Source organism: Coregonus clupeaformis, chromosome 33 (genome assembly GCF_020615455.1).
Source record: "Coregonus clupeaformis isolate EN_2021a chromosome 33, ASM2061545v1, whole genome shotgun sequence".
Taxonomy (NCBI): Eukaryota; Metazoa; Chordata; class Actinopteri; order Salmoniformes; family Salmonidae; genus Coregonus; species Coregonus clupeaformis.
Window position 1 is genome coordinate 38,032,447 of NC_059224.1, and position 72,089 is coordinate 38,104,535.

General features: G+C 43.9%; 1 protein-coding gene across 1 annotated transcript; it reads right to left on the reverse strand.

Annotated features, from left to right (window-relative positions):
- Positions 1-35,061: 35,061 nt before the first annotated feature.
- On the reverse strand, positions 35,062-52,021 carry LOC121549089 (dual specificity protein phosphatase 10). Its single transcript, XM_041860920.2, has 4 exons — positions 51,728-52,021; positions 48,947-49,817; positions 41,003-41,389; positions 35,062-39,585 (listed from the first exon to the last, which is right to left on the reverse strand). Exons 2-4 carry the CDS (start codon positions 49,767-49,769, stop codon positions 39,320-39,322), a joined length of 1,476 nt encoding a protein of 491 aa, XP_041716854.1. The 5' UTR covers positions 49,770-49,817; positions 51,728-52,021; the 3' UTR covers positions 35,062-39,319.
- Positions 52,022-72,089: the final 20,068 nt, after the last annotated feature.

The window sequence follows — 72,089 nt, forward strand, 5'->3', positions numbered from 1 at the left end:
GGTACACGTCAACTATGAAAGACAAAATGAGAAAAAAAAATCCAGAAAATCACATTATAGGATTTTTAATGAATTTATTTGCAAATTATGGTGGAAAATAAGTATTTGGTCAATAACAAAAGTTTTGTCAATACTTTGTTATATACCCTTTGTTGGCAATGACACAGGTCAAACGTTTTCTGTAAGTCTTCACAAGGTTTTCACACACTGTTGCTGGTATTTTGGCCCATTCCTCCATGCAGATCTCCTCTAGAGCAGTGATGTTTTGGGGCTGTCGCTGGGCAACACGGACTTTCAACTCCTTCCAAAGATTTTCTATGGGGTTGAGATCTGGAGACTGGCTAGGCCACTCCAGGACCTTGAAATGCTTCTTACGAAGCCACTCCTTCGTTGCCCGGGCGGTGTGTTTGGGATCATTGTCATGCTGAAAGACCCAGCCACGTTTCATCTTCAATGCCCTTGCTGATGGAAGGAGGTTTTCACTCAAAATCTCACGATACATGGCCCCATTGATTCTTTCCTTTACACGGATCAGTCGTCCTGGTCCCTTTGCAGAAAAACAGCCCCAAAGCATGATGTTTCCACCCCCATGCTTCACAGTAGGTATGGTGTTCTCTCAGCATTCTTTGTCCTCCAAACACGACGAGTTGAGTTTTTACCAAAAAGTTATATTTTGGTTTCATCTGACCATATGACATTCTCCCAATCCTCTTCTGGATCATCCAAATGCACTCTAGCAAACTTCAGACGGGCCTGGATATGTACTGGCTTAAGCAGGGGGACACGTCTTGCACTGCAGGATTTGAGTCCCTGGCGGCGTAGTGTGTTACTGATGGTAGGCTTTGTTACTTTGTTCCCAGCTCTCTGCAGGTCATTCACTAGGTCCCCCCGTGTGGTTCTGGGATTTTTGCTCACCGTTCTTGTGATCAATTTGACCCCACGGGGTGAGATCTTGCGTGGAGCCCCAGATCGAGGGAGATTATCAGTGGTCTTGTATGTCTTCCATTTCCTAATAATTGCTCCCACAGTTGATTTCTTCAAACCAAGCTGCTTACCTATTGCAGATTCAGTCTTCCCAGCCTGGTGCAGGTCTACAATTTTGTTTCTGGTGTCCTTTGACAGCTCTTTGGTCTTGGCCATAGTGGAGTTTGGAGTGTGACTGTTTGAGGTTGTGGACAGGTGTCTTTTATACTGATAACAAGTTCAAACAAGTGCCATTAATACAGGTAACGAGTGGAGGACAGAGGAGCCTCTTAAAGAAGAAGTTACAGGTCTGTGAGAGCCAGAAATCTTGCTTGTTTGTAGGTGACCAAATACTTATTTTCCACCATAATTTGCAAATAAATTCATAAAAAATCCTACAAAGTGATTTTCTGGAATTTTTTTTCTCAATTTGTCTGTCATAGTTGATGTGTACCTATGATGAAAATTACAGGCCTCTCTCATCTTTTTAAGTGGGAGAACTTGCACAATTGGTGGCTGACTAAATACTTTTTTTCCCCACTGTATATACACTACCAGTCAAAAGTTTGGACACACCAACTCATTCAAGGGTTTTTCTTTATTTTTACTATTTTCTACATTGTAGAATAATAGTGAAGACATCAAAACTATGAAATAACACACATGGAATCATGTAGTAACCAAAAAAGTGTTAAACAAATCAAAATGTATTTTATATTTGAGATTCTTCAAATAGTCACCCTTTGCCTTGATGACAGCTTTGCACATTCTTGGCATTCTCTCAACCAGCTTCATGGGGTAGTCACCTGGAATGCATTTTAATTAACAGGTGTGCCTTCTTAAAAGTTAATTTGTGGAATTTCTTTCCTTCTTAATGCGTTTGAGCCAATTAGTTGTGTTGTGACAAGGTACAGAACATAGCCCTATTTGGTAAAAGACCAAGTCCATATTATGGTAAGAACAGCTCAAATAAGCATTACTTTAAGACATGAAGGTCAGTCAATACGGAAAATTACAAGAAAGTTTCTTCAAGTGCAGTCGCAAAAACCATCAAGCGCTATCATGAAACTGGCTCTCATGAGGACCACCACAGGAATGGAAGACCCAGAGTTACCTCTGCTGCAGAGGATAAGTTCATTAGAGTTACCAGCCTCAGAAATTGCAGCCCGAATAAATGCTTCACAGAGTTCAAGTCACAGACACATCTCAACTTCAACTGTTCAGAGGGGACTGTGTAAATCAGGCCTTCATGGTCAAATTGCTGCAAAGAAAACCACTACTACAGGACACCAATAAGAAGAAGAGACCTGCTTGGGCCAAGAAATACGAGCAATGGACATTAGACCATTGGAAATGTGTCCTTTGGTCTGGCGTCCAAATTAGAGATTTTTGGTTCTAACCACTGTGTCTTTGTGAGACGCAGTGTGGGTGAACGGATGATCTCCACATGTGTAGTTCCCACCGTGAAGCATGGAGGAGGAGGTGTTATGGTGTGAGAGTGCTAAGCATATGTGGGAACTCCTTCAAGACTGTTGGAAAAGCATTCCAGGTGAAGATGGTTTAGAGAATGCCAAGAGTGTGCAAAGCTGTCATCAAGGCAAAGGGTGGCTATTTGAAGAATCTAAAATATAAAATATATTTTGATTTGTTTAACCATTTTTTGGTTACTACATGATTCCATATGTGTTATTTCATAGTTTTGATGTCTTCAATATATTCTACAATGTAGAAAATAGTAAAAATAAAGAAAAACCCTTGAATGAGTAGGTGTTCTAAAACTTTTGACCGGTAGCGTAGTAGTCTATCAAAGTAATCAGACCAATTATTTTACTAAATTTAACTTTGAATAAATGTACTGCTTCGCTTAAGTGAGACGTTTTGAACGTCTTCCACTACCACAAAAATAATTTTAAAGAGTTAAAGTAAGCCCCTTACTTGTAAAGTTATCGTCTAGTTGGAAACAAATTGTTACTGCACAAGCAGATATTAGATAGTGTCTTTGTATTGCTCATCTAAACACACTCCCAAACTCTCACTCATAAAACCAGATGATGAAGCAAATTGCTTAGATCACATATTTCATCACAAATAACTACACTCAGACTAGCCTACTACACTTTTCTACAATGTAGAAAATAGTCAAAATAAAGAAAAACCCATGAATGAGTAGGTGTGTCCAAACTTTTGACTGGTACTGTATATATATTTGCATGCGGGGGGTTCAGCTTTGTGAGACAGCTACATGGAGATATCTTATCATCGTGCTCAGTGCCACTGGCCCCTCGCCTATCTGTCGGACTGGTCAGGGCACTGGGCTGACTCTGTGTGTGTGGCTAATACACATCTAGACCCAGAGAGCCAACAGCACCATTTGTACCATACTACAATTAGAGATAAAAAAAAATTGCTATTAAAGACACCAGCACCCACCTATCCACATCGACGGGACTGCAGTGGAGAAGGTGGAAAGCTTCAAGTTCCTCAGCGTACACATCACTGACAATCTGAAATGGTCCACCCACACAGACAGTGTGGTGAAGAAGGTGCAACAGTACCTCTTCAACCTCAGGAGGCTGAAGAAATTTGGCTTGGCACCTAAAACCCTCACAAACTTTTACAGATGCACAATTGAGAGCATCCTGTCGGGCTTTATCACCGCCTGGTACGGCAACTGCACCGCCCGCAACCACAGGGCTCTCCAGAGGGTGGTGCGGTCTGCCAAACGCATCACCGGGGGAATACTACGTGCCCTCCAGGACATCTACAGCACCTGATGTCACAGAAAGGCCAAAAAGATCATCAAGGACCATCAACAACCACCCGAGCCACTGCCTGTTCACCCCGCTATCATCCAGAAGGCGTGGTCAGTACAGGTGCATCAAAGCTGGGACCGAGAGACTGAAAAACAGCTTCTATCTCAAGGCCATCAGACTGTTAAATAGCCATCACTGGCACCTTAGAGGCTGCTGTCCTATATACATAGACTTGAAATCACTGGCCACTTTAATAATGGAACACTAGTCACTTTAATAATGTTCACATATTTTGCATTACTCATCTCATATGTATATACTGTATTCTATACTATTCTGCTGTATCTTAGTCTATGCCGCTCAGACATTGCTCATCCAAATATTTATATATTCTTAATTCCATTCCTTTACTTTAGATTTGTGTGTATTGTGTGTATTGTTGTGAAATTGTTGGATATTACTTGTTAGATATTACTGCACTGTTGGAGCTAGAAACATAAACAGTTCGCTACACCTGCAATAACATCTGCTAAACATGTGTATGTGACCAATAACATTTTATTTGAAGATCAAAGATACTGCTCCAAGACGACTTTGACCTAGATTTGATCCGATCAAGTGTTAACCAGCGATAGCTGACACCCGCATAGCTGGTGTTTTGGTGGTGTTGGAGGTGTAAAATCTGAGCGGCTGCTCGTGTGGTCATTGTCATGATACCACAAATAAAATAAAATAAAATCACATTTTATTGGTCGCATACACATATTTAGCAGATTATTTTTTTTGTTTATTTTTTATTTTTATTTCACCTTTATTTAACCAGGTAAACCAGTTGAGAACAAGTTCTCATTTACAACTGCGACCTGGCCAAGATAAAGATGTTATTGCGGGTGTAGCGAAATGCTGGTGTTCCTAGCATCCGACAGTGCAGTAGTATCTAACAATACACAACAATACACACAAATCTAAAAAGTAAAAGAATAGAATTGATATAAATATATATATACACTAAATGACCAAAAGTATGTGGACACCTGCTCCTTGAACATCTCATTCCAAAATCATGGGCATTAATATGGAGTTGGTCCCCCCTTTGCTGCTATAGGAGCCTCCACTCTTCTGGGAAGGCTTTCCACTAGATGTTGGAACATTGCTGCAGGGACTTGCTTCCATTCAGCTACAAGAGCATTAGTTCGTTCGGGCAATGATGTTGGGCGATTAGGAATGGCTCGCAGTCGGCGTTCCAATTCATCCCAAAGGTGTTCGATGGGGTTGAGGTCAGGTTTCTGTGCAAGACAGTCAAGATCTTCCACACAGATCGACAAACAATTTCTGTAGGGACCTCACTTTGTGCACGGGGGAGTTGTCATGCTGAAACAGGAAAGGGCCTTCCCCAAACTGTTGCTACAAAGTTGGAAGCACAGAATCGTCTAGAATGTCATTGTATGCTGTAACGTTAAGACTTCCCTTCACTGGAACTAAGGGGCCTAGCCCGAACCATGAAAAACAGCCACCGACCATTATTCCTCCTCCACCAAACTTGGGGCAGGTAGTGTTCTTCTGGCATCTGCCAAACCCAGATTTGTCCGTCGGACTGCCAGATTGTGAAGCGTGATTCATCACTCCAGAAAACGTGTTTCCACTGCTCCAGAGTTCAATGGCGGCGAGCTTTACACCACTCCAGCCGACGCTTGGCATTGCACATGAAGCTCCTGACGAACAGTTCTTGTGCTGACGTTGCTTCCAGAGGCAGTTTGGAACTAGGTTGTGAGTGAAGCAACCGAGGACAGACTATTTGTACGCGCTACGCGCCTCAGTACTTGGCAGTCCCGTTCTGTGAGCTTGTGTGGCCTACCACTTCGCGGCTCAACCGTTGTTGCTCCTAGACGTTTCCACTTCACAATAACAGCACTTACAGTTGACCGGGGCAGCTCTAGCAGGGCAGAAATTTGACGAACTGCAAAGTGGCATCCTATGATAGTGCCACGTTGAAAGTCACTGACCGCTTCAGTAAGGCCATTCTACTGCCAATGTTTGTCTATGGAGATTGCATGGCTGTGCTCGATTTTATACAACTGTCAGCAACGGGTGTGGCTGAAATAGCCGAATCCACTTATTTGAAGGGGTGTCCACATACTTGTGTATACATAGTGTATGTGATGGGATGTATAGACAATATGGACTGTATATGGATATAATAAGTAGTATATCTGAAGAATACGTAGGATAGAATAGTACTGTATATGTACAGCAATAGTTAAATTTGATAGGCCTTGACTAGAATCAAATATATACATTTGAAGTAAATAAAACAGGATGTAAACATTATTAAAGTGACCAGTGTTTCATTATTAAAGTGACCTGTGTTCCATGACTATGTACATAGGGCAGCAGCCTCTAAGGTGCATGCTAGAGTAACCGGGTGGTAGCCAGCTAGTGACAGTGACTAAAGTTCAAGGTAGGGTACCGGCTAGTGGTGACTATTTAACAGTCTGATGGCCTTGAGATAGAAGCAGTTTTTCATTCTCTCGGTCCCAGCTTTGATACACCTGTACTGACCTCGCCTTCTGGATGGTAGCGGGGTGAACAGGTCGTGGCTTGGGTGGCTGAGGTCCTTGATGATTTTATTGGCCTTCCAGTGACACCAGGTGCTGTAGATGTCCTGGAGGGCAGGCAGTGTGCCCTTTGTGATGCGTTGGGCAGACTGCACCACAGTCTGGAGAGCCCTGCTGTTGTGTTTGGTGCAGTTGCCGTACCAGGTGGTGATACAGCCCGAGAGGATGCTCTGAATGGTGCATCAGTAGAATTTAGTGAGGGTCTTAGGGGCCAAGACAAATTTATTCAGCCTACTGAGGTTGCTGTTACGCCTTCTTCACCACACTGTCTGTGTGGGTGGACCATTTCAGATTGTCAGTGATGTGTACGCCAAGGAACTTGAAGCTTTTCACCTTCTCCACAGTGACCCCGTCGATGTGGAAGGGGCGTACTCTCTCTGCTTTCTCCTGAAGTCCACAATCAGCTCCTTCGTTTTGTTGATGTTGAGGGAGAGGTTATTTTCCTGGCACCACTCCACCAGGCCCTCACCTCCTCCCTGTAGGCTGTCTCGTCATTGTTGGTAATCAGGCCTACCACTGTTGTGTTGGAGTTGGAGACGTGCGTGGCCACACAGTCATGGGTGAACAGGGAGTACATGAGGGGGCTGAGCACGCACCCTTGTGGGGCCCCTGTGTTGATGATCAGCTTAATGGAGGTGTTGTTGCCTACATTCACCACCTGGGGGCGGCCCGTCAGGAAGTCCAGGACCCAGTTGCACAGGGCGGGGTTCAGACTCAGTGTCCCAAGCTTAATGATGAGCTTGGAGGGTACTATGGTGTGGAAGGCTGAGCTGTAGTCAATGAAGAGCATTCTTACATAGGTATTCCTCTTGTCCAGGTGGGATAGGGCAGTGTGCAGTGCGATGGTGATTGCGTCATCTGTGGATTTATTGGGGCGGTATCCAAATTGCAGTGGGTTTAGGGTGTCGGGTAAGGGGGAGGTGATATGATCCTTAACTACCCTCTCAAAGCACTTCATGATGACAGAAGTGAGTGCTATGGTGCGATAGTCATTTAGTTCAGTTACCTTCGCTTTCTTGGGTACAGGAACAATGGTGGACATCTTGAAGCAAGTGCGGACAACAGACTGGGATAGGGAGAGATTGAATATGTCTGTAAACACTCCAGTCAGCTGGTCTGCGCATGCTCTGAGGACGCGGCTAGGGATGCCGTCTGGACCGGCAGCCTTGCGAGGGTTAACACGCTTAAATCTCTTACTCACATCGGCCACGGAGAACGAGAGCTCACAGTCCACGACACTCACGTTAGAAGTTCAGAATGAGAATGTGTAGGCTATATAGCAGAATGAGAAAGTGTAGGCTATATAGAAATAATGACACTCAAATTGAAAATCATCAAACAAAATAATAGGAATTGAAATCAGCCTAATCAAGGTGTAGATTACAACACACATTCCAGTGTTCCAACTTGTAACAAGGTTGCATGGGATTATTAGTAATGTAACTTGACGCATCCAATGGCAATGTCCGCAATAGGTATAACACCCGGGAGACGCTTGACATCACCTAAATAAAAACAATGAACTTCTATGCAGTTGTCTGTTATTGCGGGTTAAGACAGAACGGATTGAATTTAGCCCCTAGGTCTGACAACATTTGTAAAACATATTGTCATTGTAAAGCTTCATCAATAAAGCCTCATCAACCTAGATGATCGCTGTTTTGGCCAATTCGATAGACAGTTGTAAACATGACAGATAATCGATGAACTCATATGTCTTGAAAACTTGTCTCTTCCTCAGGTGTATGGCCTTAACTCTCCTTGTCCTTCCCTGTCCTCTTCACTTTCACATAGACAAATGTGTAATTTGCATAGAGGAGTCGTCATGGTGCCCGTGTCAAGCCTGATGATCTGGCTGTAATCTCCTTGGTGGACCCGTGTGAAATGGGCCATGACCCTGCTCTCCTCTACTCTTCTCTCTCTCCTCTCTCTTTCTCTTTCTCTCTCGCTTTTCTCTCTCTCTCTCTCTCTCTCTCTCTCTCTCTCTCTCTCTCTCTCTCTCTCTCTCTCTCTCTCTCTCTCTCTCTTTCTCTTTCTCTCTCGCTTTCTCTCTCTCTCTCTCTCTCTCTCTCTCTCTCTCTCTCTCTCTCTCTCTCTCTCTCTCTCTCTCTCTCTCTCTCTCTCTCTCTACCTATATCTCTCACTCTCAGGTGGAGAATAATTAATACTCACACACAAAGTGCTGACTGTACAGAAACACAGGCCAAAACTCATTTAGTACAGCAAGACTACATTACACTGAGAGGAATGTCACAGATATGCCATACTCTGTCAAATGTTGGCGAGAAAGACCCACATTTGTGAAGTTTCTTGCTGTTAGCTATTTCAAGTTATTGAGTATTTCAGTATTTGGGTAATTTATACTTCAAGGCAAATGCTACCCGGGCTAATACAGTAGTGCCCTAAAAAACTATACAATCAAATCAAATCAAAATCGAATTGTATTTTTCAAATGCTTACTTACAGGTCCTTTTCCAACAATGCAGAGTTAAAGATAAAGTTACAAGTAAAAATTAAATAGTGACACGAGGAATAAATACACAGTAAATAACGATAACAATAATGAGTAAAAAATAACTTGGCTATATACAGGGAGTACCAGTACCGAGTCGAGGTAATTCAGGTAGCTACAGTGGGGGGGGAAAGTATTTAGTCAGCCACCAATTGTGCAAGTTCTCCCACTTAAAAAGATGAGAGAGGCCTGTAATTTTCATCATAGGTACACGTCAACTATGACAGACAAAATGAGAAAAAAATTCCCAGAAAATCACATTGTAGGATTTTTTATGAATTTATTTGCAAATTATTGTGGAAAATAAGTATTTGGTCAATAACAAAAGTTTCTCAATACTTTGTTATATACCCTTTGTTGGCAATGACACAGGTCAAACGTTTTCTGTAAGTCTTCACAAGGTTTTCACACACTGTTGCTGGTATTTTGGCCCATTCCTCCATGCAGATCTCCTCTAGAGCAGTGATGTTTTGGGGCTGTCGCTGGGCAACACGGACTTTCAACTCCCTCCAAAGATTTTCTATGGGGTTGAGACCTGGAGACTGGCTAGGCCACTCCAGGACCTTGAAATGCTTCTTACGAAGCCACTCCTTCGTTGCCCGGGTGGTGTGTTTGGGATCATTGTCATGCTGAAAGACCCAGCCACGTTTCATCTTCAATGACCTTGCTGATGGAAGGAGATTTTCACTCAAAATCTCACGATACATGGCCCCATTCATTCTTTCCTTTACACGGATCAGTTGTCCTGGTCCCTTTGCAGAAAAACAGCCCCAAAGCATGATGTTTCCACCCCCATGCTTCAGTAGGTATGGTGTTCTTTGGATGCAACTCAGCATTCGTTGTCCTCCAAACACGACGAGTTGAGTTTTTACCAAAAAGTTATATTTTGGTTTCATCTGACCATATGACATTCACCCAATCCTCTTCTGGATCATCCAAATGCACTCTTCAGATGGGCCTGGACATGTACTGGCTTAAGCAGGGGGACACGTCTGGCACTGCAGGATTTGAGTCCCTGGCGGCGTAGTGTGTTACTGATGGTAGGCTTTGTTACTTTGGGCCCAGCTCTCTGCAGGTCATTCACTAGGTCCCCCCGTGTGGTTCTGGGATTTTTGCTCACCGTTCTTGTGATCATTTTGACCCCACGGGGTGAGATCTTGCGTGGAGCCCCAGATCGAGGGAGATTATCAGTGGTCTTGTATGTCTTCCATTTCCTAATAATTGCTCCCACAGTTGATTTCTTCAAACCAAGCTGCTTACCTATTGCAGATTCAGTCTTCCCAGCCTGGTGCAGGTCTACAATTTTGTTTCTGGTGTCCTTTGACAGCTCTTTGGTCTTGGCCATAGTGGAGTTTGGAGTGTGACTGTTTGAAGTTGTGGACAGGTATCTTTTATACTGATAACAAGCTCAAACAGGTGCCATTAATACAGGTAACGAGTGGAGGACAGAGGAGCCTCTTAAAGAAGAAGTTGCAGGTCTGTGAGAGCCAGAAATCTTGCTTGTTTGTAGGTGACCAAATACTTATTTTCCACCATAATTTGCAAATAAATTCATAAAAAATCCTACAATGTGATTTTCTGGATTTATTTTTCTCAATTTGTCTGTCATAGTTGACATGTACCTATGATGAAAATTACAGGCCTCTCTCATCTTTTTAAGTGGGAGAACTTGCACAATTGGTGGCTGACTAAATACTTTTTTCCCCCACTGTATGTACATATAGGTAGGGGTAAAGTGACTACTGTGGCAACCTGGGGGCCAGCAGGGAGCTACAAAGGCAGGAGCAGGACCTTGGTCAGCTCCAGAGGGCTAGAGAGGCCAAGGTGAGTCAGCACCATGGACAGCTCTACAGGCACCAACTGGGGCTGGTGATTCAACACCAATATTATCCAGTCCAGGTGCTGCAGCCAATTGGCATCTGGAATTGGTCCCACCTATCCCTCGTTACCCCAAATAGGTATAAGCAGTGGTGCAGTCACTCGGTCGGGTGGGTACGCCTAGTCCACAGAAGAACCGGAGAAGAGGACCTATTCCCGGGCAGCACGCCACACGGCACAAGTTGAGTGCAAGGATTGAAACCCCGGACTCATTGCTCTCTCTCTATTTTGTTTTGTTAATGAAAACAGGCGGTCCAAGGAGCCGCCACACTGGACACAGAGTGACCCACCATTTACCTGGGAGGCCGTTCAGTTGTATTTCTCCCCTCCCCGTTCCCCCCGACCTTTATTAAATAACTACTTTTTGTGAGTACCACAAATCGGTCTCCCGCTGTCTTATTTTATTGTGAGTTTCACCTCTGACTCACCTGGGCTGCCACACTACGCAACAGGATAGAGAATAGACAGTCTGTGTGTCTGTGTGTGTGTGTGTGTGTGTGTACACGTTTAACTATTCTTAAACAAACAAAAATTTGACCAACTGGGTCCCCACGAGGTCAAATGCTTTTTCTAGGGGGTTTAGGGTTAAGGTTAGAATTAGTGTTAGGGTTAGAATTATGTTAAGGGTTAGGAGCTAGGGTTAGTTTTAGGGTTAGTGTTAGGAGCAAGGGTTAGGTTTAGGGTTAGGGTTAAGGTTAGGCTTTGGGGTTAAGGTTAGGGTTAGGGTAAGAGTACGGGTTAGGGTTAGGTTTAGGAGTTAGGGATAATAGGATTTTGAATGGGACTGAATTGTGTGTCCCCACAAGGTTAGCTGTACAAGACTGTGTGTGTGTGTGTGTGTGTGTGTGTGTGTGTGTGTGTGTGTGTGTGTGAGTGTGTGTATTTGTGTGCTGGGGTGTCAGGGTAAGCATGTGTGAGTGTGTGGGTAGAGTCCAGTGTGTGTCCATAGAATCAGCGCAAGAGAGTTAGTGCAGAAAAGGTTAAATGCATGTAGTCCGGGTAGCCATTTGACTAGCTATTTATCAGTCTTGTTTAACAGTCTTATGGCTTGGGGGTAGAAGCTGTTCAGGGTCCTGTTGCTTTCCTGAAGTTTCCTTGGTTCTATAACTACTGTTCCCTGAAGAAGGGAAACGAGGCACAACACAGCTATTGGACTGAAGAATATTAGAATTATGCTTGACAAGGTCTATGAACACCGTGCTTCACCGGAAGCCCCATTTTCCACAGGTGATAAACCCGAGGCATGGATTCATCCCTTCAATTCAGTACCGCTCTTCACCGAGCCCAGAGCTGGGCTGCGAGGGACTGAAAAGGTGTTGTACCTCGTTTCCCTCCTTCTGGGAACAGTAGTTATAGTCATAACTGTACGTTTCCTTTCAGTTGGTCAACTCGGTAAAACACAGCTATGGGGATATGAAATCACGCCCCAAACTGACCCCAGTGGACACTAAATGAAATGGCCCACAGCAGACCACCCAGAGTTCGAACCCGAAAGGAAAAACTGTGTTACCCGGGTATTGCAAAATCTGTGTGCTGACTAATGACCCTGTCCTGTCCCAGTGTTAAAGAGCGACTTCCCCTAAAAACCAACTAATCTCTTTGAAAACGACCTATGTAGCATCGATGTGAGTCAAAAACATTTATTCTAGTGTCAAAATAGGATCATTTTTGTCATAAAGTCAATCTTGTCTAAAACGGAGTTTGGAACCTCGAGTAAATGAATGTTGGGTTTGGATTACAATTTGTCAACAAATCATTACATTTTACATTTTAGTCATTTAGCAGACGCTCTTATCCAGAGCAACTTACAGTTAGTGAGTGCATACATTTTCATACTGGCCCCCCGTGGGAAACGAACACACAACCCTGGCGTTGCAAGCGCCATGCTCTACCAACTGAGCTACAGGGGACTAATGCCCCCTTTTACCAAACTCCACTTGCAAATCACCCCTCCGCCCACTTCGCTTCCCTTCATTGAATGGGGCTCCGTTGTTAGATCGCCCCCAACGCGTTCAAAGGATCACGGCCGTTTGAGACTGAAAAGCCCAATACAGATTGACCAACTATGGTTTGCATGCCCAGCCAAAGGACCCTATCATGCAGAATAGGGGGTTGGAGTTTGTTGGTCCCCAGTGGTGGTGCGTATATCGGTAGCTAGACCATAGACTGCTGGTTATTTACCTGGTTATGTATAATTTGATAATGATTATCACTATCATCACTAGCATAGCTAATGTTAGCTAGCTAAGTTACCTAACTAGCTAGCTAGCTGGCCAACATTAGCCTACTTCAATACAACTCGGATTTGGCTTGGAAACACGATAACGTTTCAATAGAAGGCAAATTATTAGCAGGCAAAATCCTGCTTTAAATGACATTCAGCTTATAAAGGCTTCATAAAGCCTTCATAATTCCTTCATAAGCACTACATAGTGATGTCATGTTAGTCACATTACACCTAATCTCATTCCCAGACACTTCCGCCCAAATGCGCGGAACGTCTGGTGGACCAACGCATCAAACTTGGTGTTCATTAGTTAGGGTTAGGTTTAAAATCACATTTTAAGAAGATACATTGTGGAAATGGGCAGGGTTTAGCAATAACTATGACTTTTTTACTGTGTTAAGTAGTGACGATGACAAATACTTTACTCAGTAATGTCACTCCTATAGAATTCTATGGTCACTCCCACTAAGGCCAACTTTGAATGGTTGATATCCCACGCTTATATGTGATGTGTGTGCAATAACCTGGGGACGACGTTACACCAAGAAACAGTTACCTTGATGAAAGCCCCCAACCTAAAGAAATGTAAAGTGTCTTTCTTCTGGAACCAAGTTACATGATCCTCAGTACACAAACATGCACACAACAAAAACGAGCCATTCCTGGCGGTGCTGGGCCCAGTCAGATCTCCACCCATTCCATTTTCGGCCGAATCACATCACTTGTGCGCTTACTGCACTACAGAAAATCCGCTAACCAAACAACAGTGCAGGGCATACTCACTGAATTAAAGGGCAACTACACTCAAAAATCAAAGTTTCTTAGATTTTTACCAGACATCAAAAGTCATCCCCTGATATGGTTTAAGCATTGTTGTGAACACAGAAAATCAGATTTTGTTGTTTCTATAAAAAAAAGTGTGAAAAACAGGTAAACCAGGAAAAATGGGGGAAATCCGAAACCTGGAAAAACAAAACCAAGAAAACTGATTTTGGGAAAAAACCGAAGTAGGCAAAAAATATGAACTGATTTTAAAAGGCCCTATCAATTTTTTTGGGTGTGGATGACTGCACTTTAGAGTGTGTCATCCTGCAGCACAGCATTTTGGGGAAGTTGAGGTCAGGTCCAATATTGACTATGCACCCAAGAGGGAAAGAGGTTGGGCCATCCTAGAAATGTTTGAATGAAATATAATATCATATATACAATTTAGCAAACACTTTTATCCAAAGTGACTTACAGTCATGCGTGAATACATTTTTATGTATGGGTGGTCCCTGGAATCGAACCCAATATCCTGCCTTTGCAATGCTACACCAAGATGCATGACAGGGTTATAAATACTTTGTGAAGCCTCAATTTAATATGATTTATAAGGCCTTTATTAAGCGGTGCTTATGCCACCCTTTATAAAGCACAGGTTTATGTCATATTTTTCATAGTGGGTTATGTCACACAGTTATGCCACATTTATGAACCCTTTATAAAGCATGACATACGGTTATAGATTATTTGTAACACATTTATGTAGTGTTTATGAAGGCTTTATGAAATCTTTATAAATTGCACGTCATTTAAAGCGGGACCAGATAACCTCTTGTCATGTGATGTCGCAAGATTGAATTTAGATGCAGTATAACTTTAGCCAGCTAACTAAAATTGACAGGACCACTGTATTTTAGCTAGCTAACATTAGCATTGCTAGCTATTTTTGACGAACTTTGCTAGCAACAGTAATGGCAACATTGCCATCTCTCTAAAGTAAATTTGATGACCTCATAATATGGCAGTTTTTTCCCTACTAATGATTTTCCTACTTTAGCAATGTCATCGTATTTCCATGCCACTCTAAGTTAGTGTAATTCAGTCTAAACAATCACATTAGCCTCCGAGGTGCAACCCATGTCTAGGGCACAAATAAATATTGGATGCAGCTATGGTGGTACTAGCTAACTCATGTCTGACTACAACAGTGGACTAAAACTAGCAGCAACAAACTCAAACCAACCTAGGGCCATAGCAAAACATGTCACAGTTGGTTGCATAGTGTAACGGCGTCACCGGCCTGAATCTCATCCAATCTGGACCCATCTGTCTACATCTGTAAAGCATAGAATTAGCTTCCAAACGAGATTATGTTATTTCTCGAGCTTTGTTTATAATTGTGGGATGATGACAATCGTTGACCCAGTTTTTCTGTTAGACAAAGTGTACAGTTGGGTGCCAGACTGATCCCCTGGTCATGAACGGATGCCTGGACCTACTAGAAGGCGCAAAGGTGGGTATCATAGCATGTCCAGCAATGTGATTGCAATGGTTTAATGACCTCCAAAAGTAATTTAATTCTCTGTTCACTTGCTATTTTCACAGCTTGTCAGGCAAGACCTCATAATAAAGGTGTGTCATGCAACACAAGTACCCTTGTGACACCACCTCCGTTGTTGCCAGTCTCCCTCGACTCCTATGAAAAGGACACAACATCATGAGGCCTCTTACAGTAACACGAGTTACTGCCCTGATAACCCAGACGGCTTCATCATCAACGACAGTTAATGTGTGTTATGTCTAATGTGAAAGATGTATTCAAACATACCCGGCTTGATAAACTATATTTAACAAAAATATAAATGCAACCTGTAAAGTGTTGGTCATGAGCTGAAATAAAATATCCCCCAAATTTTCCATACACACAAAAAGCTTATTTCTAAAATAAAAATTGCACAAATTTGTTTACATCCCTGTTAGTGAGCATTTCTCATTTGCTAAGTTAATCCATCCACCTGACAGGTGTGGCATATCAAGAAGCTGATTAAACAGCATGAAAATAAAAGGCCACTCTAAAATGTGCAGTTTTGTTACATAACACAATGCCATTGGCATGCTGATGTCAACATTGTGAACAGAGTGCCCCATGGTGGCTGTGGGGTTATGGTATGGGCAGGCATAAGCTACATAGAACGAAGACAATTGCATTTTATCGATGGCAATTTGAATGCACAGAGATACCGTGACGAAATCCTGAGGCCCATTGTTGTGCCATTCATCCGCCGCCATCACCTCATGTTTCAGCATGATAATGCACGGCCCAATGTCACAAGGATCTCGTCATGACTGTGCACGAGAATCCAAATAGGTCAGATCAGGTTTGCAATGAATAACTTCAATCAGACACCCTCTCACCCGTTGAGGGGGAAGGAAAGTCCTAGTAGGTATTAACAACTCACGTCCTGTTGTAAATCAAGGGAGATGATCCAGGCTCTCCCTCTCAAGATTCACCAAAGGAATGTTCTTTGTTTCAACAGACTTTTTCCCGCTGAAACTCTAACACGATCAAAAGTGAATACTGGAACAATATTTCATTTTGCTTGTTATTTTGTGTCATTAAAAATGTTATAAAGAAATTACTGTAACTTGGAATGTATACCCACTACATGTATGAAGTTTCCATACTATGCGTTGTGCATGTAATATGAAAAATGATGAAAGTATTTTTGTTAAGAGAGGGATGTGAGAGATACATGAACTTTGCACAGTGTGTAATCGCCGCCCCAAAGTGAGGTCAGAAAGCCTGCCAGCCTGCCGGAACCGCCCCTTTCGACCAAAATGTATAAATTATGGGTTAAGAAAAAACACATCAGACCAGAAAGACGTGAAGCGGCTGCTACACGTTTAAAATGGTTGGAACTTTGAATCTCAACACGAGGTGAAGAAAATAAACTCACCTCCCGGACAATCACTGGTATGGCTGATTAGCTGTCCTAAGTAAGGTATCTTCGAAAGCGAATTTAAGTAGGACCAACTGCTACTCTGCTCAAACCATCGTATTACGCTACTCTCATCACCCCACTTGGGGACCATCGATACGGCTGGCTAGCCTATCTTCAAAGAAGCAACTTTAAGAGCGAATGGAAGGAAATCAATTCTGTAGTTCTGTTCAGGACTACATGACTAGTTATCGGATACCGGACAACTACGAAGAAGGACAACACTAGAAGACTGTTGGAACCATTTCGGACAATCAGAGACTTACCAGCATGCCGTGAAAAGGCCCAACACCCTTTCCAAGGCTGCCCTGTCCACCGAGAGATGCCCGGCAAACCCAGGCATTTCACGTAAATACATTCATGATTTCTTACTCAAAGCGGGCGGCGGTTCGTGTGCCAAGTATATTGTTACTGTAGGTGAGAGTAGTTTCTGAATGTACCAATGTTAAGTGTCTCTGTCCCTCCCTCTCCATCTCTTCTTTAACTAGCAGCCATGTTGTTGTCATTCCGCTAGGGACCTGTTTTCTCCAGTCAATAACCGGTGCAGAGTGTGTATGTTTATTCTGGGTTCCCATTTAATTAGCTAGTAAATAAATTATTAAACCAATTTGTGTAGTACTGAATCATAAGTAAGTCTCGGGTTTTTGCAGATGCAAGGAGGTTACAACTGTTCAGAATGATGATATAATATGAGGTTATGATTAATAAGTTGACTGTTTATAGATGTGATAGGTAAAGACCTTTTAGAGTTTAATTCGGGAGATGGTAACTCTTTAAAGAACCGCTCTCGTGGTGCCCCAGATCCTAATGAGTTAATTGTTACATGATTAATTAGTTAATTAGATAAAACAGTCTTCAGTTTAATGTTAAAGTCACGACAATCTGTACACAATTCCTGGAAGCTGAAAATGTCCCAGTTCTTCCATGGCCTGCATACTCACCAGACGTCACCATTGAGCATGTTTGGGATGCTCTGGATCGACGTGTATGACAGCGTGTTCCAGTTCTCGCCAATATCCAGCAACTACGCACAGCCATTGAAGAGGAGTGGGACAACATTCCACAGGCCACAATAAACAGCCTGATCAACTTTATGCGAAGGAGATGTGCTGCGCTGCATGAGGCAAATGGTGGTCACACCAGATACTGACTGGTTTTCTGATCCACGCCCCTACCTTTTTTTGAAAGGTATCTGTGACCAACAGATGTATATCTGTATTCCTAATCATGTAAAACCCATAGATTAGGGCCTAAATAATTTATTTCAATTGATTGATTTCGTTATATGAACTGTAACTAAATAAAATCTTTGAAGTTGTTACATGTTGTGTTTATATTTTTGTTCAGTATAGTAGGCTAATTCCTCAGCCAAGCAGATACAACTAGTAGAGTCATTTTGGTTTTGAGTGCATTATCAAAAAGCTTTGTCCTTTCTTTGAAACAAAATACAATTTACCACTTGGCTGTCTATTACAGTGAGGGGAAAAAGTATTTGATCCCCTGCTGATTTTGTATGTTTGCCCACTGACAAAGAAATGATCAGTCTATAATTTTAATGGTAGGTTTGTTTGAACAGTGAGAGACAGAATAACAACAAAAAAATCCAGAAAAATGCATGTAAAAAATGTTATAAATTGATTCGCATTTTAATGAGGGAAATAAGTATGTGACGCCCTCTCAATCAGAAAGATTTCTGGCACCAGGTGTCTTTTATACAGGTAACGATCTGAGATTAGGAGCACACTCTTAAAGGGAGTGCTCCTAATCTCAGTTTGTTACCTGTATAAAATACACCTGTCCACAGAAGCAATCAATCAGATTCCAAACTCTTCACCATGGCCAAGACCAAAGAGCTCTCCAAGGATGTCAGGGACAAGATTGTAGACCTACACAAGGCTGGAATGGGCTACAAGACCATTGCCAAGCAGGTTGGTGAGAAGGTGACAACATTGCCAACTACTTTAATATTTTTTTAATTGGCAAGATTGGCAAACTTAGGCATGACATGCCAGCAACAATTGCTGACACTACACATCCAAGTATATCTAACCAAATTATGAAAGACAAGCATTGTCATTTTGAATTCCGTAAAGTGAGTGTGGAAGAGGTGAAAAAAGTATTGTTGTCTAATAACAATGTCAAGCCACCGGGGTCTGAAAACTTGGATGGAACATTGCTGAGGATAATAACAGACGATATTGCCACTCCTTTTTGCCATATGTTCAATTTAAGCCTACTAGAATGTGTGTGCCCCCAGGCTTGGAGGGAAGCAAAAGTCATTCCGCTACCTAAGAATAGTAATGCCCCCTTTACTGGCTCAAATAGCCGACCAATTAGCCTGTTACCAACCCTTAGTAAACTATTGGAAAAAAATTTGTTTGACCAGATACAATGCTATTAAACAACAAACTTTCAGCATGCTTATAGAGAAGAACATTCAACAAGCACAGCACTTACACAAATGACTGATGATTGGCTGAGAGAAATTTATGATAAAAATACTTCAGTGTGGCTTTTGACATTATCGATCATAGTCTGCTGCTGGAAAAACGTATGTGTTATGGCTTTACACCCCCTGCTATATTGTGGATAAAGAGTTACTTGTCTAACAGAACACAGAGGGTGTTCTTTAATGGAAGCCTCTCAAACATAATCCAGGTTGAATCAGGAATTCCCCATGGTAGCTGTCTAGGCCCCTTGCTTTTTTCCATCTTTACTAACAACATGCCACTGGCTTTGAGTAAAGCCAAATCAAATCAAATCAAATCGAATTTTATTTGTCACATACACATGTTTAGTAGATGTTATAGCGGGTGTAGTGAAATGCTTGTGCTTCTAGCTCCGACAGTGCAGTAATATCTAACAATTTCACAACATACACCCAATACACACAAAACTAGTAAGGAATGGGATTTAAGAATATATACATATATGGACAAGCAATGACAGAGCGGCATGGACTAAGATACAGAAGAATATTATAGAATAGAATGCAGTATATACATATGAGATGAGTAGTGCAAGATATGTAAACATAATTAAAGTGACTAGTGTTCCATTTATTAAAGTGGCCAGTGAATTCAATAGTGATTTCAATAGGCAGCAGCAGCTTCTAATGTGCTAGTGATGGCTATTTAACAGTCTGATGGCCTTGAGATAGAAGCTGTTTTTCATTCTCTCGGTCCCAGCTTTGATGCACCTGTACTGACCTCGCCTTCTGGATGATAGCGGGGTGAACAGGCAGTGGCTCGGGTGGTTGATGTCCTTGTTGATCTTTTTGGCCTTCCTGTGACATCGGGTGCTGTATGTGTCTTGGAGGGCGGGTAGTTTGCCCCTGGTAATGCGTTCGGCAGACCGCACCACCCTCTGGAGAGCCCTGCGGTTGTGGGCGGTGCAGTTGCCGTACCAGGCGGTGATACAGCCCGACAGGATGCTCTCAATTGTGCATCTGTAAAAGTTTGTGAGGGTTGTAGGTGATAAGACACATTTCTTCAGCCTCCTGAGGTTGAAGAGGCTCTGTTGCACCTTCTTCACCACACTGTCTGCGTGGGTGGACCATTTCAGTTTGTCAGTGATGTGTACGCCAAGGAACTTGAAGCTTTCCACCTTCTCCACTGCGGTCCCGTCGATGTGGATAGGGGGGTGCACCCTCTGCTGTTTCCTGAAGTCCACGACATTCTCCTTTGTTTTGTTGATGTTGAGTGAGAGGTTATTTTCCTGGCACCACACTCCCAGAGCCCTCACCTCCTCCCTGTAGGTGATCTGGTCATTGTTGGTAATCAAGCCTACTACTGTTGTGTCGTCTGCAAACTTGATGGTTGAGTTGGAGGCGTGCTTGGCCACGCAGTCATGGGTGAACAGGGAGTACAGGAGGGGGCTGAGCACGCACCCTTGTGGGGCCCCAGTGTTAAGGATCAGCGAAGTGGAGATGTTGTTTCCTACCTTCACCACCTGGGGGGCGGCCCGTTAGGAAGTCCAGGACCAAGTTGCACAAGGCAGGGTTCAGACCCAGGGCCTCAAGCTTAATGATGAGCTTGGAGGGTACTATGGTGTGGAATGCTGAGCTATAGTCAATGAACAGCATTCTTACATAGGTCTTCCTCTTGTCCAGATGGGATAGGGCAGTGTGCAGTGTGATGGCAATTCCATCATCTGTGGATCTATTGGGGCGGTAAGCAAATTGAATTGAAGCCAGTGTGTCTATGTATGCAGATGTCTCAACACTATACACGTCAGCTACTACAGCAACTGAAATAACTGCAACACTTAACAAAGAGTTGCAGTTAGTTTCGGAATGGGTGGCAAGAAATAAGTTAGTCCTGAATATTTCCAAAACTAAAAGCATTGTATTTGGGTCAAATCATTCACTAAACCCTAAACCTCAACTACATCTCGTAATGAATAATGTGGAAATTTAGCAAGTTGAGGAGACTAAACTGCTTGGAGTAACCCTGGATTGTAGACTGTCATGGTCAAAGCATATTGATACAACAGTAGCTAAGATGAGGAGAAGTATGTCCATAATTAAGTGCTATTCTGCCTTCTTAACAACAGTATCAACAAGGCAGGTCCTACAGGCCCTAGTTTTTTCCCACTGTGATGTCACGAGAGGCTGTGTCCTGAGGGACGTTACATCCCCCTGAGGTGGCTGCAAACCCAGACAGCTATGGCTCCATCTGCTGGTATGGTCGGGAACTCCACCCCTCTATGGCCAATCTTCCCACGCAGCTGAAACAAATGAGGAGCTGATGAGCTGAAGGTTGGGGAAGGGAAGAGACACAGTCTCCAACCTGGGCTCTCTGGAGGACAAGAGTGCTGCACGTCCACTTCCATGAGGAATATAAGGATTTGGAGATACTTACCTTTGGGAAATACTCACCTTTGGATATATGCACCTGTGGAAATACGGGAGAGACATTTGGAAGGACTTTTTGCTGGGTTGGCCACTAGCTGCAACGTGGACTACAGTAAGGCTGGGGAAAAGTTATCTGAGCGAGTGAGAATTATGATTTTGGATGTGGAAGAGACATCCCTGAACTGTTAACCCTTAAAGAGCCACAAGAGAACAGAATTTTGTTATATTTTCGTTAATTTCCCAAGACCTATAATAAAATCCTTGTTTTGTTTGAACCTTGTCTCCTTGCACTACTTGAGCAATCCCGCTGAAAGCTGTGTAGCCTCTCGTGACGTCACAGATGGTGGAGAATACGGGCATGCTCAAGCGTTAATAGTGCATGTCAGAGGAGGATACCGAAGGTTTGATCACCCAGTTTTCCAAGTTGGCCGTAGGCTCCCCGCCCGACTGAAATGGAGGACATATTGAAAGCCCTTGTTGCTGGCCAGCAAGCCCAGATGCAAAGCAAACGTGGCTCTCTTGGAGGAGCAAAAGACAGCCAACCTTCTGAAGGCAGAGGAATTGCAGTTGCAGAGACAGATGGTTGTCCAAAATACCCGCCCAATAAAGGCAAGTGACTTTATATCTAAGATGGGAGCTACCGATGACATTGAGGCATACCTGCATGCATTTGAGGCCACGGCCACTAGGGAAGCCTGGCCCAAGCAACAGTGGGTTGGTCTGTTAGCCCCCTTTCTAACCGGGGAATCGCTGAATGCTGTCCGGGACCTGGGCCCTGACCAGGTTACTGACTATGATGCCCTGAAGTCTGAGATCCTCAGCAGATATGGACTCACAAAGTTTGGTATGGCCCAGCGCTTTCACAGCTGGACCTTCCAACCAGACCAACCTCCTCGGGCGCAGATGCATGAACTTGTCCGAATCGCAAGGGAAATGGCTGGATCCGCAGAGGAATACAGCAGCGGCGGTGGTGGAGGCCGTTGTGGTGGATCGTTACCTACGCGCCCCTGCCTTATGAGGCAAAACGGTTCATCAGTCAACAGGCCTTGACCACGGCTGATCTGACCGTGGAAGCTGTGGAAAAGTACCAGGCCACAGCGGAGATGCTGAATGCTTCCCGAAAAGACCCCAGGAGTGCGCCCCCACCACAAATGGGAAGAACCCGTCCAAAGGACCCCAAGGTCTCGAACCCAGCCACGTCAGGACTTATCCCGGCTCCAGGGGGAGCCAGAAACCAGGCGGGTCCAAGAAGAGTACACCAGGAGGGGGAAACTCGACAGTGTTACCGGTGTGGGGAGATGGGACATATCTCCTGGCAGTGTGGGAAACCAGCCGATGAACCTATGCCCACTGCAGAGTCCTCCAGCTCAGCACCCACACACCGTTTTGCCTCGCTCTTGGGAGTCGTAGATGGCGGCCCAGATCGACCCCCCACCTGCCCGGTAACTGTGAATCACCATGATGTGGAGGCCTTACTGGATTCTGGTAGCCGGGCCACCCTGGTGCGTAAGGATTTGGTGGGCCCAACGTGTCTGACCCCGGGGAAAGTCCTCCCAGTTTCCCTGTGTCCATGGGGAAACCAGAGAATACCCCATTACTGGAACTTACAATGACCAGCACACGGGGAACCATACACACGACGGCGGGGGTGGTTGATTCCCCTCCCCGTTCCTGTCCTAATTGGGACGAGACTGCCCAGCCTTTTACCCACTCTGGGGAGAGTCTCAGGAGAGGATAACCCGAGTACCTCGGAAACGGAGAGGCAAGACTCATCCTGGGAAGGCTCCGGTGCAATCCTCCGAGTTACTCACTCCCGCCCGGGCTCTGATAGGGATGGCAGGTGCCCAGACCGACACAGAGACGGAGCTACAGAATCTGGACAAAGAACTGTCTGGTCTGAAGGGGACCGCTGAGAGGTATCGTTTGTTAAAGCAACAGTTAGACATGAAGACAGAAGAGTTAGATATCCTCCAGGCTAAACTCCAACAGAGCTCCTTCCCCTAAGCAACAGGAGGAGCTGGAGAGGCTGCGCAGGGACCATCGAGGAGTGTGAGGAGACCCTGCGCAGTAGTAAGGAGGTCCAGAAGAAGGCAGAGGAGAAGTACAAGGTGTTGGAGAACAAGATGAAGAATGCGGAGGCAGAGAGAGAAGGAACTGAAAGCTGCTCAACAGAAGCTAAACTCTGCTAAAACCAAGGCTGATGCGTTCAGTAAGAAACTCAAGGAGAGACAACAGGAGGCTGAGTCCCTGGTCCTAGAGTTGGAGGAGTTGAAGAGAGAGCAGTCTGGCAAGCACCACGGCAATGCGGACGCCCTCTCCCGGCGTGATGCCTTCTTCGCTGCCTTTACCCCGACGAGGACGTCGGTCCCGAGGAGGGGGATGTGTGATGTCACGAGAGGCTGTGTCCTGGAGGGACGTTACATCCCCCTGAGGTGGCTGCAAACCCAGACAGCTATGGCTCCATCTGCTGGTATGGTCGGGAACTCCACCCCTCTATGGCCAATCTTCCCACGCAGCTGAAACAAATGAGGAGCTGATGAGCTGAAGGTTGGGGAAGGGAAGAGACACAGTCTCCAACCTGGGCTCTCTGGAGGACAAGAGTGCTGCACGTCCACTTCCATGAGGAATATAAGGATTTGGAGATACTTACCTTTGGGAAATACTCACCTTTGGATATATGCACCTGTGGAAATCACGGGAGAGACATTTGGAAGGACTTTTTTCTTGGTTGGCCACTAGCTGCAACGTGGACTACAGTAAGGCTGGGGAAAAGTTATCTGAGCGAGTGAGAATTATGATTTTGGATGTGGAAGAGACATCCCTGAACTGTTAACCCTTAAAGAGCCACAAGAGAACAGAATTTTGTTATATTTTCGTTAATTTCCCAAGACCTATAATAAAATCCTTGTTTTGTTTGAACCTTGTCTCCTTGCACTACTTGAGCAATCCCGCTGAAAGCTGTGTAGCCTCTCGTGACGTCACACCACCTAGACTACTGTTCAGTAGTGTGGTCAGGTGCCACAAAGAGGGACTTGGGAAAATTGCAGTTGGCTCAGAACAGGGCAGCACGGCTGGCCCTTAAAAGTACACAGAGAGCTAAAATTAATGACATGCATGTCAGTCTCTCCTGGCTCAGAGTGGAAGAGAGATTGACTTCATCACTGCTTGTTTTTGTAAGAGGTGTTGTCAAGCTGAATGTACCGAGCTGTCTGTTTAAACTACAATCACACAGCTCGGAAACCCATGCATACCCCACAAGACATGCCACCAGAGGTCTCTTTACAGTCCCCAAGTCCAGAACAGACTATGGGAGGCGCACAGTACTACATAGAGCCATGACTACATGGAACTCTATTCCACATCAGTTAACTGATGCAAGCAGTAGAATCAGATTTAGAAAACAGGTGAAAATACACCTTATGGAACAACGGGGACTGTGAAGAGACACACACAACGGTATAGACACATGCAAATGCACACATTGTGATATTGTTGTATGGTGGTATTAAACATTTTGTATTGTAGATAGGTAGTGGTGTAATAATGTCATATGATGTACTGTTTTATATTTAGTTTTATATGTACTGTAAGTGCTTTAATACGTTTGGACCCCAGGAAGAGTAGCTGCTGCCTTGGCAGCAGCTAATGGGGATCCCTAATAAATACAAATACATATCGGTTCAAAGGGGGCCTCACACAGCACATCCAAAACCAAAGCCAAATCCAAAAGTTGGCGCAATAGGTTTAGAAACCGGCCTGAGACAACGCACACCTTTTAAAACCGCACCGTGATGGTGAGAGGCCCTGGAGTGGCACCATCAATTCCCACATGACACGTTGAAATAGCTGCTATATACACCTTCAGAGTGGAGAATGAACTGCTCTGCTCGAAAAGCCCCTGTAGGAACATTAAAATGTCCACCAGAGAGCTCTGAAAAAGAACAATTCCTTTATTTTGGCACCAAAGCTCGAATGCACGCCACTTATATCCATACAACCCTCTCACGGAGGGTGCCTTTGCAGACTGTATTGTTGTCACAGTACCGTATGCTAGCTGACACCAGCCATGCAGCTTCTCAGTCTTGCTAAGCCAGTAGCCAGCTACATGGCATTATCCCCACAGGCTAGCACTAGCCAAGTCCACTGCCAGCACAAAGCTAGCCGAAGAAAAACGTGTGGAGTCTTCATTTGGTCTCGAGAATCTCTCTGACCGCAGCATGTTCTGTTTAGAATAACCCAGCGACTGAACGCTAGGTATGCTAAACGAGAGAGCTACACAAGCAATTCTACCATGGGAGGCCGGAATTGCCAGTGGCAGTACGCTAGCTAGCTCACCTAGACGAGTCAGCTAACCTGGCTAGCACGCTACGCAGCACTGTTTAGCAAGCCTCATCCCATCCACATAAGGCCGGATCATCAACCAAGTCAGAGAAGAGAGGTAAACGGTTCTTGACCGAGGCAGGCACAGGGCGGCATGGAGTGCCTACCGATCCAGCCGCCCTCTCCCTTCAAGTCGCCACCCTTAGACAGCGACAGAGCGCACAGCAACCGGGTTGAGCTAGGGCAGTTTTCGGATGCCTCAGCCAAGGCAGGCAACACATTTGATCCGACCAAAGCCCCAATTCATCCCCAGGTCTCGTAATTCAGACCCAGCCGAGGTACAGGCTCCCATGAGAGGAAGCCATAAGAATTCCACACATTTGCCAAGGGAACTTGCGTGCACCATGGACTAGGGGAACAGTGCCAGCCGCGGGCAAGCCACTGTTACTGACACCGTCCCTATGTCCCACAGACAAGCTGACCCGAGCGGAGGCAGCCGGAGCATGCACCGCGCCGAGACATACCAGACAACAAAACATGAGTATCTTTTAATTTATTTGGGCATGGTCTTGAACCCGAACCAGGCTTGTTAGCCTTCATCGTTTTGTTTGAATTAGCCATCTTACTCAGACAGTTAGCCAGGCTAAACAGGCAGAAGAATAACTCACAGATTCAATAGGAATTTAACTCACAACACCAGTTACCAAGCTTTAACACACAATGTCCAGAAGGATGAGCACGCCCCTCCTTAAGTGGGACAGTAAAGCCTGATAGATTTTGCATTCCCATGTTTATTTTAACAAATGTGTGAAATTGTTCTGCTCAGCTCGAGGTGAAGAGCGAAAGAACTGAAGGAATGAATACGTGCCTCGGGTTTATCAGCTTTGGAAGGTGGGTCTTCCGGTGAGGCACGGTGTTCATTGCCTTGTCAGGTGTGATTCTAATGTTCTTCAGTAGAGGGCTCTGGCGCGTGAACTCCCCATTGCTGTGTTAAACCGAGTTGACCAACTGAAAGGGAACCAGGATTGGCATGGCAGTTGGGCAGCAGTGGCAATACCCAAATAGACTCATAATGTAACCGAGCCACGACTACACTATACCGCCTACCAGGATGAGCGGACTGTTTTGTGTATGTATTTTCTGTTGTCCTTGTCTTGTGTATGTTTTTGGTAATTTCGTGTTGTACAGTGCCTTCAGAAAGTATTCACACCCCTTTACTTTTTCCATATGTTATTGTGTTACAAGGTGGGATTAAAATGGATATAATTGTCATTTTTTGTCAACGATCTACACAAAATACTCTGTAATGTCAAAGTGGATGAAAAAATTAATATATCTTGACATAAGCATTCAACCCCCTGACTAAATACATGTTATAATCACCTTTGGCAGTGATTACAGCTGTGAGTCTTTCTTGGTAATATGCTGACCAGACCGCACATGCGCGTGCGTCAGTGTGCGCCATAGCGCTCATGTAGATTTTGTCCTCCCACACCAAACGCAATCAGGACACACAGGTTGAAATATCAAAACTAACTCTGAACCAGCTATATTAAGTTGAGGACAGCTCGAAAAGCATTAAACATTTATGGCAATTTAGCTAGCTAGCTTGCTGTTGCTAGCTAATTTGTCCTTGGATATAAACATTGTGGTTATTATTTTACCTGAAATGCACAAGGTCCTCTACTCCAATAATTAATTCACAGATAAAACGGTAAACCAAGTTCAGGCTTCGTTCAGGCTTCTTCTTTTTACATTTACATTTACGTCATTTAACAGACGCTCTTATCCAGAGTGACTTACAAATTGGTGCATTCAACTTATGATAGCCAGTGGGACAACCACTTTTTTTTATGGGGAGGAGGGGGGTAGAAGGATTACTTTTATACTATTCCAGGTATTCCTTAAAGAGGTAGGGTTTCAAGTGTCTCCGGAAGGTGGTCAGTGACTCCGCTGTCCTGGCATCGTGGGGGAGCTTGTTCCACAATTGGGGTGCCAAAGCAGCGAATAGCTTTGACTGGGCTGAGCGGGAACTGTGCTTCCGTAGAGGTAGGGGGGCTAGCAGGCCAGAGGTGGATGAACGTAGTGCCCTCGTTTGGGTGTAGGGTCTGATCAGAGCCTGAAGGTAAGGAGGTGGCATTCCCCTCAGCTCGTAGGCAAGCACCATGGTCTTGTAGTAGATGTGAGCCTCAACTGGAAGCCAGTGGAGTGTGCGGAGGAGCGGGGTGACATGAGAGAACTTGGGCAGGTTGAACACCAGACGGGCTGCAGCGTTCTGGATAAGTTGTAGGGGTTTAATGGCACAGGCAGGGAGCCCAGCCAACAGCGAGTTGCAGTAATCCAGACGGGAGATGACAAGTGCCTGGATTAGGACTTGTGCCGCTTTCTGTGTAAGGTAGGGTCGTACTCTGCGAATGTTGTAGAGCATGAACCTGCAGGATCGGGTCACCGCTTTGATGTTAGCGGAGAACGACAGGGTGTTGTCCAGGGTCACGCCAAGGTCCTTTGCACTCTGGGAGGAGGACACAATGGAGTTGTCAACCGTGATGGCGAGATCATGGAGCGGGCAGTCCTTCCCCGGGAGGAAGAGCAGCTCCGTCTTGCCGAGGTTCAGCTTGAGGTGGTGATCCGACATCCACACTGATATGTCTGCCAGACATGCAGAGATGCGATTCGCCACCTGGTTATCAGAAAGGGGAAAGGAGAACATTAATTGTGTGTTGTCTGCGTAGCAATGATAGGAGAGACCATGTGAGGATTTGACAGAGCCAAGTGACTTGGTGTATAGAGAGAATAGGAGAGGGCCTAGAACTGAGCCCTGGGGAACACCAGTGGTGAGAGCACATGGTGCGGAGACAGATTCTCACCACGTCACCTGGTAGGAGCGACCTGTCAGGTAGGACGCAATCCAAGAGTGAGCAGCGCCAGAGATGCCCAACTCGGAGAGGGTGGAGAGGAGGATCTGATGGTTCACAGTATCAAAGGCAGCAGATAGGTCTAGAAGGATTTTGTAACATGTTTTATTTTACCTTTATTTAACTAGGCAAGTCAGTTAAGAACAAATTCTTATTTACAATGACGGCCTACACCGGCCAAACCCGGACGACACTGGGCCAATTGTGCGCCACCCTATGGGACTCCCAATCACGGCCGGTTGTGATACAGCCTGGAATCTAACCAGGGGGCCACAAGCACTGAGATGCAGTGCCTTAGACTGCTGCGCCACTCGGATAAGAGCAGAGGAGAGAGAGTTAGCTTTAGCAGTGCAGAGAGCCTCCGTGACACAGAGAAGAGCAGTCTCAGTTGAATGACCAGTCTTGAAACCTGACTGATTTGGATCAAGAAGGTCATTCTGAGAGAGATAGCAGGAGAGTTGGCTAGAGCACGCTCAAGAGTTTTGGAGAGAAAAGAAAGAAGGGATACTGGTCTGTAGTTGTTGACATCGGAGGGATCGAGTGTTGGTTTTTTGAGGAGGGGTGCAACTCTCGCTCTCTTGAAGACGGAAGGGACATGGCCAGCGGTTAAGGATGAGTTGATGAGCGAGGTGAGGTAAGGGAGAAGGTCTCCAGAAATGGTCTGGAGAAGAGAGGAAGGGATAGGGTCAAGCGGGCAGGTTGTTGGGCGGCCGGCCGTCACAAGTCATAAGATTTCATCTGGAGAGAGAGGGGAGAAAGAAGTCAAGCATAGGGTAGGGAAGTGTGAGCAGGACCAGCAGTGTCATTTGACTTAATAAATGAGGATTGGATGTCGTCAATCTTCTTTTCAAAATGGTTGACGAAGTCATCCACAGAGAGGGAGGAGGGAGGGGGAGGAGGAGGAGGATTCAACAGGGAGGAGAAGGTGGCAAAGAGCTTCCTAGGGTTAGAGGCAGAGGCTTGAAATTTAGAGTGGTAGAAAGTGGCTTTAGCAGCAGAAACAGAGGAAGAGAATGTAGAGAGGAGGGAGTGAAAAGATGACAGGTCCGCAGGGAGTCTAGTTTTCCTCCATTTCCGCTCAGCTGCCCAGAGCCCTGTTCTGTGAGCTCGCAATGAGTCGTTAAGCCACGGAGCAGGAGGGGAGGACCGAGCCGGCCGGGAGGATAGGGGACATAGAGAGTCAAAAGATGCAGAAAGGGAGGAGAGGAGGGTTGAGGAGGCAGAATCAGGAGATCGAAGGGAGAAGGATTTAGCAGAGGGAAGAGAAGATAGGATGGAAGAGGAGAGAGTAGCGGGAGAGAGAGAGCGAAGGTTGCGACGGCACATTACCATCTGAGTAGGGGCAGAGTGAGTAGTGTTGGAGGAGAGCGAGAGAGAAAAGGATACAAAGTAGTGGTCAGAGACTTGGAGGGGAGTTGCAGTGAGATTAGTAGAACAACAGCATCTAGTAAAGATGAGGTCAAGCGTATTGCCTGCCTTGTGAGTAGGGGAGGACGGTGAGAGGGTGAGGTCAAAAGAGGAAAGAGTGGAAAGAAGGAGGCAGAGAGAAATGAGTCAAATGCAGATGTGGGGAGGTTAAAGTCACCCAGAACTGTGAGGGGTGAGCAATCCTCAGGAACGGAACTTATCAAGGCGTCAAGCTCATTGATAAACTCTCCAAGGGAACCTGGAGGGTGATAAATGATAAGGATTGTAAGCTTGAATGGGCTAGTGACTGTGACAGCATGGAATTCAAATGAGGAGGTAGACAGATGGGTCAGGGGGAAAAGAGAAAATGTCCACTTGGGAGAGATGAGGATTCCTGTGCCACCGCCGCGCTGACCAGATGCTCTCAGGGTATGCGAGAACACATGATCAGACGAGGAAAGCAGTAGGAGTAGCAGTGTTTTCTGTGGTAATCCATGTTTCCGTCAGCGCCAAGAAGACGAGGGACTGGAGGGTAGCATAGGCTGAGATGAACTCTGCCTTGTTGGCCGTAGAACGGCAGTTCCAGAGGCTGCCGGAGACCTGGAACTCCACGTGGGTCGTGCGCGCAGGGACCACCAGATTAGAGTGGCAGCAGCCACGCGGTGTGAGGCATTTGTATGGCCTGTGCAGAGAGGAGAGAACAGGGATAGATATACACATAGTTGACAGGCTACAGAAAAGCTACAATAATGCAAAGGAGATCGGAATGAAATTAACTAAACATCTGGGAAAGCGAGAGAGTGGGGCCTCCCTCACGTTTCACTGAAACACTCAAATATAACTCTCCCAACTTCCACTTTAGATATTATAATTGTTGTAAACTACAGCGGTTCAATGTTTTCTAGGAATAGACTCTAACTTAGTTTATTCAGCTAGCTAACTTGGTACAGTATTCTTCTGTGAAAACCGCCCAGGGCACCGTATCCTATGACGCCAAAGCTAACTAGCATGCTAGCTTCCAATAACACGGTTTAGTACCAACACTCGGTTACAACAAACTACCAATAGTGTGTTAACACGCTAAACAGATCATTCGTGTCCGTGTCTAACGTTGTGTAAAGTTTTGGGGTTAGTTTTGACAGTTTAAGTGAGTACGTCGTCAACTTATTCAGCCAGTTAGTTGTCTTGCTAGAATAGTTAGCATATTAGCTAGCCATTGCTCTCTGTCAACGAACCAACCCCTCCTCCCACGGTATGAAACACACAGAGAGAGCCAAGCTAACGTTAACTAGTCACCCATGTCTTTAATTCCTTTTGAACGAGTATGGTTACCAGTATGTAAAATTAAAATTAAAATAAATGTAGGTTATAACTTACCCTTAGTAGCTACTGTTAGCTAGTTAAGTGTAAAGCTAGCTACTGAATCGATTTAGCCAGTTCGCGTCTGTCCCAACGGAGAGAAAGCGTCTCCAAACATTACAGCTAGGTCGTTCCAGCTATTGTTTAGTTAGCTATCCAGGTAGCAACAAGCTAGCTACATTTCGAGTACAGTAGCTACTAACTACCTAACGTTAACGCTTCAGATAATGAGGTTAGAAAAACATCTGAATTGTAGGTAGCTAGCTGGCATAATTACAGGTACTCTTAAGCGTGAAATAACATGGGAAACAACTATCCACAGTTGCTAATAGTTACCAGTAGCTACCCGCTAGCTAGCTAGCTTTATTGGTCCAGGTAGTGGGTTAGCTAGCCTCGTGCTTCACCGGGCTCAGACGAATACAATATTTACCTACAATAATTACCTACAATAACTACCTAGATAAACTACCTACAATACCTAACTACAATACCTACCTACAATCTAAATACATGGTTTAAGCTTTACTCGACACCATATAAAGAAGAAGCCAAGCTTACCTCTCGCTTAGAGAAACACAACCTCACCCCATCGCCACCTTGTACATAGGGAAGAGGATGCGTTCCTTAGGCTACATTGTGTTATCCTTCATTGCTGCTAGGATCTCCATCCTTTCTTTCCCCTCACTTCATAGTTTGGCTACTTCACGTCCTCATGTCACAATGCGTGCCTGACTACCTCCAGAGGTGGTCAGGATGACTTTATATGTTGGTTGGCAACCAACTTTAAGATGCATTACCACCACCAACTGGACTGGAGTGTGGACCTCAGTTCATCTTTCAATCATCCAAGTGGGTATATGCTCCTAAAAACCAATGAGGAGATGGTAGAGGCAGGACTTGTTGCAGCGCGTCGAGCGTCACAAATAGAACCAAGTTCTATTTTAGCACCTGACCACGCAGACGCTCGCGAGCAGTGTGGGTGCAATGTTTGAATAACATGTATGTGTACATTTATTTTGCAATGCTCGCTCATGTGAAGCGTCCGGTCTGGTCAGCATGTAAGTCTCTAAGAGCTTTGCACACCTGGATTGTATAATAATTGCACATTATTCTTCAAGCTCTGTCAAGTTGGTTGTTGATCATTGCTAGATAGCCATTTTCAAGTCTTGCCATAGATTTTCAGGTCGATTTAAGTCAAAACTGTAACTAGGTCTCTCAGGAACATTCAATGTTGTCTTGGTAAGCAACACCAGTGTATATTCGGCTTTGTGTTTTAGGTTATTGTCCTGCTGAAAGGTATATTTGTCTCCCAGTGTCCGTTGGAAAGCAGACTGAACCAGGTTTTCCTCTAGGATTCTGCCTGTGCTTAGCTCTATTCCGTTTCTATTTATATTTTAAAAAACTCTGTTGTCCTTCCCAATGACAACCATACCCATAACACGATGTAGCCACCACAATGCTTGAGAATATGAAGATTGGTACTTGTGTTGGATTTGCCCCAAACATAACGCTTTTTATTAAGGACAAAAAGTTAATTTCTTTGCCACTTTTTTTGCAGTGACTGGGTGTACTGATACACCATCCAGAGTGTAATTAACTTCACCATGCTCAAAGGTACCAATAGGTGACCTTCTTTGCGAGCCATTGGAAACCCTCCCTGGTCTTTGTGGTTGAATCTGTGTTTGATGTTCACTGCTCGACTGAGGGACCTTACAGATAATTGTATGTGTGGGGTACAGAGATGAGGTAGTCATTTAAAAATAATGTTAAACACTATTATTGCACACAGAGTCCATGCAACTTATTATGGGACTTGTTAAGCTAATTTTTACTCCTGAACTTATTTAGGCTTGCCATAACAAAGGGGTTGAATAATTATTGACTCAAAACATTTCAGCTTTTCGTTTTTAAATAATTGTTAAACATTTCTAAAAACATACATCCACTTTAACATTATAGGGTATTGTGTGTAGGCCAGTGACACAAAATTCAGGCTGTAACACAAAATAAAATGGAAGGGAATGAATACTTTCTGAAGGCAATGTACATGTTTCCCTGAAGTACAAATACCAACAAAAACCTGTGTGGTGGCCTGGGACTTTAAAACCTGTATTTGACATGTGCATAAATCAACCAGTTCTCATGTTATCTCATCAGGCCATAATGTAAAAATATGGAAGCATTCTAGTTTTTAGGTAGCATATTTCAGCTTTGGCAAGCAACACCTTAGAGAGCAGTTGCAGTATTTGTGTTACAGTATTTTTTTCCAGGCTTGAAGGGATAGCGTGCGAGTAGGTTGATTTCATCCCTCCTATGACACAGGAAAATGTTTTGAAGCTTACCAGTGCAGCAGGGCTCAAATTGAAACATCCTCCCTGGTTTATTTCTGAGTCCTCTGGCTGGGAGGCAGCAGAGTGTATACAACTGTGTATGTACGTCACAGGAGGCTGCTGAGGGGAGGTTGGCTCATAATAATGGCTGGAATGGAGTAAATGGAATGGTATCAACCACATGGAAACCATGTGTTTGATACCATTCCATTGATTCCGTTTCAGCCAATACTATGAGCCAACCTCCCCAATTAAGGTGCCACCAGCCGCCTATTGTGTACGTGTATGTAGCTATGGGTGTTTGAGTGTGTAAGTGTGTGTGTGTGGGGGGGTGAGTTTGTTTGTGTGTGTGTGCGCGCGTGCATGCGTTTGTTTCTGTGTATGTGTGTGTGTGTGTGTACGTGAGTGTGTCTCTGTGTGTATATGCCTACTTACAGTACGGAAGTGTACAGAATGTATGTGTGTAAGTGTATATTGTGTGTGTGTGTGTGTGTGTACAAGAGATAGGCCATCCTCTTGGGCACAGAGCTGGGAGAACCTACCTTTCCTAATACGTCCATGAAGCCTAGCCAGGGCCGGGGAGTGGCGAGGGAGTGGCGTGCATGCAGCAGCACTAAGATCAGCGCTATTCTGGTGCCGCCGGCCTGCCCAGTGCTGAAAGGAAAGGATTAATGAGGCAGGGCCGCTCATCACTCGTAATTAGAAACAACACAAAAAACTATTTCTGGGCCTGTTCCTATGGAGTGAACTTGACCCGCTCTGTGTTAGTCAAACCCCCCCTATACCCCCTAGCCATGTGGCAGTGGATTCCTGCAGGGTTGGAGTAAATATAGGCCCATAAGTCCTGCAGCTATGTGACACAGGGTTCAGTGGATGAGTGCAAATAATTCACAACTCTGCTTCGGTGCAGTGGCAACGTGGCTATTTGCATTTCAGGAGGCTGGGATAACTGGGAAAAGTGCCACTCTTTATGGAAGGTGTGGTGGTGTTACACTGTGGTGAAACTGTTGTTGTTATTCTTGTTGCTGGGTTATAATGTACATAACAATAACATATTTACCAAAAAATGTGTGTGCTTACAGTCAATGCAACCAGGAAATAGAATCAAAAGGAAGAAGACATGGAAACATCTTTACAGAAGCAAAAACACACGTAACCCCAGATCAATCTTTTAGCCTCGGTTTATTTCAAACCTTACAAGTAGGGAAGGGATTACAAAATTACAGTGCTTAAACCACAACTGTTTAAGAATAGAGGAGGAGAGGTTCATAGTCATAGATCCGTCATAGGGGGGAATATTAAGCAGGTCATGCAAAAAGGTGTTGTCCGGGAGAAGGCCTCCATTATAATAGCACCCTTTGTGAAAAAATAAAATCCAGCTGTCCATCCATAGGTCAGTGCAAAAATAGTAATGGATATATGCATAGAAAAGTCGTGAATATAGAGTATTTACTTTAACTGCGGAACTATAGACAGACACTCACTGTTAAAGTACATACAGTACACTTGTATAGTGACCGCCCTGCTCTTCCCAGAGTCTCCGAGCCCAAAGCAGAAACTCATAAACAGGTCTAGCCATAAACAGTCCCACATCAAATATGACAGTTTTATATGGTTCTAATACAGAGGTGTCTTTCCAAATAAAAGTCATACACTGGAATCCCTTTCAGGGGGCTGTCACTCAAAACCGCCTTGGCGAGACACAAAAGTTGCCTCCCAAATGGCACCCTATCCCCTATTTAGTGCACTACTTTTGACAAATCAAAATAAGTGCACTATGTAGGGCATGGGTAGGCAAATAGATTAAGCCACGGGACGATTTTTGGGGGGCCGGAACATAATTATATTAATTTGTAAACTGCAAATTGACCACAACTAAGCCCAAACAGAGATTGTATTTGAAAATAACAATTATTTAATATATTGATTACATTGAGATACGATCACGTCTCTTTTTCTATTTGTGGGAATACTTGGGAACAGTTTTCCTAAAGTAAATAAATTTTTTGCTGAATTCCTGGTCATTTTACAGTCTTTTTTGACCAAAAACGAAAATCTCCAAAATCCCTGATTTTGGGTGCCATTTGGAACGAGGCATAAAAGCTTGACCTCCACAGTGAGAGAGCATCATTGGACAGACAGTAGAGAGTTATGAGCGTCTTTCATGAACCGACCGGAGACACACAACAGACATGCTTTGTTTTCCAACCAGAGAAGAAGAATAATGTACAACAGTTACATTTATCAATCAAATACCACAGACTGTAATTACAAATGAAAAGCCAAGATATGCCGTTAGGGAATAGGTTTAGGAACCAGTGGAAGAGAAATAGGGGTTTATATTTTTTACTTTATTGGCTCAGATGAAGGATGTGTACTTTTTTGCAGATGGTTATCATTTCATATACTGTAAATGTACAAGCTACAAATGTGTGGTAAACTGTTATAGACCTGTCATATCCAAGTACAGAGTTTGTAGAGCACCAATATACACCAATGTACTGTAAATGATCATAGCAACTGTAAGACAGGAAGAATAGGTGAGAATTCTAAAAAATATAATTTATTAACCCTCTACATAGATATTTTGTGGATAGATAAATGCTTTGTATTCTCTATAGCTGTGCAAACTCCTAAAGAGAATCTCAATTTGCTTACTTTGTCTTGTAGTCTCCCTCAACTCTCTCATTCTTTCTTGAGAGGACTATACGTTGAATAATCATGAGGTTTTGGGTGCAGCAGTAGCAACAGTATGTATATAACCTATACGCAAAGTAACTTCTGTTCAAACCACAAGGACACTGCCACACAAATATTATGATTGCGCGTGCAAAGTGTATTTAACTAGAAGTATACTTTTCCTCATTTATTCAGACACTAGTATATGACTCCATGTTTTGTCTTTGTTTCTGGGTCGTATTCATCAGGGGTGTCAAACAAATTTTGCCCCGGGGGCTGCATTCGGTCTTCAACGAGGTCCGGAGTGCAGCACTGAAAATGTGTTATATTTCCACACCGTCAAAATTGGCAAAATATAGTCCTCTATCCATCGTTTTTTGAATTTTCGATACTCCCTGACTGTCTAGCTTTAATTTAGGTGATTATTAGCGAGCTGGACACAGTCAGAAAACTGTTTAAATATAGGTCCATTCTCATTTCTAGACAGTTTCGATTTGGTTTTAGTCATTTTAAAGTATATTGAGTTATTTTACTCAAACCACCCCCGGGATGGATTGGACCCCCTCGCAGGCCGGACCCTCTTATACAATGAGAAACTCTCAATTCCATTTTCCGTTGCAAACATTTTAAAATGTTGCATGCCTTACTGAATACGACCCTGTTTTCTCTTTCGTTGTCTATTCTGCCATTGTTTGAGTTGTAACGCTAACGCTAATGCAAATACTAGCTGGGGCCAAAACTGAGCATCAACATAATTAGCAGCTAAGTGGCTGCACATCGCCTTGTTTGAAACAGCATGCATTATGTAAGGATTTTCAGTGACTCGCCTTTTGTTGAGATTCAAAAGTTCTGCGCGGGGTCACACACACTCTCACAGCCATCATAACAGACTGTTCTGCTTCAGCACAGCCTGTGCGGAATAGGCCTAGACTACACGTTGCTCAGGATCTCAATTCTCCTTTCAAATATCAGATTCAGCACCAGATCAAAGTCATATTAAAATACACATTATCTGAAGGCCTAATAGTCCAAAGTGCCTTGAAAACCAAAGCAGCACAGATTCCATTAGTGAAATTTTGTTTTAAAACAAATGCTCTATGACAGGCTCTTTGGAGTGAAACTGTGTGCAAACTGCGTTAATATCCGTTTGAATGTATTACAGAGTTGACTGCTGCTGCTGAAGGGTTGGTTTGTATCCGCAGACCGTGTAGTCGACCCCAGCCTTCTCGGCTGCTTCTGTCCGCACGCGATGATGGCCTGTACTGTACAGTGCCGCAAAAAGATCCAGTGGTGAAAAGATAGGTGTTAGTTAAGGCATCGATAGAGGCACTAGTACTGCACGTGACAGCCAAGCTTGGCATTAAGCGAGGTGGCAGAACAAGAGCTCCCCGTTAGCTTAGCTTAGAGGCAGGACTGGGAGGTTTCAAAATATTAGAAAGGGGTTACAGTACCTTGCTTCTATGGCAGTTATGACTTTTAACCATGACCCTTGATACAATGTCTCGTTTGATGCCAGAGGGATAATTCACGGTCATCTCAGAACTGTGTTACTTTGTAATGTGGTAAATCATACTCGGTCACACTCAGAGACAGGGTAAATGTAATAACAGACACTATAAGGGGAACTATACCAAAATATATCTAGAGAGGTTAGACACTACATTAAAAGAGGGACAAGTTAGAAGCGAGGGTCAATTATTTCAAAAGAAACAGTGAATAGTCCTCAAATCTATTTTACAACTGAAATAATACTTAAAACAGGATAACCACCACTTTGTTTGAGGAGCAATATATCTGCTTTCAGTAAACTTGTGGTACAAAGCTCTTTATGGCAGTAAATGTATTACTAAAAACAAATGGTATGGTGATGGTCGATGGAAAAACAGTTAGAAAACAAAAAACACAGACAACGTGAATATTTTCATGTATAGTATTTTTGAAGAGTCAAAAGAATGAAACAAATATACACAGACAACTGAGACACCGGGAAAAAAAAAAGATTTTGTCTATCTAATTTGTGCCAAACGTAACAGCTCAATTGTATGTGCCAAAAAATACGGAATCGATAACAACAACAATTAACACAAAAAAAAAGGTTACTTCATGTCAAATCAGCGGCGAGCTGGAAATGTTTTATCGTCATTGAATACCCATATATACACATAAGATCGAGCTCCCAGGCGCATTTCCACTCAGAAATTATTGCACAGTAAGCCACTTTGGGCTTGTCATGGTCACTTCCATAAACCCCTGTATAAAAATAGAACAAGAACATCAACACACCAAACAAGTCTTCATCTTTTCTGACAGGCACCGCCTCGGCCAGCTCAGCCCCAGCCTGCCTGCAACATTAACCGTGAGCCACAGCATAGTGTGAGCCTGAAGAGTTCAGTTTCTCTAACTGCTAAACTGCTAAGTCCCCACAGAACTTGGTGTTTTTTTCTCTCAAAATAGTTAATCTATTTTCCTTTCCTTCCATGTTTTTGCTCCTCCGTTGTCATGCACGGACAGCTTCCCACTGACCATTTTCTCTCCCCCAACACTTCTGTTCCTCCGGGAAGCCGGCCAGTTCGGAACAGCTGGGATTTTTTGGCGTATCTCATCACCGGTGACCCAGAACTTTGGCACTCCTGTGACAGTCCCAAAAGAGCATGATTCTGAAATAAAGATTTCTCTCTCAGAATCGGCCTGTTAAGAGTAGCCTGTGGGATGTCCTCCTAAAGCAGGAATGGCGGTGTCCTCCTAAACCATGGTCTCCACCCCGATGAGCTTTGGCGTGAGGATGCGCGGCGTGACACCGTTGTTCAAGTCCTCCTCGAACTCAAGCAGCTGGCCCATGAAGTTGAGGTTGGGCGAGATGATTGGCCGCCGGGTCTTGACGAACTTGTAGGCGTCTGTCATGGTCATCCAGGTGTGCTTCATCAGGTAGGCGATGACGATGGTGGCCGAGCGAGACACGCCCGCCTGGCAGTGGATCAAGAGGCCCATGCCCGCTTGCTGTGCTTCCTCTGAAGAAAGGAAAGAGAGGAGAGTTTTAGGTGCGTTTTAGTGCTAAAGCACATGAAACATTGTACAAAATAGACTTCAACAGCAAAAGATAATCATTTTAGTCTCTTTAGAATAGAACTCATCATAGCAACATAAAACATGCAGTAGACTTCGACAACATCACATTAATGTTTTAGTTATGTAACTAATGTGTCATATTTTTCCCTGCAGTCCACTCACTCAAAACCTACACTGTGCATACTTTATACTAACTGTAGAGCTAACAAATCCATAATTAAAAAAGTCAGACAACCTACACAGCCTCTGATCGATAAAAACAAGCCATTTGAACATGTATCAACCAAGCTAAATCACTGACTAACTCCAATCATAATGTGGCCTGAATCGATTCAATGAGATCCTGCCACCAACTGCAATCCCCGCCCTGCTCTGCCCTATTCACTGAGTGTACAATGCATTATGCTCTTTCCATGACCTCGACTGACCAGGTGAATCCAGGTGAAAGCTATGATCCCTTATTGATGTCACTTGTTAAATCCACTTCAATAAGTGTATATGAAGGGTAGGAGACAGGTTAAAGAAGGATTTTTAAGCCTTGAGACAATTGAGTATGTGTGCCATTCAGAGGGTGAATGGGCAAGACAAGATATTTAAGTGCCTTTGAACGGGGTATGGTAGTAGGTGCCAGGCGCACCGGTTTGAGTGTCAAGAACTGCAACGATGCTGGGTTTTTCACGCTCAACAGTTTCCCGTATGTGTCAAGAATGTTCCACCACCCAAAGGACATCCATCCAACTTACATTTACATTTGAGTCATTTAGCAGACGCTCTTATCCAGAGCGACTTACAGTTAGTGAGTGCATACATTTTTCATACTGGCCACCCGTGGGAATCGAACCCACAACCTTGGCGTTGCAAGCGCCATGCTCTACCAACTGAGCTACAGGAGGCTACACAACTTGACACAACTGTGGGAAGCATTGGAGTCAACATGAGCCAGCCTCCCTGTGGAACGCTTTCGACACCTTGTAGAGTCCATGCCCCGACGAATTGAGGCTGTTCTGAGGGCAAAAGGGGGAGCAACTCAATATTAGGAAGGTGTTCCTAATGTGTTGTACACTCAGTGTACACTTCTACTGTACACCCACATAAAAATACTACAGTTTACTATAGAATACTACAGTAAACTATAGTATACTGTAGAATACTATACAGCCACTGTAGTATCCCTCAATCATATGTAGTATTTAGTATAGAATGTTGTAGTATAGAATACTATAGTAAATACTACAGAAATGTCCGCAAAAACAGTACAGTGAATACTATAGTATTCCTACCATAGTATACACTATAGTACTTTTTCATGTGGGGCAAGCCGCCATGCACTGACTAGACTTAGAGAAGTTTCCCACATACCGATGAATTCAAACGCCTCCTCAAAGTACTGCCGCAGGTTCTGCTTGTTGCTGTCGGTGGCGGGCAGCCGCTTGTAGCTGAAGAGGCCCGTGTCGTAATGGTAGAGTGGCAGGTGGGTGGTAACGTTAAGCACGAAGCCGATGTTGTAGCGCTTCAGCGTGTGGGCATCCTGCGCGTCGTGCTCATTGCCCAGGTAGAGGAAGGGCAGGATTGGCGTCAGGTCGGCATTCTCGATGTCCGGCGTGGAGGGCAGGGACATGGAGTGAGGTAGCGCCCCCGTGTGGCCGGAGGCCCCACTGACGCCCATGCCGGCATCCAGGCTCTCGTGGAGGTGGAGGGAGTGGTCACACAGACTCTGATGGTTCTGTCTAAAGGAGCTGAGGCCCCCTGGGTAAAGAACAGACAACAACAGGATGAGTCAGCGAAACACAAATACACTTAAATGTGACAATAAACTTAATGCCTGCAGGTATAATGGCAGGTTACTACGGTCAGTTGGGGAGGTTTGACAGGAACACGTCTGCTACGTGTCTATTGGAGGGAAATATTACAGTGTTAAACTATCAAAAAAATTCCATGTCCATCCAATTGATGTATCTACAGTTGAAGTCGGAAGTTTACATACAACTTAGCCAAATACATTTAAACTTAGTTTTTCACAATTCCTGACATTTAATCCTAGTAAAAATTCCCTGTCTTAGGTCAGTTAGGATTTTTATTTTAAGAATATGAAATGTCAGAATAATAGTAGAAAGAATGATTTATTTCAGCTTTTATTTCTTTCATCACATTCCCAGTGGGTCAGAAGTTTACATACACTCAATTAGTATTTGGTAGCATTGCCTTTAAATTGTTTAACTTGGGTCAAACGTTTCAGGTAGCCTTCCACAAGCTTCCCACAATAAGTTGGGTGAATTTTTACCCATTCCTCCTGACAGAGTTGGTGTAACTGAGTCAGGGTTATAGGCATCGTTGCTCGCACACGCTTTTTCAGTTCTGCCCACACATTTTCTATAGGATTGAAGTCTTTGTAATGGCCACTCCAATATCTTGACTTTGTTGTCCTTAAACCCTTTTGCCACAACTTTGGAAGTATGCTTGGGGTCATTGTCCATTTGGAAGACCCATTTGCGACCAAGCTTTAACTTCCTGACTGATGTCTTGAGATGTTGCTTCAATATATCCACATACATTTCCTTCCTCATGATGTCATCTATTTTGTGAAGTGCACCAGTCCCTTCTGCAGCAAAGCACCCACACAGCATGATGCTGCCACCCCCATGCTTCACGGTTGGGATGGTGTTCTTCAGCTTGCAAGCAACCCCATTTTTCCTCCAAACATAACGATGGTCATTATGGCCAAACAGTTATATTTTCCTTTCATCAGACCAGAGGACATTTCTCCAAAAGGTACGATCTTTGTCCCCATTTGTGCAGTTGCAAACTGTAGTCTGGCTTTTTTATGGAGGTTTTGGAGCAGTGGCTTCTTCCTTGCTGAGCGGCCTTTCAGGTTATGTCGATATAGGACTCATTTTACTGTGGATATAGATCATTTTGAACCTGTTTCCTCCAGCATCTTCACAAGGTCCTTTGCTGTTGTTCTGGAATTTATTTGTACTTTTCACACCAAAGTGTGGGGGGTGTTGATCTCCTATCAACTGTCAACTAGGGAGGGTGTTGTTGTCACGGATTCAGCCGAGGCTGCTCCTCCTCCTTCAGGCTTCGGCGTTCGTCGTCCCCGGAGTACTAGCTGCCACCGATCTATGTTTCGGTGTTTGACTTGTTGTGTCTGATTGTGTACACCTGTTCCCCATTATGTTGTATTGTATTCCCTATTTAACCCTCTGTCGTGCATTGTGTGTTGTGTGTTATTGTTTTGTGTCATCGACAGTGTACCGGTTGTTAGTTTTCTCCGTTGTTTGGAGACTGATCATTTCACTGGCGACTTATATTAAAGTACGATTTCCAGTAGCTCCGTGTCCTGCGTGTGACTTCGCCTACCGCATTTCACTGTCGCCGTTTCTGACAGTTGTCTATCATAAAGGGTCATAAAACAAGTCCAACTGATAGGGCCACACTAAACAAACAAATTAAACTGGTATGTTTCTCCAGTAACGTTTTTTTAATACTCTCTCACGCTCGCTCTGAGGGGGATGTTGTTATAATAATTACACAACAGTAAATAATGCAATGAGAGTCTCTTCACACGAGTCCTAAAGGCGTTGAAGATTACTACAGTTGAATAAATCATAGTGACCACCACAACCTTGTTATGACATTACTAGGTGTGTGTGTGTGTGTGTGTGTGTGTGCGAGATTCTCTAATGATGCATTAAATATCTTTCTCTTTCTGGATTTTTCAACAAACTAACAAATCCAACTGTTCAACCAAAATCATCTTTGAAAAAATTTAACTTCTCTTCGATTGCACATATTCAAGCGGCGCCTTTCTTGTGAAGATGCGCTCAATTGGTAAATAGCTTATTTTGAGAGGTGAGAGTGAGAACGAAAGGCGGAAGAATTTTCTGGCACATTGTGGAGAGAGATGAGATCTGTGAAGTGTCTTTCACTTTTAGAAGCCGCCAGCACAGTTCCTCAATCATAAATTACCACTTCTCTGAAGCTCTGAGGGCTTCTCACAGTTTCCACTTTCCAGTGCTATCCATCAACTGTAAGGTCCACAGTCATATATCAATAATGATGTTTGCTTATGACACGTTTGACAGCTACAGCGGGGGGAAAAAAGTATTTAGTCAGCCACCAATCGTGCAAGTTCTCCCACTTAAAAAGATGAGAGAGGCCTGTAATTTTCATCATAGGTACACGTCAACTATGACAGACAAAATGAGGAAAAAAATTCCAGAAAATCACATTGTAGGATTTTTTATGAATTTATTTGCAAATTATGGTGGAAAATAAGTATTTGGTCAATAACAAAAAGTTTCTCAATACTTTGTTATATACCCTTTGTTGGCAATGACACAGGTCAAACGTTTTCTGTAAGTCTTCACAAGGTTTTCACACACTGTTGCTGGTATTTTGGCCCATTCCTCCATGCAGATCTCCTCTAGAGCAGTGATGTTTTGGGGCTGTTGCTGGGCAACACAGACTTTCAACTCCCTCCAAATATTTTCTATGGGGTTGAGATCTGGAGACTGGCTAGGCCACTCCAGGACCTTGAAATGCTTCTTACGAAGCCACTCCTTCGTTGCCCGGGTGGTGTGTTTGGGATCATTGTCATGCTGAAAGACCCAGCCACGTTTCATCTTCAATGCCCTTGCTGATGGAAGGAGGTTTTCACTCAAAATCTCACGATACATGGCCCCATTCATTCTTTCCTTTACACAGATCAGTCGTCCTGGTCCCTTTGCAGAAAAACAGCCCCAAAGCATGATGTTTCCACCCCCATGTTTCACAGTAGGTATGGTGTTCTTTGGATGCAACTCAGCATTCTTTGTCCTCCAAACACGAAGAGTTTAGTATTTACCAAAAAGTTATATTTTGGTTTCATCTGACCATATGACATTCTCCCAATCCTCTTATGGATCATCCAAATGCACTCTAGCAAACTTCAGACGGGCCTGGACATGTACTGGCTTAAGCAGGGGGACACGTCTGGCACTGCAGGATTTGAGTCCCTGGCGGCGTAGTGTGTTACTGATGGTAGGCTTTGTTACTTTGGTCCCAGCTCTCTGCAGGTCATTCACTAGGTCCCCCCGTGTGGTTCTGGGATTTTTGCTCACCGTTCTTGTGATCATTTTGACCTCACGGGGTGAGATCTTGCGTGGAGCCCCAGATCGAGGGAGATTATCAGTGGTCTTGTATGTCTTCCATTTCCTAATAATTGCTCCCACAGTTGATTTCTTCAAACCAAGCTGCTTACCTATTGCAGATTCAGTCTTCCCAGTCTGGTGCAAGTCTACAATTTTGTTTCTGGTGTCCTTTGACAGCTCTTTGGTCTTGGCCATAGTGGAGTTTGGAGTGTGACTGTTTGAGGTTGTGGACAGGTGTCTTTTATACTGATAACAAGTTCAAACAGGTGCCATTAATACAGGTAACAAGTGGAGGACAGAGGAGCCTCTTAAAGAAGAAGTTACAGGTCTGTGAGAGCCAGAAATCATGCTTGTTTGTAGGTGACCAAATACTTATTTTCCACCATAATTTGCAAATAAATTCATTAAAAATCTACAATGTGATTTTCTGGAGAAAAAAAATCTCAATTTGTCTGTCATATTTGACGTGTACCTATGATGAAAATTACAGGCCTCTCTCATCTTTTTAAGTGGGAGAACTTGCACAATTGGTGGCTGACTAAATACTTTTTTCCCCCCACTGTATATAACTCATTACTACATTTAGGTCTGGGTCACTAGTCAGTCAGGACTAGAAATGTTGCTGTTTTCTGCATCAAAATATGCCATCCAAGTTCCAACAACCATATTGATATATGCCTTTCATTACTTATTCTTCTGGAGAAAGACCAATGATTAAACCGGAGACTGAGGTTGTGTCCCAAATGACACCCTATTCCCTATGTAGTAAACTACTTTTGATTCTTGAACAGAGCCCTATGGGCCCTGGTCAAAAGTAGTGCAATAAGTAGCTAGGGAATAGAATGTCATTTGGGATGCATCCAAAAACAGTTTTTCACATGTCATTAATGTATGAGTAAATCGCAACTAACATTTGGTATCCCTCCTTAAGGGTAAATTAAATACCATTTGTAAAATTCACGAACAATTCTCAGGAAATCCAAAAAGTACTATAAGTCAAAAATATCAATCGCATTTGTTTCATAGTCTATGTACACTACACGGCCAAAAGTATGTGGAAACCTACTCGTCGAACATCTCATTCCAAACTCATGGGCAATAATATGGAGTTGGTCCCCCCTTTGTTGCTATAACAGCCTCCACTCTTCTGGGAAGGTTTCCACTAGATATTGGAACATTGCTGCGGGGACTTGCTTCCATTCAGCCACAAGAGCATTCGTGAGGTCGGGCACTGATGTTGGGCGATTCATCCCAAAGGTGTTCGATGTGGTTGAGGTCAGGGCTCTGTGCAGGCCAGTCAAGTTCTTCCACACTGATTTCGACAAACCATTTCTGTATCGACCTCGCTTTGTGCACATGGGCATTGTCATGCAGAAACAGGAAAGGGCCTTCCCCACAAAGTTGGAAGCACAGAATTGTCTAGAATGTCATTGTATGCTGTAGCGTAAAGATTTCCCTTCACTGGATCTAAGGGGTCTAGCCTGAACCATGAAAAACCATTATTCCTCCTCCACCAAACTTTACAGTTGGCACTATGTATTGGGGCAGGTCAGATTCGTCTGTCAGACTGCCAGATGGTGAAGCATGATTCATCACTCCAGAGAACGCGTTTCCACTGCTCCAGAGTCCAATAGCGGTGAGCTTTACACCACTCCAGCTGACGCTTGGCATTACGCATGGTGATCTTAGGCTTGTGTGCGGCTGCTCGGCCATGGAAACCCATTTCATGAAGCTCCAGACGAACAGTTCTTGTGCTGACGTTGCTTCCAGAGGCAGTATGGAACTCGGTAGTGAGTGAAGCAACCGAGGACAGACCATTTATACGCGCTACACACTTCAGCACTCAGCAGTCCCAATCTGTGAGCTTGTGTATTTGTATTTGTATTTATTATGGATCCCCATTAGCTGCTGCCAAGGCAGCAGCTACTCTTCCTGGGGTCCAGCAAAATTAATTATACATTTGAAAAATATTACAATACATTCATAACAGATTTCACAACCTATTAAGTGTGTGCCCTCAGGCCTCTACTCTTCTCCCACATATCTATAACACAAAATCCATGTGTACATGTGTGTATAGTGCATATGTTATCGTGTGTTTGTATGCATGTGTGGCCTGCGGATGAACTGTTGTTGCTCCTAGACGTTTCCACTTCACAATAACAACACTTACAGTTGACCGGGGCAGCTCTATCACGGCAGAAATGTGAAGAATTTACTTGTTGGAAAGGTGGCATCCTATGACAGTGCCACGTTGAAAGTCACTGAGCTATTCAGTACAGGCCATTCTACTGCCAATGTTTGTCTATGGAGATTGCATGGCTGTGTGCTCGATTTTATACATCTGTCAGCAACGGGTGTGGCAGAAATAGCCGAATCCACAAATTTGAAGGGGTATCCACATACTTTTGGCCATGTAGTGTATTTCTGGCTTTTGATTGCAGGGTCATAACTGATTAAAAATGCCCACAAGTTCTCGATCCAACAAAACTTGACTAAAGTAAAAAAAATAACAAATAAAAAAGAGGAATGAAGAGGAATGAAAGAAGATGAAGAAAATAACATGTTCCTTTTATTTTTCAAGGCTCTAAAAAGACTAGGACTGCGTCCCAAATGGCACCCTATTCCAGTATATATGGAATAGGGTGCCATTTGGGACGTATCCTATGTCTATGGTTAGAGGCCTCTCTTCTACAGGATCCAATTCATTCCATTCACCACTAAGACCCTCCATGATCAATATTAGAATTAATCATGTCTGGTTATAAATTACACTGACGCTGGGAAACCCACATGACCACTGTTCCTTCACACACACACACACACACACACACACACGGACACACACACAGTGTTCTCTGCTGTACGGTAGTGGGGGTTGAGACCGGCCGAGACAGAGTCATACATATCAGGAGATACAGGGTCGATGGAGCTCAGGGCTGAGGCTGAGTCGTTGGATTCCTGCAGCAGCAGATGCCTGCTTTTCAGGGGAATTAAATCAGAAAAAAAGACCAAGACATTCTGCTCGGCTGTAGCCCGCTCCCCGTTTCCCCGCCGCCGCAGACAGAGACGGACGCAGAGGGAGGGAGAAGGAGGAAGGAAGGGGGAAGGAATGGAGGAAGCCACCAAGTCGAGAGGAGAGGAGGGAGGACAGTAGAGCCGTGGGAGGATGGGATGGCATCAAGGTGCTACAGTATGATCTCCCTGCAAGACGGCAGACACACATGTCCCAGCCCCCAACCCAGAACACAGCCTGCTGCTGCTCTAGCTCTGCACACACACAAACACTCACACACAGACACACACAAACCGAAGATAGAAAACATGGCACTAACCCAGAGGCTGCTGCCTCAACAGGGCTCAGTATTTACTAACAGCTGCCTCCTAGTCTCTGCACAACAGCCAAAGCATGTTACATACCCTGGCAGGACTAGAGCTGCCTGCCGAATTAAGTTCTCTCTGTGTGTGTGTGTGTGTGTGTGTGTGTGTGTGTGTGTGTGTGTGTGTGTGTGTGTGTGTGTGTGTGTGTGTGTGTGTGTGTGTGTGTGTGTGTGTGTGTGCGTGTGCGTGTGCGTGTGCGTGCGTGTGTGAAGTGTCAGCTTAGGGCTTCATATTGTGGTATATATGGGTAGTACACAGTAAATGACAGTGTGAGTTACAGTGTAAGAGGCTTACACACAATGGAGACAAGACAAAGTCCTTACATCTACTTTACACCTAACATGAGACTATTCATCAGGGACATACATTCAATAGCAAATATCACCATTGCACCTCGACCAACTTCATTGCCTATTGCCATCTAAACCTCTATCTCCTTCACAACAGAAGCATAAAGACTAGCCTCTGGAAAAGGACTTGGACGGACCAACTTACAGCTATGTAAACCAATCTCTCTCATCCTCTCAGAGACAAACCAAAGCTAAAAAAATAAATACAATTAAAACAGTCCTGTAGGCTTTTTATATGAAAGACCTCATCCTCTTCCCTCATCCGTCAACCATTCCATTTAACATCCCTGGTGTTTCTACTTTGACTCTTTGAAGCTTCGACACAACCTCCGGAGGACCTCAAGATTATGATCTGAAAGGCAAAACTGATCCTAGATCAGCACTCCTACACTTCCTTTTCTGAGACACTTTGTGAATATGAGCACTGAACTTCGTCCTACCTTTGAGAACGATGGGGTCCTTGCCCTCCCTCCTCAGCGAATCCAGGACCACCTGGAGGGGCTGCGAGGAGGTCACCCTCTGGGGATCCATGGTGTTCTCGTCGTACACCACAATCTCTTTGGAGAAGATGCTTTTGAAGGAGTCCTTGCCGGAAGACTCGCGGCACGACAGGAGGTCCAGCACTGTGATCTTGCCCTGCTGCAGCCGCCGCCGGCTGATCTTGTCCGAACAGTTGATGTGCACCGCGCCCTGGATGTGGCTCTTATTGTACTCCATGAACGGTCGGCAATCAATGATGACCGGGACTGGCCCGACCGGGTGGCCCATGGGGCACCTGGCCATCCGCTTGGCCAGCTCATTGGGGTGGATGACCCGCACGGTGGACCCTAGAGCCTTGGGTGGCACAGAGGTGAGACTGGGGTCGCTAAAGGCCTCATGGTGGACCATGCCCATTGGGTTGGAGGAGGAAGAGGCGGGTCCAGCATAGCTGAGGTTGGGGCTGCTGGCACTAACCTGGCTCACGTGGCTCTGCTGGTGGCGCTGGTTGTGCTGGCTGTCCTTCTCGTAGGTGGTGACCGAGCAGCAGCTGGTACTGCTGCATCCACACGACAGGGAGCGCGTGGAGCCGTTGGATGAGGGCATATACGTGAGGTTGGTCGCCCGGATCTTCACCACCGTGGTGCTGATGACCGTCGTCTTGCTGCCGGGGCTGGTGACGGTGGTGTCCAGGTAGCTGGTGTCCAGGCACAGTCGGAGTTCCTGAGGTCGGATCGGCCTTGGCAGCGCCACCACAATTCTGTCGTCAAGGGGAGATGGAGGCATGGGGAGGCTGAGGGTCGGGACGTCTATGGAGAACTACAAGAAGCCAGTCTACATGGGGAAAGATTGACAGAAGAAACAAAAGGTCAGGGCCTGTATGCATAAAGCGTTTCAAAGTAGGACTGCTGATCTAGGATCCGTTTTGCCTTTTAGATCATAATAAATAAGATTACATTGACATTGGGGTTTGAACCTAGACCAGCACTCTGAGACGCTTTATGAATACGGGCCTAGATCAAGATTGTGAGTGCACCAACGGACTCCACTATAGACTTATAGGTCTTCATGGGTCCACCCTAACCCGAATACCCGAGCCCAAACCCAGGACCCGAGCGGGCCCGGATCCAAAATTCTAACTTTTCCCTCAGGTTCGGCTCGGGTCCTGTTTGATTGTCATCGGGTCTCGGGTCTATGTAACTGCAATTGATAGACCCGAGTGGACCCGGCCACGGCTCTGCATAGCCTATAGCATATGTATTTGACAGTAATAAGGTGAATTTGTTCACTTATAGAAGGCCTAGCCAACATATAAAGACCTATTCTGGGGGGATTTTCCCATTAGGGTCCAATCGGGTCTGATATAGTTGTTGCAGGGTCCATTTGGGTTCGGGTCTGATTGTTCTCGGGTCCATTCAGGTCCGGTTCCCCCTTTTCTTAAAATGATTGGGTCCATTCGGGTCTGGGTCTGATTGTCCTCGGGTCCGTTCAGGTCCGGGTCCAACTTTTTGGACCCGAGAAGACCTCTACTATAGACTACTATGACGTGTGCAGAATCAATAATAACCACAGCATCTATCGAATAACATGGAGGTTTGTTGATGACCAATGCCACTGACTCTGGGGTCAGTGAATGAGAAAATAGCATGCATAAGTATATGTTTAATCAAACATGCATAGTACTAAACAGCTACACAGTCATCAAATATCTGCTATGTAAACATCTGCAGGGCAACTTCCACAGTCATGGGAATAAGCAGGTAAAACAGAGAGCCTCCTGACCATTTAGTGAGTGTGGATATAAACCCTAGACTGTATGATATATGTGGAGAATATTGTGAGCAAATAATATAATCCTCACAAATATGTGCAGGTCACATGGGGATTGAAATTCACAGAGCAAATGTCTGGACTAGGCAGCTAGGCTACTGTCAATTTCACATTGCAGTGCAATAAACCTATGAATTTCGTGTGACAAAAAGACTGGAATACTGCATCAACCTGTAGTAGAGCTGCGCCGCAGTTTGGGCTCTCCCTCCAAATCACATCTGGGACAGTCATGGGGTGCGCGAGAGGCTGCTTAAATTTCATCAAACGTTGTAATGATAACGATGTAATAAGCCATGTCTTCACATCAAAAGACGCTCATGGTCGCGCCGTCTGGCCAGTGCATTTAGTGTCCAGCTGTTTCAACTGGCTGGTAAGGTAAAAATAAATCACAGGGTGTACATTAATTGAAGAGACCGGCATGAGGACGTGCTGAGAATAAAAGTATGGAGGGCTTCGGCGGTACAGACACGGTTTGATTAGATTAAAAATGTAACTTCAATTCAAAGACGCCGCGGTTGGACTGCATAAATGTATCTCATATAGTGAAACATTGTATCATTTGTAGTGATAGTTTAGTATGGATAATTTTGGCAACATTGTAGCCGGTAACAGAGATATTTGTTAACAGTGATATTGAAGAGCAGTTTATCATCTGTCAGAGGTTTACATGAAGGAAATTAGTTCATACAACGATCTAAAGGATCATGTCATGGTAAGACATCAAATAGCCTATAGTTTCATGTGAAATTCCCAATATCTGAAATCGTTCATATTTAGCACTGTTATGACTTGAAATTGCTGAGTATGGTCTGTTCATGTTGATAACGTCAGCGTGGTGGTCATTTCTATACAACTTGTAAGCTATATACACCGTGAAGTGTCGCCTAATAAAGGAATTTAAAAAGTTTACTTACATTTTTGTAAGACAATATTTGGTGTGCTCCGGTTGAATGTAGACGGATTTTATTTGCGCTCAATGTTGACTCCATTCAGCCTTTCCCAGTGCCGTGGATCCGCAACATTTTTACTTTTAGCCTGGTCCCCAGTAATAATATACAAGGGGTTCAGCCAACCTAAAGAAGTAGCACTTTAGGATTGGCGCGTGTATGAGCCAATAAACGACTTCATTAATATTACATTAATTCGTTTTGTACAGTGAGAGCGTAGCGAGAGCCAACCGCGTAGCGTGTGTTCGGCGGCGGGTCTTAAAAATCGACTACGGGTGAATCTCAATTATTTATCCTCGTGTCCTCTCTCCTCTCTCCTCGCCTCCGTCTCAAAACCCATTGGAGGAGAAAATCAGAGGGGCGGGACATCTGGCTTTCTCATCCAATGGATTTTGAGAAGGAGGCGAGGCGGGAGGAGACAGGACGCGAGTAGAATATAATTGAGATTCTTCCTAAAGCTGTCTAATGAACAATTCTCAGAGTCCCATGTATGAGAGTAGGGTGATGTCACTGGCAACCAATCAAAAGGCCGCTACGAGCAAGAGCGAAGCAAGCGTAGACTGTGACGACAACATTCTCAGATTAGAAATTCGTTCATCCTGTTTCGTTGCCCCCTGCCGTCTTTAATGCGTTCTTCTCCGCCTATTTATGCAGAAAATGCAGTCATAATAACTAGTAGTTGTGTGCAATTGAATTGTTTAATAATTATGCATGGTATTGTTTTTTCAGGGGAAACTGATGTATAGTGATTCATATTATGCAGCTAGGCTATGATATTACAATGGTAATGCATAATATTACAATAGCCTATTATATGCGGTTATGGCCACAGGTGTCTTCAATTAGCCTGTCTGTGATACATGTTCATTGGAAATGCTCTTGACAAATTGCTCATTTAGGGATGTATCATGGATAATTATAGTCATGTGATGTCCTGCTCCAGAATAGCCGTGCCTGGGTTCTCCCTAGTAGAAATAGTATGACAAGGCTCATGTCTCTGCATATATGACCCTGAACCAATACCCTACTCAAGATATTGTGATGTGTGGCTTGCACATCTAGGTTATATGGACATATACTTGTTCATTATAGCCTGTATACATTCTTCTGGGATATACACTGAGTGTACAAAACATTATGAACAGTATGCTCTTTCCATGACATAGACTGACCAGGTGAAAGCTAAGATCCCTTATTGATGTCACTTGTTAAATCCACTTCAATCAGTGTAGATTAAGGGGAGGAGACAGGTAAAACAAATATGTTTAAGCCTTGAGTCAATTGAGACGTGGATTGTGTATGTGTGCCATTCAGAGGGTGAATGGGCAAGACAAAATATTTAAGTGCCTTTGAACAGGGTATGGTAGTACGTGCCAAGCACACCAGTTTGTGTCAAGAACACTCAACAGTTTCCTGTGTGTATCAAGAATCGTCCACCACCAAAGGACATCCAGCCAACTTGACACAACTGTGGGAAGCATTGGCGTCAACATAGGCCAGCATCCATGTGGAACACTTTCAACACCTTGTAGAGACCATGACCAACAAATTGAGGCTGGGGGGTTATTACAGTAGAATAACTTTTTTAAGTTTGTTTTGATTAACTACACAAAGTTGGCTGCCCATACCAACCAGTCAACTCTGACAAGGGATAGCAGCTCAACGACGCAAAGACTTTGAAAACCTGTCCAAGAAAATAGGGCTATGGTGCTGCTTGCTCACACAAACAAACAAACAAAAGTGACCCCTGAAGCCTGTAAAAAATGTGAGGTAATATTGTTGGTGGGGTAAGTAAGTTGAGAAAGTGCCAAGTTGGCTGAGACACATGCTCCCATATGACAGGACACATGTCGTGGGGAGAGGGTCTCACCGCTATCAATGCCCAAAGAACATCTGAGACTCTCTATTTATACCCGTCGGCAGCCTTGAACAATGCAGGACATTTATTATTGCTTCTATTCTTAGCAGCTGCACAGAGGGGGTATTTATAATGTGTGGTTGGAGCTGATCAAAGTCCCATCCAAAATTGAATTATCTGAGACTCCAGAATAATTTTGGAGGAAGGGTGCAAGGACAGGCTTCCCTTGCCCATAATTAAGGCTTGACCCTGGCTATGAAGAATCGCAAGACCCTGCTATAATCGTGTCAATGTCCACAATTAAGTGCATGGTATTATGGTTTGATAGAGAGCGTGATTGGTGTTGTTGATGTTTTCTTATGTTATGTTATGTTATGTTATGTTATGGTATGTTGATCCCATAAACTATTTCACCTGACATTATGCTCAAAATTTAAAGGAGGTAACCTACTCTGGGTGTTATTGTTGTTGCTGAATGTGCAAAAAATGGATGCAGGTGTAGATACAGGAAATGCAACATGTTCAGATTTACATAACGTTCAAATTAATACTAATAGTCAATGCTAAAATAGCATCGGCAGTTTTGGTGATGGTGGTGTGATCACAGCCAGGTTGTGTTGTTATGAATATGTGTCACTGTTAAAGGGGAATTTCACCCTGGGGGAATCTGGGCTTTTTTTCATCATGTCCGAGGCATTTCTAGGTCAGTGAGATGTGTTTCAAACATAATTGCCCAGGAGGAAGGCAGGTCTGGGCTTCGCACGCTGAATGATACACCCTATGACGGCTTCCGGTGTATTGATGGGAGGGGCAAGATCTGAAAATAAATGTAGTCCTGCTTTTTGGCATTTCGCAAAGGCTCTATGTGATGCTGATCGCAATATACGTTTTTGTGCATGTAGATATGGTTGTCCTTGTTCGATGGAGCCATTGGACAGCTTTCAGCAATGTTCCTATCAGCAGATTCATTGCTAAATATACAAGCTGACACATTTTTTCCAGTCTCTGAAAGACTACAACTCGTGTGGGCGGTGCTTTGTGCTCTGCCCCCTTCCCTCCCCAAGGCAGACTTTTTTGAAAGGGAGGCGGACACAATCCTTTGGGCAAAACGGAAAGAACTGACCAGACCACAATGGCTTCAATTGATTCCTCTCATCAACACAAATTCGAAGATGGAGCATTTTTTTTTAGCTACATGGTGACATTCAACCATACATGTTTCAACTGGAATATAGCAAGGAGGATTCAAAACAAAGAGTTAGATTTAGCTAAAAGCTCAGCTACAGCCGATTCCAGCACCAAGAGGGCAGATGACAAATACGGTGGCTAGCTAAGTAAGTTGTTTTTCCTGCAAGCCACCTAGCTAGCTAGCTAACTTTAGTTTATCTACTGAAACCCATATTGTGTATTGCTGGCTAACATACTAGTGCGAGTGGGGAAATCAAATTATTTTTCTGTTTGCTAACTTAGCTAGCTAGCTAAGTTAGCTAAACAATACAGGTAGTCATATCATGACAAAAAAAAATAGAAGAGTTTTACAATTAGAGATCTATTGTATCTCGATTGTAAAACCTCTTTTCTTTTTAGTCATAGATTTGGCTACTAAACAGCAAGCTATAATGTTACAACCAGCCACCTAAAGCTAGGTTTACCAAAAAAACGTTAGCACATGACTGGAGTTGGCTAGCTAGTTAGCCTGGCACCTGCTAACTTGTTACCATGCACCAGGCCTCCCGTTTGTAACTTTTTAGCAAACGTGTAACATCAGCAACTGTAAATAGCTTTACTAGCTAGCTATGTAACATCATTGACAAGGGTTGACATTGGTTATGATAATGACCGTGGATACATTTCAAAATCACAAAATTATAGGCATGACGCAAGATAGGATTCCAAACATATGTAAATAACAATGATTGGCTATCCAGCATGCTAGCTAGCTAAATTTACTAGCTAACAGCGAGGATAAAAATAATACAGCAATTTAAATGTTGTAAATCTCTAAAAATGATAAGCCGGTTTTACTATAATAGACATGGCTGTAGCTAGATACTGTCTGCTTAACTACCTAGGTACATTTGTACTGTCTGGTCACTGTGCAAAGGTTGAAGGTTATGCCATATTTCTTTCTATTAGGCTAGATATTGTTCTAAATGTAATCGCTGTGCCTATGCACATGTACAGTATGCATGTTCAACTAGTCTACCCTAATGGTGTTATACTGGCACAGTTCAACTGTCATTTAAACTGTGCAATGGAGTATAATTTATTTTCTTTTTTGTCGTACAGACAATACCGTGTGGTGACTGGGCTTCTTTCTAGAGAGGATTCTTAGAGAGAAAAATAATTCCTTTGCCTGCGTGTGTCATTGTAGAACTGACTCCTGTGAACTGTATCCCTCTCGATGGATTGGACATTATGCTGGATTTCAAGCATAAGATGACTCAAGAGGAGCTGAATGGTAGTTTGATCATGACCACACTCCTCCCACAGCTGTACATTAGTTCCCTGAACTTACTGTATGTTTCTTTGGAATGGCAATTTCATCATGACCACCTCTCCCATGATCTGCTGATCACAATTGTTACACCAGATAATGTGATTTTACCAAAGATTTTTGGTATCCATTACTGGGAGTTACAGGATAGGTACTGTTTGGTGTAGCCCAACATTTTTGATGAGGTCTTTGTTCTCGATTCGTGGAAACAGGAGTCTCATAAAATGTCCATGTCCAGTTGCAGGGGGTCAGTTTGAATTTAGAAAGCGCTCAGTTATTAAAACTCTGTGGTTCACAATGAGCCGACGAATACACAGGAATTTGAAACTTCCCGATTCTACCATTAAAATGAAAATGTACTCTTTCTAGCTTTTGGTTTGGATAATGTTGATGTTTATGACAAAATATTAATGTTCTCAATATAATAATGACTATAGGCCGTGGCAGAGCCAGGGTGAAATTCCCCTTTAATGTTAATGGAAAGCACTTATAGTAATTGTCCCAGGTTGAATAAACATAGCAATTAATCACCAACCATGTATCAATATTCGTCTTAGTCACATTTTCCAATAGTAACCTAAATAATATCACCAGACCATTCTTGATGATGACGATCTCCCATTGTTGTGTGCACTATTCAGAACAGCAAAGGCTATGCAGCCTACTTGTCAGGAGCTAGTGAAAGCCACAACTGTTTCCTCTGGTAAAAAATTAAGTTATTTTATTCTATTCTAAAGCACGGTTGTACTCTGGGATTTCTGAAAAATCCACAACAAACTACTTAGCATAGCAGGTTCATCTACTTCCCCCATTGAGACCCATGCAAACACTGACAGCGTGGCTGATGTGCTTTTGCAAACTAAACCGGTTTAGTCTGGTTGCGAACCGTGGAATAAAAGTACAGGTCAACGTTGGTTGGAGGATTATATCACACTGATGTTAGTGAGGTCTTTTGAAAGGCTAGTTTATCCTATAGAATGGTTTAGCTTTATGTGTATAGATTCTATGTTTGTCAAACCTAGAAATGGCTCAGAGATACTGCATGAATGCTGTGCAACCTACACACTATAAACAAATAGTTTGCAACTGCACATGGGGACAAAGATCGTACTTTTTGGAGCAATGTCCTCTGGTTTGATGAATCAAAAATATAACTGTTTGGCCATAATGACCATCGTTATGTTTGGAGGAAAAAGGGGAAGGCTTGCAAGCCGAAGAACACCATCCCAACCGTGAAGCACAGGGGTGGCAGCATCATGCTGTGGGGGTGCTTTGCTGCAGGAGGGACTGGTACACTTCACAAAATAGATGGCATCATGAGGAAGGAAAAGTATGTGGATATATTGAAGCAACATCTCAAGACATCAGTCAGGAAGTTAAAGCTTGGTCACAAATGGGTCTTCCAAATGGACAATGACCCCAAGCATACTTCCAAAATTGTGGAAAAATGGCTTAAGGACAACAAAGTAAAGGTATTGGAGTGGCCATCACAAAGCCCTGACCTCAATCCTATAGAAAATGTGTGGGCAGAACTGAAAAGCGTGTGCGAGCAAGGAGGCCTACAAACCTGACTCAGTTACACCAGCTCTGTCTGGAGGAATGGGCCAAAATTCACCCAACTTATTCTGGCAAGCTTGTGGAAGGCTACCCGAAACGTTTGACCCAAGTTAAACAATTTAAAGGCAATGCTACCAAATACTAATTGAGTGTATGTAAACTTCTGACCCACTGGGAATGTGATGAAAGAAATAAAAGCTGAAATAAATCATTCTCTCTACTATTATTCTGACATTTCACATTCTTAAAATAAAGTGTTGATCCTAACTGACCTAAAACAGGGAATTTTTACTAGGATTAAATGTCAAGAATTGTGAAAAACTAAGTTTAAATGTATTTGGCTAAGTTGTATGTAAACTTCCGACTTCAACTGTATATAGCACCAAAAAAGGGTTCCGCTATGGCTACAACCCTTTTTAGGACTACAGATGTAGGATCTTAATTTGAGCCAGTTTTCTACAGCTGGAAATAATCCTGCAGCAACAGAAAATGTCAATAAATATGTGGATTATAATTAATGGACATGCTTTGTAGGGGTTGATACATTTCTCATTAGGGCAAATGAAGTCTGACATTTTAAAGTGGAAATTGCAAACTTTAGAAGCCTAAAATAGCCTTGAATACGCTACATGTTTGCATTTCCTGCACAAAAGAGTGATCAAATTAAGATCCTACATCTGTATATTTAACCTTTTTTATGGTTCTTTATAGAACCTTTATGGAGAATGGTTATATAAATAACCTCGCTCAATCTCAAAGGTTCTTTGTAGAACCATAGAGGGTTTTCATTCTGGTTTAATAGCCATATTGTATTGTTAAATTTCAATAGCTTTTATTATTATGTTTACTAACAAGTTGAATCAGGTATACTAGCTCTGGAACAGCTAGGAGTCCCTGAGGAGAGAATTGAGAACTACTGACTTAGTCAAGTGTTCTCAATTGATACAAGGCCATATGTGAGTCTTTCACAAAACATCATCACTGGCCATAGTCATACAGTGTATAATATGAAATAGCATAACACAACAGATAAGATAAACTGAAATGACACTTTCACTCATGGTTGCACAAAAAGAGCTGTGCACAAACCACACCCCAAAATATTCTAATGTACCACCGCTCCTACATTTTAACTATCACTATCACCATTTAAGGGCTCAAAGGGTTCTTTGGGTCAGTATGGTTCCGCATAGAACCACCACCCTTCCCAAAGAACCCTTGAGGAACCCTCATTTTTTAGTGTGTAGCGTTTCGCGTCTTGTCACTTTTCATGATGAACCGCAGTCCTATGATTTAACCAGACATTGAAAGATCACTCAATTATTTATTGCCAGTGCATTTTATTGTAGCATTTCATTCAGTATGCCGTCTGTGTTCTTTTTGTAAAACAAATATGTCACACTAGTCACATTACCTAATGTCATGTTGAAAAATTACATTTAAAAAAGGATTGCATAAATCAGACACATTCATGGTATTTCATTTTCAATTTGAAAGCCTACTCTTCAGATAATGTGTTGTTTGAACCAAAAGAGAGTAGCGTTCCCATTTCTATTTTTATGACCATATCTTTATGTACATACATTTAAATGAAATGTTGGAAAGTCCTTGATATGTTAACATGCATTTTTTTCATTTAGTTGTTCAACTAGTTTATCTTGAGAATTTCACCCCACTTTTCATTCCAAAGTTTGACTTGCACTGTAAGCTAGCAACAACAACAAAAATGAGTGTGTATGTTGTAGAACGAAATGTACCTTGGTTTCCATAAATAATAATACTTACATGACAGGAATTTTGAATTTACAATGGAGATATCTAAATGGAGTTTTTTTTTTTTTTTTTACAGTAGCGCTATGGCATACAGTATTCAGTATCTTTAGGAAGGGAACTTCATTAGCTTTTAGGACAACTCACATTATTTTATTTATATTTAAGTGTACATCTATTTACTAATCTTCATGTGTCCTGAACATAGATGATTCATGATTTGACACAGCAGCACTAGAGAAATGCCCATGTACCATATGACGTCAGAAGGTCCCCATTGGGAGAAGAATGTTCCTGTATCTTGTATCTTCAATTTCTCAGGCCCAAATCACCTTTGGCTGCAGATATGGTTCAGTCTGTGTCTTACTTCAATGGGAGCTTTGTTAATGTCAAGGCTTGGAACGCATGATAAAATTAACTCACAGGTTTCCTTCGTTGACCGATGACACGTATGATACCGGATCATGTCAAAACTTTGATGCTAAACAGGGCGACGTGGGGTTGTTCGTGTTACTCGCTCTGTGTATGGAGAATCTGACAGCAGGCTCACCGTGTGGTATTTGCTGGCTCTGAAGCACAGGAAGAAGCTAAAACACTTCCTGTGTTCACTTAAAGAGCAGCCTGTGCTCTGTCACTACTTAACCTCTTGTAACCTTGGAAATAGGTTGTCCTACATATCCATTTTTTTTGTTAACCCGAGAAACAGGTTTTCTTACATTGCTTTTTTTACTGTATATCCTCCTTATGTTCGCCTAAACAAGTATATGGTGTAATGTGAGATGTATTTAAAGGCAAAATCAATTAAGAAATGTTTTATACATATTTTGGCCATGAAACACCAACTTATATTTTTTAAAGATAGCAAGATTCTCCTGCTTTTGGGTTGCTGGGAGAAAATGGCACAGGTGGACATACTGCAGACTCGACAGCTTGAAAAGCAACATGTCTAGTGATGGGAGAGAGAGAGTGCCAAGGATTCAACAGTCTGTTGACCTATGGCCCCATAACTCTCTGCATATTCATCCGATTAGACTCAATTTACATAGCACAGCACAGCACTCTTGTAAAGAGGCAGATAATGGATTTGGAAAGAGAGTCGTGGGGAGGAGGGGTGTCGGGCAAAAAATGACCTAACCTACTGAAACTCGATGGGGGTCATTATCCATTTTATTGTAGTTTCAAATCCATTTCAAAACCTACAAATATGAGAAATCAAATTATTACAGACACTCAAACAATTCACTTACAGGTCCTCATCATATTTCAACGTCAGATATTTTATAGCCTTAATTAATAGGTTTAATTATTAGATAACAAAATCCTTAATTCACACTGACTCTCTCTCTCTCATTTTGACTGTAGAAAGATCTGATCCTACCTATTGTTTTGACATGGCTTTTCATTAGCACTTTGGTTGTGGCCTTCACTGTTTAAAACTAGGATGTACAGTATTTTGTAAGGTTCTGGCTTTACAACAAGTCTCAATCAATCATGATCCATAACTGCCAAGCTGTATCAGATCACCACCAATGATAACAGAGAATAAGGTGGTATTGGCAGCTCCCAGAATTGTGGCTGAGCATTCTTGTTTCAAACAAAACTGTAATGAATAATTTGCTATTGTTGAAGGATAAAATGTCTCCCCCGGAGCTTCACTGTCACGTTATCTGTGAGCAGAGGCCAACGTCTGCGACAGACTTCAGAGAAAAGGCATGGTTTACATTTAGCCAGGCAGCTCCATCACTGTATTCATAACAACCCTATTTTCAATGAGTTGGCATGGTCTGCTCAGTATTATTCATTCAAGCTGGCATGTCCTTTAGCCCGAAGTGGGGGTGAATCATCCTCACAGTCACTTAGCAACTGCTAAATATTGTTTGGTTAATTATAATAAAATAAAAAACACTTTCACTCTCTCTCTCACTCACACAGACTCACTCTCTCGCACACACGAACACTTTCACATGCTTGCATGAAGCCCATGACGCAGGGGCCCTAAAATGGACTCTTGATATAGGGACGGATACTGTATACAGTGGGGAAAAAAAGTATTTAGTCAGCCACCAATTGTGCAAGTTCTCCCACTTAAAAAGATGAGAGAGGCCTGTAATTTTCATCATAGGTACACGTCAACTATGACAGACAAATTGAGAAAAGAAAATCCAGAAAATCACATTGTAGGATTTTTTATGAATTTATTTGCAAATTATGGTGGAAAATAAGAATTTGGTCACCTACAAACAAGCAATATTTCTGGCTCTCACAGACCTGTAACTTCTTCTTTAAGAGGCTCCTCTGTTCTCCACTCGTTACCTGTATTAATGGCACCTGTTTGAACTTGTTTTCAGTATAAAAGACACCTGTCCACAACCTCAAACAGTCACACTCCAAACTCCACTATGGCCAAGACCAAAGAGCTGTCAAATGACACCAGAAACAAAAGTGTAGACCTGCACCAGGCTGGGAAGACTGACTCTGCAATAGGTAAGCAGCTTGGTTTGAAGAAATCAACTGTGGGAGCAATTATTAGGAAATGGAAGACATTCAAGACCACTGATAATCTCTCTCGATCTGGGGCTCCACGCAAGATCTCACCCCGTGGGGTCAAAATGATCACAAGAACGGTGAGCAAAAATCCCAGAACCACACGGGGGGACCTAGTGAATGACCTGCAGAGAGCTGGGACCAAAGTAACAAAGCCTAACATCAGTAACACACTACGCCGCCAGGGACTCAAATCCTGCAGTGCTAGACGTGTCCCCCTGCTTAAGCCAGTACATGTCCAGGCCCGTCTGAAGTTTGCTAGAGTGCATCCAGAAGAGGATTGGGAGAATGTCATATGGTCAGATGAAACCAAAATATAACTTTTTGGTAAAAACTCAACTCGTCGTGTTTGGAGGACAAAGAATGCTGAGTTGCATCCAAAGAACACCATACCTACTGTGAAGCATGGGAGTGAAAACATCATACTTTGGGGCTGTTTTTTCTGCAAAGGGACCAGGACGACTGATCCGTGTAAAGGAAAGAATGAATGGGGCCATGTATCGTGAGATTTTGAGTGAAAACCTCCTTCCATCAGCAAGGACATTGAAGATGAAACGTGGCTGGGTCTTTCAGCATGACAATGATCCCAAACACACCGCCCGGGCAACGAAGGAGTGGCTTCGTAAGAAGCATTTCAAGGTCCTGGAGTCTCCAGATCTCAACCCCATAGAAAATCTTTGGAGGGAGTTGAAAGTCCGTGTTGCCCAGCGACAGCCCCAAAACATCACTGCTCTAGAGGAGATCTGCATGGAGGAATGGGCCAAAATACCAGCAGCAGTGTGTGAAAACATTGTGAAGACTTACAGAAAACGTTTGACCTGTGTCATTGCCAACAAAGGGTATATAACAAATTATTGAGAAACTTTTGTTATTGACCAAATACTTATTTTCCACCATAATTTGCAAATAAATTCATAAAAAATCCTACAATGTGATTTTCTGGATTTTTTTTCCTCATTTTGTCTGTCATAGTTGACGTGTACCTATGATGAAAATTACAGGCCTCTCTCATCTTTTTAAGTGGGAGAACTTGCACAATTGGTGGCTGACTAAATACTTTTTTTCCCCACTGTATACCATGACATCTGGGTGTGCAATATTGTTTTAGCTCATGCCCCGTTGAAATACAAGATAATAATCTTAAGAATAGCAAATATTGTCATTCGGCCTACATTGGAAACCTCATTTTAATGGTAACCTGGTCCCAGAATGGAAGCATATCTTACACATGGGTGCATTAACAGTACTTATAAACCGGGTGGTTCGAGCCCTGAATGCTGATGGTATATCAGACTGTATACCATGGGCATGACCAAAAATATATTTGTACTGCTCTAATTATGTTGGTAACCAGTTTATAATAGCAATAAGGCACCTCTGGGATTTGTGGTATGTGGCCAATATACCACGACTAAGGGCTGTATCCACGTTGCGTTGTACCTAAGAACAGACCTTAGCTGTGGTATATTGGCCATATATCACATCCCCTCGGGCCATACTGCTTAATTATATTACATGAGGTACTTTAATACTTATACTCATCCCTACCAATAAAAAAGCTACATTTAACATTAATTAGGAATTAGTATTTACTTTTAGTTCAAACCAGTCCGACAAACACCACATCCGCCGTACGGACCAAACAAATTGAAATCCCTATTCCCCCCCCCCGAACCTCTGTGATGGAGTCTGAAACAAACACAGGGAGATGTTGGCTCTGCAGCAGCACTGTAACTCTGCACAGTATAAATAACAATGACTCTCTCCTTGCGCTGCCGTCGCTAATGCTAATCACCTAAAAACAGCAACCGTTTCTATGACAGGGGGTCACCTGCTGCAGGCCTGAGAGGGAGCCAGGGGCCTTCTTACTCCATCTCTCCAAGGGACCCTCAGGGCTTAGCCCCTTTTAGCATTAGCATTAGCCTAGCAGCTGTTAGCTTTCCTCCTCTACAGCACACCAGGATCGTGTTCAGAAGGCACCAAATGGAAGAAAATGTAGTTAAACAGGGAGGGATTATCTCAATTTGTCTAATAAAATCATCTTGAAACATTTTGCTACAGTGTGCCCTAATGAACAAGACCCAATACTACAATATGGAACCACGCCATAGGGGGAGACATGGCAGCCATGTTGAGGTATGTATGCTGTGTGGACCAGAGCACATTCTCCAAGCAGCAGGTCAAGTGTAACTGAACTGGAGATACAGAGGGAACACCAAGGCTGTATGGTCTGTCATCACTGCCTATATATACACTGAACAAAAACATAAAACGCAACATGCAACAATTTCAAAGATTTTACTGAGTTACAGTTCGTATAAGGAAATCAGTCAATCAAAATAAATTCATTAGGCCCTACTCTATGGATTTCACATGACTGGGAATACAGATATGCATCTGTTGATCACAGATACCTTTTTAAAAAAAGATAGGGGCATGGATCAGAAAACCAGTCAGTATCTGGTGTGACCACCATTTGCCTCATGTAGCATGACACATCTCATTCGCATAGAGTTGATCAGGCTGTTGATTGTGGCCTGTGGAATGTTGTCCCACTCCTCTTCAATGGCTGTGCGAAGCTGCTGGATATTGGCGGGAACTGGAACACGCTGTCGTACACGTCGATCCAGAGCATCGCAAACATGCTCAAGGGGAAGAGATTTTTGACGTACCGATTCCATGGCATAGTGTTTATGAACTGATACGCAAAACGACGCCGGATTCAAAACTTAGAATTGTTCAATTTAAATTATTATATAAAATTCTTGCTACCAATATAATGTTATTTGTATGGGGGATACAATCTTCCCAGCTCTGCAGATTTGGCTGTGAAGAGACAGAATCATTATATCATTTGTTTTGGTACTGTCCATTTGTAGCTTGTTTCTGGACACAGGTCCATGAATGGATGAAGGATTGCAATATTTGCATGGAGCTGACCCTGCAGATAGCACTACTGGGTGATCTGAAAAGTCATAGTCAATCGATCAATAATATAATAATACTTTTAGCAAAGATGTTTATTTTCAATTCACAAACTGTAGAAACAATGAGAATAGAAAGGTTCAGAACTTTTGTAAAACATCACAGTACAGTTGAAAAATATATGGCAAATAGAAATCCAATATGGATGGTGTTAAGAGATAGATGGGAGGTGTTGAATGGAGCTGAATGATGGGACTAATAACAACAACTAATAACAACAAGATAACTAGTGTAAGACATGCTGTGTCCATAATAAGTATATAGGTTATATATTGTGAGCTTTTGTGAAAGAGCACAACTAGAAAGATATGGCATATAGAAGCATGCCAGATGGACATCAGGAAAATGATCGGAGGAAGTTCAGGAGTAAAAACAGACAAAATATAATTAGTGACTGTGTCCATAAAATGTATATAGTATGTATAAGCATGAAGTAAAGGCCTAAGCATTGTTGTTCACTAGTTTACTCCAATTAGGGAGGGGATGGTGGGGTTGGAAAGTAATAAAGGGAAATATATATATTTTTAGAGGATATGTATGTATGTATATATGTATGTATGTGTATATATACAGTGGGGGAAAAAAGTATTTAGTCAGCCACCAATTGTGTGTCACGTTCGTCGGGAACAGAGGAGGACCAAGGCGCAGCGTTGAATGCGAACATATTTATTTAGATAATGATCACACGAACAAAAACGAAAACGTGACGTCCCTGGTTACATACACAAACCAACACGGAACAAGAAACCACAATGAATGAATGCCTAACGGCTACCTAAGTATGACTCCCAATCAGAGACAACGAGCTACAGCCGTCTCTGATTGGGAACCACCCTGGCCAACATAGATATACAACAACTAGAACCAACACACATGAAAACTCACACCCTGGCTCAACATACTAGAGTCCCCAGAGCCAGGGCGTGACAGTACCCCCTAAAGGCGCGGACTCCGACCGCGCCAACCAAATACCACAGGGAGGGACCGGGTGGGCACTCCGCCTTGGCGGCGGATCCGGCTCCGGGCATGATCCCCACTCGCTCTCTAACCCCCCAAAGTACCCCTGGTCCGGTCTGGCCCTGCTGACCGGAGCTGGACTGCACACTGGTGGAGCGGATTGCTCTAGCTCCTGCGTGAAGCAGCTGACCCGTGCTGAACCAGGCACCAGTGGAACAGGCACGGGCTGTGCCGGACTGACGACGCACACCACTGGCTTGGTGTGGGGAGCAGGAACGGCCCGAGCCGGGCTGACCGAAACGCACCCCTGACTTGGTGCGGGGAGCAGGAGCGGGCGAACCGGGCTGACGCAAACGCACCACTGACTTGGTGCGGGGAGCAGGAACGGGCCGAGCCGGGCTGACGAGCGCACCACTGACTTGGTGCGGGGAGCAGGAACGGGCCGAGCCGGGCTGACGAGCGCACCACTGACTTGGGTGCGGGAGCAGGAACGGGCCGAGCCGGGCTGACGAGGCGCACCACTGACTTGGTTCGGGGAGCAGGAACGGGCCGAGCCGGGCTGACGAAGCGCACCACTGACTTGGTGCGGGGAGCAGGAATGGGCCGAACCGGGCTGACGAAGCGCACCACTGACTTGGTGCGGGGATCAGGAACGGGCCGAGCCGGGCTGACGACGCGCACCATTGGCCTGGTGCGGGGAGCAGGAACAGGCCGGACCGTACTGGGGACACACACCACTGGTCCTACGCAGGGATCTGGAATGGGCCGGACCGGACTGGTAACACACCCCAGTACCTCTCGCCGTGCCTCTACACCTTCCATCCCCTCTTCGACCAGTGGCCCCCCGTAACCTGGCGGCCTCCTCTGCCAACCCGCTGGGCCGCTCTGCCGCGGTCTCCTGCTGGCCCGTCGTCCACGGCGTTAGCCCCCCCAAAAAAATGTTCTGGGCGTCTCTCCTACCCGTGGACCAGGTCTCCATGTCCCTCGCCAGCCTTTCGCCCTTCTGCTTCCATGTCAAGCCCTTCTCTTCCTCACCCGGCTTGACCCAGTCGAGGAGGCGAAGGAGATCTGCTAGAGATCTCCCTGGCGATGGCTCCTGGACACGCTGCTTGGTCCAGTCTTGGTGGTTTCTTCTGTCACGTTCGTCGGGAACAGAGGAGGACCAAGGCGCAGCGTTGAATGCGAACATATTTATTTAGATAATGATCACACGAACAAAAACGAAAACGTGACGTCCCTGGTTACATACACAAACCAACACGGAACAAGAAACCACAATGAATGAATGCCTAACGGCTACCTAAGTATGACTCCCAATCAGAGACAACGAGCTACAGCCGTCTCTGATTGGGAGCCACCCTGGCCAACATAGATATACAACAACTAGAACCAACACACATGAAAACTCACACCCTGGCTCAACATACTAGAGTCCCCAGAGCCAGGGCGTGACATTGTGCAAGTTCTCCCACTTAAAAAGATGAGAGAGGCCTGTAATTTTCATCATAGGTACACGTCAACTATGACAGACAAATTTGAGATTTTTTTTCTCCAGAAAATCACATTGTAGGATTTTTTATGAATTTATTTGCACATTTTGGTGGAAAATAAGTATTTGGTCACCTACAAACAAGCAAGATTTCTGGCTCTCACAGACCTGTAACTTCTTCTTTAAGAGGCTCCTCTGTCCTCCACTCGTTACCTGTATTAATGGCACCTGTTTGAACTTGTTATCAGTATAAAAGACACCTGTCCACAACCTCAAACAGTCACACTCCAAACTCCACTATGGCCAAGACCAAAGAGCTGTCAAAGGACACCAGAAACAAAATTGTAGACCTGCACCAGGCTGGGAAGACTGAATCTGCAATAGGTAAGCAGCTTGGTTTGAAGAAATCAACTGTGGGAGCAATTATTAGGAAATGGAAGACATACAAGACCACTGATAATCTCCCTCGATCTGGGGCTCCACGCAAGATCTCACCCCGTGGGGTCAAAATGATCACAAGAACGGTGAGCAAAAATCCCAGAACCACACAGGGGGACCTAGGAATGACGTGCAGAGAGCTGGGACCAAAGTAACAAAGCCTACCATCAGTAACACACTACGCCGCCAGGGACTCAAATCCTGCAGTGCCAGACGTGTCCCCCTGCTTAAGCCAGTACATGTCCAGGCCCATCTGAAGTTTGCTAGAGTGCATTTGGATGATCCAGAAGAGGATTGGGAGAATGTCATATGGTCAGATGAAACCAAAATAGAACTTTTTGGTAAAAACTCAACTCGTCGTGTTTGGAGGACAAAGAATGCTGAATTGCATCCAAAGAACACCATACCTACTGTGAAGCATGGGGGTGGAAACATCATGCTTTGGGGGTGTTTTTCTGCAAAGAGACCAGGACGACTGATCCGTGTAAAGGAAATAATTAATGGGGCCATGTATCATGAGATTTTGAGTGAAAACCTCCTTCCATCAGCAAGGGCATTGAAGATGAAATGTGGCTGGGTCTTTCAGCATGACAATGATCCCAAACACACCGCCCGGGCAACGAAGGAGTGGCTTCGTAAGAAGCATTTCAAGGTCCTGGAGTGGCCTAGCCAGTCTCCAGGTCTCAACCCCATAGAAAATCTTTGGAGGGAGTTGAAAGTCCGTGTTGCCCAGCGACAGCCCCAAAACATCACTGCTCTAGAGGAGATCTGCATGGAGGAATGGGCCAAAATACCAGCAACAGTGTGTGAAAACCTTGTGAAGACTTACAAAAAACGTTTGACCTGTGTCATTGACAACAAAGGGTATATAACAAAGTATTGAGAAACTTTTGTTATTGACCAAATACTTATTTTCCACCATAATTTGCAAATAAATTCATAAAAAATCCTACAATGTGATTTTCTGGATTTTTTTTTCTGTGGCTCCGTAAGAAGCATCTCAAGGTCCTGGAGTGGCCTAGCCAGTCTCCAGACCTGAACCCAATAGAACATCTTTGGAGGGAGCTGAATGTCCGTATTGCCCAGCGACAGCCCCGAAACCTGAAGGATCTGGAGAAGGTCTGTATGGAGGAGTGGGCCAAAATCCCTGCTGCAGTGTGTGCAAACCTGGTCAAGACCTACAGGACACGAATGATCTCTGTAATTGCAAACAAAGGTTTCTGTTCCAAATATTAAGTTCTGCTTTTCTGATGTATCAAATACTTATGCCATGCAATAAAATGCAAATTAATTACTTAAAAATCATACAATGTGATTTTCTGGATTTTTGTTTTAGATTCCGTCTCTCACAGTTGAAGTGTACCTATGATAGAAATTACAGACCTCTACATGCTTTGTAAGTAGGAAAACCTGCAAAATCGGCACTGTATCAAATACTTGTTCTCCCCACTGTATGTATATATGCGAGAAAGAAAAAAAAAACATATGGGGGATTGGAAGTAATGCAGACAATTACATTGATGGAAGTTACAATCTATCTGCAATATTAAAGCTGATCTACCCCCTAAAAATAAAAAAAATAGAAAAAAAATAAAAACATGCTCAAGGGGTGACATGTCTGGTGAGTATGCAGGCCACGGAAGAACTGGGACATTTTCAGCTTCCAGGAATTTTGTACTGGCCTTGCATTATCTTTCTGAAACATGAGGTGATGGCGTCAGATGAATGGCACGACAATGGGCCTCAGGATCTCGTCACGGTATCTCTGTGCATTCAAATTGCCATCAATAAAATGCAGTTGTGTTCGTTGTCCGTAGCTTATGCCTGCCCATACCATAACCCCACCACCACCATGGGGCACTCTGTTCACAACGTTGACATCAGCAAACCGCTCGCCCACACGATGCCTTACACATTGTCTGCCATCTGCCCGGTAACGTTGAAACCGGGATTCAACCATGAAGAGCACACTTCTCCAGCATGCCAGTGGCCATCGAAGGTGAGCATTTGCCCACTGAAGTCGGTTACGACGCCAAACTGCAGTCAGGTCAAGACCCTGGTGAGGACGACGAGCAATCAGATGAGCTTCCCTGAGACGGTTTCTGACAGTTTGTGCAGAAATTCTTCGGTTGTGCAAACCCACAGTTTCATCAGCTGTCCAGGTGGCTGGTCTCAGACGATCCCGCAGTTGAAGAAGCCAGATGTGGAGGTCCCGTGCTGGCGTAGTTACACATGGTCTGCGGTTGTGAGGCCGGTTGGACATACTGCCAAATTCTCTAAAACGACGTTGGAGGCAGCTTATGGTAGAGAAATTAACATTAAATTATCTTGCAACAGCTCTGGTGGACATTCCTGCAGTCATCATGCCAATTGCACGCTCCCTCAAAATTTGAGACATCTGTGGCATTGTGTTGTGTGACAAAACTGCACATTTTAGAGTGGCCTTTTATTGTGCCCAGCACAAGATGCACCTGTGTAATGATCAGGCTGTTTAATCAGCTTCTTGATATGCCACACCTGTCAGGTGGATGGATTATCTTGGCAAAGGAGAAATGCTCACTAACAGTAATGTAAACAAATTTGTGCACAGAATTTGAGTTTTTTGTGCGTATGGAACATTTCTGGGATCTTTTATTTCAGCTCATGAAACATGGGACCAACACTTTACATGTTGCGTTTATATTTGTATATATATTGAGTGAACAAAACATTAGGAACACCTACTCTTTCCATGACATAGACTGACCAGGTGAATCCAGGTGAAAGCTATGATCCATTATTGATGTCAATTGTTAAATCCACTTCAATCAGTGTAGATGAAGTGGAGGAGACAGGTTAAAGAAGGATTTTTAAGCTTGAGACAATTGAAACATGCATTGTGTATGTGTGCGATTCAGAGGGTGAATGGGCAAAGCAATATTTTTCTGCTGTAGCAAACTGGCTCAAATTAAGATCCTACATCTGTGTATGTTGTAAAACTGATGGGGCAGGTTTTTTCAAAGAGAGCAAGAGAGAAGGGGATGGAAAGAGAGAGAGAAGGAAAGAGAGAGAAGGAGAGAGGTGGGAGAAACAGAGCGAGACCAGGGAGAGAGAGAGAGAGAGAGTGACAGTAGAGGAAAGAGAAAAAAGAGTCATAGGTCAGCTGGTGGAGGTGGTGGTGGTAGAGAGGGATTCCTGTCATTTACTGATGGCGTTTGGATAGCCAGTGGGTGACAGTGGTGGTGGTAAGCGCCTGAGTCAGAGGATGACATCAACCAGCCAGCAGACAGGTTGTAAAAGGGCTTAGTCCCACAGTCCCATTGTTCCCTGGTTAATGCTGGTATTCAGCTTGGGAGCGGGGCTACCATTCGTTAATCTGACCCAACACACAGTTTAGGACACACAGTCAAACAGGACAAATAAGCCTCACAAACAGCAGGTTTACAGGATAGAGGAGAAAGAAAATTGTGTAATAATTAGAGTGTAATACAGAAACTTTGTGAAAAAGAAAATACATACATGTTTTGAATTATTCACAAGACAGTGATGAAACAATTACTGATTTAGCAGAGGGCAGAGCAGGTACTGACCGTGAAATGTGTAAGGACACCATGTGTTGGACTTACTCTTTCCCTATTACTTCTTCACATACTAACTGTCGTTTTCTTAATTACAGAAATAAAAGGCCGAAATCAAACGTTTTAGATGTCAACTGTATTATCTATGATATAAATGACAAGAAACATCCACAAGCGCCACCTCCACAACACACCACATTCAGGCACATATTGAAAATCATATTTTATACAGAGAGATGACCAGATCATATCCACATAACCAGTGGTAATTCTAGCATGTAAATCTTGGTGGGGCAAAAATATATATATATTTGCCAGCAAAGCCACTACACAACACAACACAACACAACACTAAACAATGCATTAATTGCACTATAACGGTGACAAATGGTGCCCACAAACTGTTAGGGCCTACATTAAGCTGTCCCAACAGCAGAGTCCCAACAGCTGTCCCAACACCTTACCACTGCTACACCTGGCTATCAGTGAAGCCTTGTCTGGCAGCGAAACAGTTCATTCAGCCTAATTTACTGCCTTTAAAAAAAAGTGGTTTCTACTGACAATTGAGATGTACAAACTATGGCATAAGGGGACGACGAGCGGATAAGAGGCAATCTGTAATTTCGATTAAGACATGAATGAGCGAGCTAACACGGACGTAGTCAATGTAACTATTT

What these genes read in the sequence shown, in the direction of transcription:
- LOC121549089 (XM_041860920.2), bottom strand. Translation starts at nt 49,769, where the DNA reads ATGCCTCCATCTCCCCTTGACGACAGAATTGTGGTGGCGCTGCCAAGG. An exon ending in GGACCCCATCGTTCTCAAAG is followed by an intron (nt 41,390 to 48,946) that starts GTAGGACGAAGT and finishes TTCTTTACCCAG; the next exon opens with GGGGCCTCAGCTCCTTTAGA. An exon ending in GGAGGCGTTTGAATTCATCG is followed by an intron (nt 39,586 to 41,002) that starts GTATGTGGGAAA and finishes TCCTTTCTTCAG; the next exon opens with AGGAAGCACAGCAAGCGGGC.